Here is a 66,469-nt window from a genome sequence, read left to right on the forward strand (position 1 = left end):
GTCTAAAACATCTGCATTCTCCATTTCAGATTTTGGAATACCCTGTGGTTTATGATCGTTCAAGAACCACTGAAACTTCTTCAGATCATCTTTTCCTAGTTCATTCAGTGAGTTCACAAGTAGCTCTTTGACAGATGCCATTGTACTTCAATTAATCACTTCTGCAGGACAAGAACAAGATCTGAAGTAGTTTTACTCCTTAAAACTCAAACGTCTGCATTCCCTTTCCAATGTTCAGCTCAGGATTCACTCAGTAACTCACGAGAGTCACACAAAATTAGGAAGAAGGATATATATACAATGCCTCATCTGATAGTCTATTACAGTGGTTCCCAAACCTGTCCTGGAGTACCCCCAACACTGCACGTTTTCTTTGTCTCCCTAATTAAACACATCTGATTCAACTCATCAGCTCATTATCACATGGGTTAATGAGCTGTTGAGTTGAATCAGATGTGTTTAATTAGGGAGACAAAGAAAACGTGCAGTGTTGGGGGTACTCCAGGACAGGTTTGGGAACCACTGGTCTATTAATATAAACTAATAGAAGACACTTTTGAATCTACTGTACGTCTGGGCCTGTATTCACAAAACATGTTAAGGCTAAAATTAGCTCATAACTCGCCGATTTAGGAGAATATCTTAAAAATAATGGGCGTGTCAGTCCTAAATTAAGCACTCAATCTGTGAAGCATTAGGAATAGTGAAGAGGACTTCTAAGTCACTAGACCAAGCCACAAACTATTCCTAAAATGGCTGATGCTGGCAATCTGCCTCAGAATGTAAACATTTTAGAAACATTTGACGATAATGAGCTTAAAAAAAGTATCGCCTTTAGGTTTTGGAGGTTATCCAAACTCCAGATTTCCTTTGATTATATCCTTGTTGTCATTAATCAGTTGGGCAGGAAGGAACAGCTGTTCTTGGTTACAGTGCTTTTATTTTTTTATGTTTGCATGTATTACTATTAGCCATGATTATCCTATTCTTTTAATTAAAAGGCTGTTTATATGAATATTCACTAATTGTTTTTAAGATGCACACATGTAAGAGGCTAACAATTAGCTTAATATATACTTGTTAAATTAGTGGCACTTCGCCTGCATTTTAAAATCTTTATTTGAATGTGGCAATTGACATTTTTTTCTTTTTATCAGCCAATCAGTGTGTGTCTAGTTAGTAATCATGATGACATCATCCATAGCAACGAGCTCAGCCCTGCACCCTTCCTCTGACATTAAGTCTTCTCTCTATTCCATAGTAAAAATGTGTCTTTTCTTCAGTGATTCTGTTTGTTAACAGCAGCTGTTCATCACTAATTCTCAATCAGCACTTAGTTAATCACTTAATTACTTAAATGCAAAGTTTTAAAACTTACAGGGTTTAAATCAAGGCAATCTGTTTACTCAAACGGTTTGAGTTAAGGTAACTTGTCAGGTTTTACAGTGAATAACAGCAGCTGGTTCACTTGATTCAGGGAAATGACCACCTACACACAAAAACAATGAAAATATCAGAAATTCAAATCTTATTTTCTCATTTTAACTGATAGAAATTGTCCAGAAACAGACTCACACAGAAACTCTTTACCTTGACTGATCTTCAGTCTGATCTTCATGAACAGATGATCATTAACAGTATTCACTCCACATCTGTACGTTCCTTCATCAGCTTCAGTTAAATCACTGATAAAAACCTTCAAAACTCCTGAACTGGTATCATCATACACGAGCACTTTATTAAGATGAATCCACTGATTCTGTTCAACAGAGATCTCCTTTGATTAATTTATTTTGATGAATTTCTGGTTTTCTTTGAACTCTTCTGGAAATTCACACTTGATGAAGACTGATTTACTGATGTAGGCCTCAACCTGGACAGAAGTTATCTGACCTGCAAGACAAGATTTATTTGTTGATTTATTACAGTATTAACAGTCAGGAGAGATTTACATTCCTTATTTAAAGAATTTATAATGACTGCTTTCATTAAAATGAATCTAAACTCACTAGAAACGTTCAGCTCAATCTCTTTAATGAAGGTTATGTGAGTAACTGATGTTTCTGAAGGTGGTTTATCTGCTCCATCTCTCTCCGCTCCACATAAATAAACTCCACGCTCCTCTTCAGAAAAGTCTCTGATGGTCACAGTAAAGTGATTTCTCTGATTGTCAGACAGGATCAACTTCTCTTCAGATGATTGTGATGATTGAGAGATCTTCAGCACAAACACAGGATCTCCATTCACTCTGTACAAGACTTTGGTGTGTGTTTCAAACTTGTGTTCACATTCACAGCTGAAAGTGATTGTTTGACCTTTATATGCAGATCGGATAACAGACGTCCCACAAGAAGAAGAGTCTGAAAATGATTCACAAATCATTGTGACATGCACGGAAATATTAAAATGTTATTAGTGTTATTAAAGATGCACTACAGATATAGAGTGCTGCACTCCTGCAGACTTTATCTCAGAGCTTGTGAAAAATTTACACAAACAGGTACTCAGACTAACAGAATAACAGATTGTAAACATGATTGAATTTAAATAATATTAAGCAACCGATGCTAAACCAAAGCACCACACATGGCAAAAACTTTCAGTATTTATTTAATTTGTGTTATAAAACATTAACCGTTAATAAACTGCAACTAGCGGCTACTGCATACATGCACCAAATGATTAATAAGGAAATAAATTCACCATTAAATAAATAAACACAGAGAACTTTGAAAATATGCTAGATATAATTGTAACAAAATAAATACCAAACGAAATTAATAAACAAAATATAAAAAAAAATCTCACAGATTTCACATTCACAATAGATTGCTTAACAGGCTACTGCAAAAAAGAAAATTATATATAATTCACCATACTGCTTTCCTCCCCTGCTTAAGTAGACGCCGCTTAACGAGCTGCAGGTGCGGCCGCTCAGCCCGTGACGAGCTAGTGCCGGTGATTCCACTGTGTTGCCAGGGCGACGCTGACGAGCGCTCGGGACACACGTCACACTCCCCCCCCTAAGCGTCGACCTGCGCCTGCGGTACAATGGGGAGATATGGGGAGGGTGGGGAGTGGAGCCTGACAGACCTGCGAAAGCTGCCCCTATCCTGGAGAGGCCGTCCGCGTTGGCGTTGGCTGTCCCTGCCCGGTGTTGTACGGTGAAGTGGAAGTCCTGGAGCGCAAGGAACCACGGGGTCACCCTGGGATTGGTGTCCTTTGCGCGGGCCATCCACTGCAGTGGCGCATGATCTGTCAGCAGGGTGAACCGGCGGCCGAGGAGGTAATAGCGAAGCTCCAGGACTGCCCACTTGACAGCCAACGCTTCCTTCTCCACGGCGGCATACCGTTGTTCAGTCGGGGTCAGCTTCCAGCTAATATAGATCACCGGATGTTCCTCGCCGTCCTGGACCTGGGAGAGAACGGCTCCCAACCCGGTGTCTGAGGCGTCGGTTTGTACCAGGAAGGGGCAGTTGGTATCGGGGGCTCACAGGACTGGCTCCGTGGTGAGGGCTGACTTCACCTGCTGGAATGCCTCTTCCGCTTCTGGACTCCAGGCTACCTTCTCGGGTTGCCCCTTCCTGGTCAGATCTGTCAGGGAAGAGGCTAAGGAGGAGAAGTTAGGGATAAAACAACGGTAGTATCCCGTCAACCCCAAAAAGGCTCGTACCTGGGTCTTGGTAGAGGGCCGTGGTGCCGAGAGGATAGCTGTCACCTTCTTTTCCTGGGGGCGGCCACGCAGAAGCCCAGGTACTTGGCTTCGGAGAGAGCCAGGTGACATTTCCGGGGGTTGGCGGAGAGCCCCGCCCGGCGGAGTTCCAGCAGCACCCTCCGGAGCCGCTCTAAATGCTCCCCCCAGGTCTTTGAATGGATGACCACGTCGTCGATGTAGGCCACGGCGTAGGCCATATGGGGCCTCAGCAGGACATCCATGAGCCTCTGGAAGGTGGCGGGGGCCCCGTGCAGGCCGAAGGGAAGGACCCGGTACTGCCAGTGGCCACTGGGGGTTGAGAAGGCTGTCTTGGGCTTGGCATCCTTAGACAGAGGGACTTGCCAATAACATTTGGTGAGGTCGAGAGTCGATATGAACCGGGCCCTTCCCAGTCGATCCAGGAGCTCATCGACCCAGGGCATGGGGTAGCCATCGAATTCAGAGACCTCATTTAGGCGGCGGAAGTCGTTGCAGAACCGGAGGGTGCCGTCGGGCTTCGGGACCATTACGATGGGGCTGGACCAGGGACTCCGCAAGGGCTCAATTACCCCCAACTTCAACATCTCCTGTACCTCTGTCTCTATTGCGTGTCGCCGAGCCTCCGGGACACGATAGGGCCGCTGCCGGACGATAACTCCTGGTGGTGTTCGGACTTCGTGCTGGATGACGGTCGTCCGCCCTGGCAGGGGGGAGAACACATCCAAGAACTGACCGACCAGGTGCTGCAGTTCCGTCTTCTGGGCCGCGGAGAGATTGGGATCCATGTCCACAACCACGGGAGAGGTGGTGGCGAGGGCCGAGAGCTGGGGTCTGGTCCCCACCCAGCGCTTCAACAGATTTATATGATAGAGCTGCTCCTCTTTTCGGCGACCTGGTTGGCGCACTTTATAGGTGACGGGTCCTACCCGTTCGGTGACCGTGTATGGGCCCTGCCAGCATGCCAGGAATTTACAGAAGGAGGTGGGGACCAGAACCATGACGTGGTCTCCCGGCTGGAACTCCCGTGGTTGGGCGGCCCGATTGAAGAGGCGCTGCTGTTCTTGCTGGGCCTTGGAAAGATGCTCCCGGACCAATGGCATGACCCTGTCGATCCGCTCTCTCATGGCCTTGATGTGCTCGAGGGTGGTCCGACATACCGCAGGCTGTTGCTCCCAGGCTTCCCGGGCAACATCTAGAAGCCCGCGGGGTTGGCGGCCGAAGAGGAGCTCGAAGGGCGTGAAGCCGGTGGAAGCCTGGGGCACCTCCCGGATCCCGAACAGCACATACAGGATCATTTGGTCCCAGTCACGTTGGTCCTCGGTCACGACTCGTCGCAGCATCTGCTTAAGGGTCTTGTTAAAACGTTCCACGAGCCAATCAGTTTGTGGATGGTACACGCTGGTCCGGATCTGCCGGACTTTGAGGAGCTTGCAGAGGTCAGCTATGATCCGAGACATGAAAGGGGTGCCCTGGTCGGTCAAGATCTCCGCTGGTAGGCCAACCCGACTACTCAGTAGGAAGAGCTCCTGTGCGATGTTCTTTGCGGTGGCCTTGCGGAGGGGAATGGCCTCTGGGTAGCGGGTGGCATAATCCACGATAACTAGGATGTGTTCATGCCCCCAGGCGGACTTCGGCAGCGGCCCCACCAGGTCCATCCCGATGCGCTCGAAGGGCACCTCTATGATAGGCAGCGGGATCAGCGGGCTGGGGGGAGGAGTACGTGGCGATGTCCGTTGGCACGTCGGGCAAGCTTGGCAGTACCGCTTGACATCCGCCTCCAGTCCTGGCCAGTGGAAGCGATCCCGGATCCGTTGCACGGTGTTTTGAGCGCCGAGGTGGCCAGCCATCGGGTGGGCATGGGCGAGTTCCAACACCGTCTGGATTTTGCTTCGCGGTACCACCAGCAACGTCTTTTCCTCCCCCCTTCGATGCGCGACACAGTAAAGCAGGCCGTTTTGGATGACGAAATGGGGGGTGGGGAGCCGGTTGTAGATCCTCTCCTTCCGCCACCCGCACTTGAGACCAGCAATGCTTGAGGTGTTCGTTCCCACGCTGCTCTTTGGCGAGCGTTCCCCCTCCCGCTATCTGCCGGAAGACATCAAAGAACAGGTTAGAGTTTTGGGAGGGGGACTCACCTCCTCAAGGGCTGTCCGACGTCAGCAGCGCGGGGCGTCGTCGAGGACACCTTGCTGATCTCCGGCGTCGGCGGTTCCCGGCCAGGCTAGCAGGCTGTGTGCTGGAGGTGAGGAGCTGATCAAACCCCGGCCAATTCCGGCCGAGGAAAACGGGTACCGGTAGGTCCTTTAAGATTCCCACTTCGACGGGCCAGGAACCAGGTGTCATGGTGATGGTCACTCGCCGTGCCTGTACATGTCTGGTATCCTCGTGCAGGCATGTTATCGCCAGCCGGGCTCTGGAACCTGTTCGGGGTGGAAGGACAGTTGGTTGTATCAGGCTTACCCCGCTGCCCGAGTCGAGGAGGGCGATGAACGGCCGGCCATTGACATGCACCTTGGCTCGCGGTGCCTCCGGCGGCGGATCGTGAACTGAACAGCCTGCTAGCCACGTCCGTCCTGGGGAGCGCAGCGGCTCGGTGGGCATCGGCTCGTCCTGGGGGCCGGGAACCGCAGGCCTGCTCACGGGTCACTGGGTGCCCTCCGGCGAGCGTCGCTCCTGGACCACCCTTCGGGGAAAAGGCGGCGCTCGCTCCCCTACCTCCCGGTGTTGGGCAGCCTCCACCAGCTCAATGGCCTCCACGAGCTCGTCGAGATCGGTGGGATTCCTCATGCCAGCCGCCTGCCTCAACGCGCGGGGGAGGGCGCGGAGGAGTCGGTTGATCACCACACGCTCAGCTACCTTGTGTGCGGAGGGACCCCCTGTCAACAGCCAATGTTGGGCCAACCGGGTTAGTTCTGCCGCTTGGGCGCGAGCGGGCTGTCGAGCTCGATATTCCCAGTCATGGAACTGCTGCGCCGCACAGATTGGGGAGAGGCCTACTCGGCTCAGGATTTCCTTTTTCACCTCTCCATAGTCCCGGCTTCTCTCAGCCGTCATGGTGAAATACGACCGCTGCGCTTCCCCGGTCAGCAGCGGCGCGAGGAGTCTGGCCCACTCGTCCTCTGGCCACGCCTCCCGAATCGCGGTGGCCTCAAACATTTGAATATACATCTCCACATTGTTGTGCGCCGTCATTCGCGGCATCAGCTGTACGGCTTGGACATGGGGGTCAGGCAGCGGCGTGCGGTGGGCGGCGGCGCGGAGGGCGGCGAGCTCACGTTCGGCGTCTCCTTGACGTGAGGCCATGTGCTCCATTATCTGCTGCTGGCGGATGCTAACCTCGGTGATGTGTTTAAGCAGCTCTTCCATGCCGGGGGAGGAGCGGCCGCCAGTGGAAACAGAGCAGAGGGAAAAGAAAAAACAAATAAATAAAAAAAATGGGTGGCGGTGACTTTAACGATCTCCTCGGGGGTCAGTTATCGGTGTCCACCTCACACTTCTGCCCGCATTCTCCACCAGTGTGGCGAGGTGAGGAACTACACGACAACCGATAGACAGAGAAAATCCCCGAAGGGTGGATTTATTGAAAGACTTTGTGCTCTGAGTGAAGAAGGTGCTCTCCGTAGTGCTCCAACTCCCTCGTGCTCTCTGTGCCTTGAGTGGTGGATCCCGTGCTGTGCTCTCCTGGTTGGGGCTGACGGTCACACGCTGCTCTCTATAACAGAGGAGGAAAGCGTTAGTGTCTGCGTCAGGAGACATTCCTCACCATACTGCTTTCCTCCCCTGCTTAAGAAGACGCCGCTTAACGAGCTGCAGGTGCGGCCGCTCAGCCCGTGACAAGCTAGTGCCGGTGATTCCACTGTGTTGCCAGGGCGACGCTGACGAGCGCTCGGGACACACGTCACAATATATACATAACATAGAGTCTAGTCGTAGACTACTTAACAAACAAATTAATTAGATCACTGGGCCTTATTGCTTTGCATACTCCATAGATGAAGGAAAAGTACACTCTAAAAAATGCTGGGTTAAATATGACCCAGCTCTGGGTATAAAAGGGACCAACCCAGCAGTTGTTCTATGTTGTTCTGACCCAGTGGTTGGCAGATGTATAAAGTCCAGGGGCCAAAGAGTAAAAGTCCTGCCATATTTATGCTCGACCCATGAACTCAGCAGCTGATTTCACCAGAGGAAAACAAAGTCATTCCTTTCAAGTCACAAGCAAGTCTCAAATTAAATCCAATGTCCTCAAATAGTGAAAGTTGAAATAATTAAGTGATAAATTAAATGATGATTGCACATTAGTGATAAACATCTGGGCCCGTATCCCTAAAGATTCTGAGAATCCTCTCAGAGAGCTCCTAACTTAACCTAAAAATTCCTTGCCAGGAGTTTTAGCTTAGAAGTGATTCCAGAACATTTTGAGTGAACTCTGAGCAAGGAATGGATTGAAAATCCTATTTTACCCCGTTGCTAGGTATGAGTCATCATTTCAAAAGCCGTGATTGGTTAATCCTACAAGTTTGATGAAAATGAACTTTTGGTGATAATGAGCAAAGAATGTACCATCAAATCAATAAACATAATTTTACACTCTAATCTTATGCAGACAGTAATTGTAAATAATATTTAACGTTCAAGAAAATATCTGGAAAATGAATAGTAAGCTCTAGGGGTTATAGCCTAACATTAGAATCTAAAATATGTGAAAACTTAAGCTCATTACACCCTGTTCAAATAATGATTTGTGTCTTATTTGCTCATATTGATTTCCTAGCTGGCATATGTTGTACTTTCACTCCCATATGGACCCCATTGAAAACAAGATGGCCTATCTCAAGGGGCTGTCCTTTATGAAGTAGAAATTACAACATTACAACCCAGTGTGGTCTTAACGAGGGTAACACGGCTTGGCTTTTATCAATGTCTGTGATTGCTGGCTGGTCTATTTATGAAGGCTTGTTAACAAATATCCTACAAACACAGAAAACAGAGAAAAAAAGGAATCGCAAGCCGAACTGGACTGAGGAGCAAGGTTTGTTGCTGGCCCAGTTGGTGAAGTAATTGCATCTCTAAGGAGATCCACCACAAACATGATTCCTGTACAATCCAATCTGTAGCATCTCAATAATTCCCTGTCATCCAGTGTTTGCAGGACATCTCTCCTGCCTCTTCTGTTGGCCATTTTGTGCAGCTGCTTAGGGGAACTCCTAAGCCACTAAAAGTCCTCTTCCCTGCTCTTAGCAGATCTCGTCTTAGGAGCCCTTTTAAGCGCTAGGAATCTTGAGGAATAGCTTTTATATTAACTGTGATTTTCGTGTCACTTTTAGGGGCAATTCTAAGAAAACGTCATGACTCTGAGAATTTTCTTAGAATTTGGCCGCTAAGAGCCACTTTTTGCACAAAAATTCTTTAGGGATACGGGCCCTGCTGTTAACAATCAACCAACACTGAAGAAAAGTGAAACACAAGAACTACAGCTGACTACAGCCACAGCCTTAGATGAAATATAATGATTTTTTTTCTCTTTTTTTTTAAACACACACAAGATGCCACCATAACTGTGGTCAAGTGGTTTCTCTTTGTTATATTAACTTGCATCCAGATACTGAACCTCAAAAAAAAAGTTTTTACATTTGTCACCTTAATGTGTCAATACTTAACAAAAAAAAAAAAAAAAAAAGCTGTATCACCCGAGGCATTCAGACATCAACATTTATCATATGATTCTCAACAGTGGTGATAATTTTTCATACTGCAGTGCTTGATGGGAGTTTTTACTATGGTGTTGTTACCCAGCACGCATTGCATCATAAAGCATTTTGTTGATTGTCACCATTGTTGAGATTCGTATACTGGTTCTTGATATGTGTGTCAGTAGTATTAATAGTACAGTAGTAGTTTTTTTTTTTTTTTTTTGTGGGTGTGTGTAAATCAGGCCAACTCATCAGGCTTATTTCAGCAGATGATAACAGCTAATAGCTCATCATTGTACAATACCACATGCATTCCTACAGAGAGAGATCTAGCACAACAAGTCAAGGATCGAGAGCTCAACTATAGCAAACACTAATCTCCATGACGGTGGCATAATTTTAACCAATAAAACATTTACATCTGATCCTCTGTAATTCTCGATAACAGCAGGTGTTAATCACTAATGCACAATCATCATTTAATTAGTTAGTTAATTATCTCATTAACTTTTAACTCTTTGGGGACTTGGGGGATTTGACTTCAGACTCATTTGTGACTTGAAAGCAGAGCTGGGAAGTCCAGGGGCCAAACAGTAAAAGTCCTGGGCCCATATTCATAAAGAATCTTAATGCAAAAAGTAGCTCCTAGTGACAAAATTCTAAGAAAATTCTTATAAATGTGGGCGTTTACTATTGAAATTAAAGAAAAAATCCTAGTAAAGAAAAAAGTAATTCAGAAAGCATTTTAACCCTTAAAAGATGTCTTAAGGTCAAACTTGTTAGGAGCACAGACGAGGACTTTTAAGAGGCTTAAGAGTTTCTTTAGCAGAAGAGAAAATGGCATAAAGACGAAGAGGCAGAATAAATGTGTTGCAGACAATGGATGAGAGGGAGTTAATAAGACACTATAGATTAGATCGTGCAGGGATCATGTTTGTGACTGAACTTATTAGAGACATGCTAACATCTCCGATACAGCGCAGAAATGCCTTAGCGCCAGAAATTTAAGTAATCACTACATTATGATATTTGGCAACTGGGAAAATGCAACAATGCAATAGTGATGATTTGGGTCTGTCACAACCTTCTGTAAGCAGAGTGATCACACAAACAATTACAGCACTTTCAGAACATCTTATTGTGTTGCAGTTCATTTCGTTTCCACTGGACATTCCCACCTTGCAGGCTCAAAAAACTGCATTTATGAATATAGCAGGCTTATAGATGCGCACAAGCAGGGGGAATGAACCGTTAATAGTTTGTGTTATTCGCTCCCGTGTCTGCTTCTTGTCCCTTGCTGTGACACCCGGCCCGAATTTTCCTTTAAGAATGGCCTTGTGTTCATCCACTAACTGGGCTAACAGTAAACTGTTCCTCTGTCCAGTTTGGCTTTCTCGCCCTTCTTGGTTTTGATTCAATGTTTGATATATTAAATCCAACATTCAAACCGCCACTTAAATAGGACAGCAATCACTGTAGCTGGAAAGAGTGGAACAATTTTATCATTCTAAGCCAATCAAATACTGTACCTTATAGGAAATTAAAAGCATGGTAAATAAAAAAAGGATTTATATAAACCCACATATAATGTGTGTGTGTGTGTGTGTGTGTGTGTGTGTGTGTGTGTGTGTGTGTGTGTGTGTGTACTTGTTTTTCTATTCTGGTGGGGACTTAAACCTGAATACACACAGACTCATGGGGACTAAAATTGAGGTCCCCACGGGTAAACAAGCTAATAAATTACACAGAATGAAGTTTCTTGAAAATCTAAAAATGCAGAAAGTTTCCTGTGAGGGTTAGGTTTAGGGGTAGGGTTGGTCTAGGGCGATAGAAAATACGGTCTGTACAGTATAAAAACCATTACACCTATGGAGAGTCCCCACAAGGATAGCTGACCAGACATATGTGTGTGTGTGTGTGTGTGTGTGTTTGTGTGTGTGTGTGTGTGTGTGCAAGAGAACGGTCAAATAGGAAAAAGTACGCATGTAAATTCAAAGTGAGAATTAGAATAGACCCTATAGTTTAAATCACTCTTTTTTTTCCTTCTTGGACAACCAACCAATCACAGTCTTCAAAAGATTGTGTCATACATAGCAACAGGGTCAACCCCGCCTCCTCACTAAGATGAAAGTTTTTGTCTTTTCCTTACTCAGAGTTGCTCTCAGATCGATCCTGAATCGCTGTTAAGCTAAGACTCCTACGTAAAAGTTTTTTAACTAAATTAAGAGTTTTCTGAGAGGATTCTTAGAATCTTTATGAATACGGGCCCTGGACTTGTTGTGCACAATATTTTTGCTCCACCCACGAACACATCAGCTGATTTCACCAGAGAAGGAACCAAGTAATTCCTTCCAAGTCACAAAATAGTCTTGAGTCAAATCCCAAGTCCTCAAAGGGTTAAAGTTAATGAGATAATTAAGTGACTAATTAAATGAAGATTGTGCATTAGTGATGAACATCTGCTGTTAACAATCAACATCACTGAAGAAAAGAGAAACACAGGAACTACAACTGACTTTAAGCACAGACTTGTATGAAATCAATTGAATGAAAAAACAAGCAAGTTTTTGATAAACTTGCTTCTAAACAATTCCATTACTGTTTCACAGCAAACATTTGTGCTATGCTGAAGCAAATCTTGAACTAGCAGGTAACTTATGCTTTTGATGACTGTTTGATCTTGATTATTCTTAAAAAAAAATGAGAAAGCTAATTACGTTACCAACATAATGCATTAACATAAAGAAGAAAAAAAACACTAGTTTAAGATTAGGCATTTAGCCATGAACATTTATCATATGATCCTCAACAGTGGTGAAAATAATTATTCATACTGCAGTGCATTATAATAAAACTGTATTTATCATTCATTGCAACTCTCCATACAAAACATCTGTCTCACTTGGAAATCTATATAAATCAGTCAACCATCCTCGTACCAAAAACTACACCTCCTAAGCATATTTACAAGACCAAAATAAATGGCTAATAGTTTCATCTTCATCTTGATCTATATTTTAGAAATCTTGAATTTTTTTAACAATTTCGTCTTTCAAAAAACACAAGAGTAAGTAGAAGTTCATGCACTACTTGCCAAGCAATTTCCTTATTTGAATTAAATAAAAACACATTGCTTACATTCTTCCATACTTGAATACAATACAACAACATACTCAATATGTTTTCCCACCGGAGACATCCTCTGTAACTCTGGATATTACATGTGTTGCACCATCATCCGACTTATTTTCTTAATAGGAATGTCTGAAATTCTGTGTTTTTTTAAGGAGGATAAAACCCTTTCATATATATTTGGCCTATATTCAAGCATGAGGTTTATTTTGTGGCCCTCTAATTTTCCAAGCATTGGCCACCTGTTGGCCTACCCAAAGTTTAGCAAAACAATGCCACAAAATTTCTTGATTCTCACTTAAACAAGCTTTAAGGATAGGAGTCAAAAACATTGATTCCAATTTAGTGCTTATTTCTGGAAATACAAGCCCACCTTTAGCTACTGGTTTGTACAATATCTCTCTTCTCATTCTTTCATCTTTGGAGCCCCAAAGGAAACTAAACAGGACTTTTTTAATGGATCTTGTAAATTGGATTGGTGCCGGTAAAGTTGTGGCTAAAAATGTAAGGCAAGCCAAAATTTCAGCATTAATTACTAACACTTTGCCTCTCAAAGTAAGATCTCGGTCCTCTGTTTTATTTTCCATTTAATCTTATCAAGTCTCTGATTCCAATTTATCTTATCCATATTATTACCAATCAAAAGACCTAAAATATTAATAACCCAATTTAAATTTAGGTTCTTTCCAAAAGGAATAAAAAAATTCTGTCTTCTGTTAATTTTTGCACCAGCAGCTAAAGTGAACTTACCACAGATTTGCAAAGTTTTCTTTATGGAATCATTGTCAAATGAGGAAGAGGGTAAGGTCATCCATATAAAGTGAGACCTTAGCCTCTCTACCTGAACTACCCGGAATTGAGAACCCTTTAATTTCAAGATTATGCCTAAGCACACAAGCTAATGTTTCTACCACTAACATAAATAGCAATGGGGACAAGCTACAACCTTTTCATACGCCAGAACAAATCTCAAAGGAATCTTACAGATAATTATTTACTAATACTATACAGAAGATTAATCCATGAGCATATGGATGGGCAAAAACCTAAACGTTCAAGTAATATATGTAAATACCGGTGATCTATACTGTCAAAGGCTTTTTTGAGATCTAATCCTAAAATTACCAGAGACAGTTTACGGTCGCCTGCAAACAAATAATTATCTCTTGCTAATGCCAAATTATCTTGTAAGGAGCGACCCTTAATACTACATGTTTGGTAGCTACATATAAGTTTAGACATAATAGGCTGAATATTAAAGAAAAGAGCTTTGGACAAGATTTTTACATCTACCCCTAACAAAGTCAAGGGGTGCCAGTTTTTAAGATCTTGTTTGTCTCCTTTTTTAAACATCAGTGAGAGAACTCCTTCCCTTAAGGAAGATGAAAGTTTTGCTATGCATAAGCTTTCATAAACATAATTAGCAGAGGATCTTTTAAAGAGTCCAAACTTGATGAGCTAATAAGTTTCCTAAAGAAATAACTAATACATTTTCATTAGATTCCATATGCTGAACTCTACTCCATATAATATAGCTCTTATTCTTAGGAGCCATTATATTAGTCTTCTCTCTCTTAAGTACCTTCTCTCTCTACTACCTCAATTGTAGGTGAGGAAAATATAAAATCAATACGAGAAAAGGGAGTAACCATTAGACCAAGTAAAGCCTGGAACATTAGAATTCTGCACCGAAAATATCTGTAAATTTAAAGTCCTTAATAATATTAAAGAGATCTATTGAACTAGAATCAAGTTTAATTGTTGTCATTGATTTCCTATATTATTTAGCTATTATACAATTAAAATCACCCTCAATAATTACTTCCTACCCGCAAATTAACATTGGGGCTATTTCTTTCAAAATTTCCTTCTGCTCTTATAAATCTGGTGGGCACATTAATTATACGAAAGGCTATACCATTTAATTTGACATCCACATACAAAAGTTTTTCGCTGACTATCACTGGGTTCTCTTCTCCACAACACCACATATAGAGCTACAGAGAGAAATCTTGCACAACAAGTCAAGGGTTAAGAGCACAACTAAATCTAACACTGATCTCCATGATGGTGGCATCATTTTAACCAATAAAACATCAACATCTGATCCTCTGTAATTCTCAATAACAGCAGGTGTTAATCACTAATGCACAATCATCATTTAATCAGTCACTTAATTACCTCATTAACTTTAACTCTTTGAGGTGCAATCAGCCGCTGAGTTCATGAGTGGAACAAAAATATGTCAGGACTTTTACTCTTTGGCCCCTGGACTACCCACCTCGGGTCAAAATAACCCAACCGCTGGGTCGGAACAACCCAACTGCTGGGTTTGTCCCTTTAGCCCCTTTAGCCCATTTCTACAACACACCACCATTCCCCGTGGGTCTCCTGCTTAATGTTCTGACTGCCCACTCCCATCCGCAGCAAAGATAAAACCGCCTGCTCCCGCAATATTTGTGTTGGTTCCCATGGGAGCACAAACTCAATGCAGCCCTCTACTACATATAATTTTAAAATGGGATCTGTTTGACACTTGTAGAGTTATTTACATTAACGTATTGTGCATGTTTTTAGGTTTATGTCGTGTATTGTCACCTGTGATCAAAACATGAGAAAGATCTGTCATCCTACATCAAACAAGCCAAATGTCCAGAATAAGATGTCAAATGAATAAGTAATATTTAGTAGACGCTCTTCCTTCTGTGACCTCACAAATATGACTGATGTTAAAGTGACATTTCGGTCAGCTCAAATTATAAATCATTATTATACTGTTGTGAATTATTATAATAGTGATGATGAGTAATGATTTTGAACAATAACTGATTTTTCTGTAGTACACCTTTAAATAAGTATTATTATTATTATTATACAAGGTTAATAAGGTAGTAAGTTATAAAGTATCATACGCACTTCTGATCACGATTAAATCAACATCACGACTCCATTCCTGATTGTTTCCACATGTGTATTTCCCATCATCCTCTCAGCTGAGCTTCCTGATGAACACTGTGAAGAATCTGCTGTTTTCATTGTCATACAGAGCGAATCTCTCATTATTAACCCAGAGGTGCTGAATCTCAGTACTGATTCCTGTCGTACAGTCTCTGTTTCTGCAGAAATACTTTCCTTTAAAGGAACACTCCGACTTTTTGGGACTTTAGCTTATTCACAGTATCCCCCAGAGTTAGATAAGACCATACATACCTTTTTTATTTCTGTGCGTTCTGTAAGTGTTATTTGACGCACCCACCGTTAGCCTAGCTTAGCACAAAGACTGGATGTAAATGGATACTGTTAGCATAGTAATCCCAATAAGTGACAAAATAATGCAAACATTTTCCTATTTACATGTTGTGATCTGTATAGTCACAGCGTGTACAAATAACAAGTCTATATGAGACAGAGCCCATTTTTAATCGTATAAATACTGGGAACTATATTCTCACTAGGCGTAGGAGCACAGCTTACGTTACTTGGGCGGAGTGGCTACTTGGGCGGAGTGATTAGCACAGCACACGAGACGCGCAGTGGTGAGGAGTAGAGAGTTCGCTCAGAGTTTGAGTAATAGAGTCAGCAATCACTAGATAGTAAATTTATAGTTTACAATTATGGGTGTTCGCTGTATTGTAAAGAGCTGCGACAATAAACAGGGGAGACCAGGTAATACTATGATGTTTCACAGAATTCCAACCAAAAACGCTGACCTGATGAATCGATGGCTACTTGTTCTGGGTATAGTTCCAAACACACCTGTAAACACCATCACAAAGTATTTCGTTTGCTCTGAACATTTTACTGTTGACGACTGTTTTGAAAAAATGCAAGTTGCCACACGGACCATGAAATGGGTGCTAAAGGACACAGCCATCCCATCGATAATAAAGACAGGACAAATTGGATCACCTGTTGCTGCAGTAAGTGTTCTGTTATGTTTTGAGATGACTAACATTAGCCATACTGTAACAGTGCCATGCTTATATAATATAACCTTGGTAGTGACACTATTACGTGAATAGGGGCTCCGTATATCCCCTTTATTGTTATTATTGTGTTGTCATGATTACACTGCTCATGATCATTATAACAAAATCACTTACTTGGTGGACAGCTGACCATTAGGTTCACTCGGCATATGGGGCGTTTCTTCCAGTTGAACTTGTCACAATGGGGAAAAAAAACGACAACTGCCGGGTGTACTAGGACAGAGAAATCTTCCGTGGTAGTGACGCAAATATTTTGATTGTCATCAAGCCTTGACATTGATGGCAATACCCGGTCCCATTCATTACAACAAAGGCATTCGGTTTCTGTCGGCATAGGTTGGCATGTTCCACATTTACAGGACCAGTCTGTGTTCGTTCTGATTCTCCCTTCGACATCTTGTTTTACAGCTTCCAAAGTTTGTAACTCCTCGTCTGAGATCACTAAAAATGAGCTTTCAGTAGGATTCAGGGCCCGTATCCCTAAAGAATTTTTGTGCAAAAAGTGGCTCCTAGCGGCCAAATTCTAAGAAAATTCTCAGAGTCATGAAGTTTTTCTTAGAATTGCCCCTAAAAGTGACACGAAAATCCCAGTTAATATAAAAGCTATTCCTCAAGATTCCTAGCGCTTAAAAGGGCTCTTAAGGCGAGATCTGCTAAGAGCAGGGAAGATGACTTTTAGTGGCTTAGGAGTTCCCCTAAGCAGCTGCACAAAATGGCCAACAGAGGAGGCAGGAGAGATGTCCTGCAAACACTGGATGACAGGGAATTATTGAGATGCTACAGATTGGATTGTACAGGAATCATGTTTGTGGTGGATCTCCTTAGAGATGCAATTACTTCACCAACTGGGCCAGCAACAAACCTTGCTCCTCAGTCCAGTTCGGCTTGCAATTCCTTTTTTTCTCCATTTTCTGTGTTTGTAGGATATTTGTTAACAAGCCTTCATAAATAGACCAGCCAGCAATCACAGACATTGATAAAAGCTGAGCCGTGTTACCCTCGTTAAGACCACACTGAGTTGTAACGTTGTAATTTCTACTTCATAAAGGACAGCCCCTTGAGATAGGCCATCTTGTTTTCAATGGGGTCCATATGGGAGTGAAAGTACAAAATATGCCAGCTAGGATATTAATATGAGCAAATAAGACACAAATCATTATTTGAACAGGGTGTAATGAGCTTAAGTTTTCACATATTTTAGATTCTAATGTTAGGCTATAACCCCTACAGCTTACTATTCATTTTCCAGACATTTTCTTGAAATGTGAATGAATATTATTTACAATTACAGTCTGCATAAGATTAGAGTGTATAATTATGTTTATTGATTTGACGGTACATCCTTTGCTCATTATCACCAAAAGTTCATTTTCATCAAACTTGTAGGATTAACCAATCACGGCTTTTGGAATGATGACTCATACCTAGCAACGGGGTCAACCACACCTCCTCACTAAGATAGGATTTTCAATCCATTCCTTGCTCAGAGTTCACTGAAAATGTTCTGGAATCATTTCTAAGCTAAAACTCCTGGCAAGGAATTTTTAGGTTAAGTTAGGAGCACTCGGAGAGGATTCTCAGAATCTTTAGGGATACGGGCCCAGATCTGCTCAGCTGGTGGGCGGAGTCAGGACGTGATTGACAGCATTCAGCTGCGTAACTCCTCCCATGTCCGAAAAATACCGCTGTTTTTTTAAATATAATTTTTAAAACAAAACACAAAAAACAAACAAACAAACAACTGATGATGCGGAGATGAAGCGATGGAGGTGTGTGCTGAAGCAGTGAATATACAACTCTTCTCTCTTCCCTCACAAAAGAAACAAGTCGATTAAACGAGCAATTAACCAAGCAGGAAAAGCTTATTCTCTGACAGCTTGTGGAAATATCCTCCAGTTTAAAAGCACTGAGGGGAAGTTCTGGAGAGGTTTTCTAATCTAAACCGCTGCGAAGCTTACAGCGCTTTCCGTGTGGACCGTTAGTTTTCAGTCTCTCAGTTATACACGGTGTAGCAGTGGTTAGTCCTTTATTTATAACTGTAGATCAATATTTCTAGTTGTTAAATAAAGGAAGGACAATTACAGAATAGATCGAGCCATGAGTATAATATCACACAATGAAGCAAAGAATCAAAAGAAAAATTAATGTTATTTGTGTGTCGCATGTTGTTTTCATCATCAACTTAACAGTATTAAACGCTTTAAAGAAATTTACAACACCAGAAAACCTTTAATAAAATCTTAAATATATCCATCGGAGACATGAACGTTCCCTAAATCTTTAGTTCACCTGGTGAAAGAGTCACGATAACCAACCTCAGTATTTACGCTAGTTTTAGAGAAGAACCGCTTCCAGTCGTCCGATCAAAAATGAACAGAAAAAAACCATGATATACAAACAACAGCATCACACTGCTTCAGTTAAATAATAAAGACATCAGGAAATAAAAGAAGGCTAAAATCAAACAAATCAAATTATCCTCACACATGCAATATAATGATTGTACATCTTTTTAATGAAGGAATAAATGAGCGAACAAATTAAGGAATAGAGCAGAGTGACCACATCATTACTGTAAACCAAAGCATGAGATTCGGTCCGTGTCACTGTTATCCCAGAGTCTGTACCGGAAAATCGGCTCGTTATCTCATGGAAATCGTGTCTGCTGCGCTTTATTCTCATACGTTTTTTCCATTCCGTGTTTTTTCACTTGCATAGTGAGTCTGTGGGTACCAGGACAGCAACCTCAGGAAGGGGAGGAGGTAGAGAGTCCAGGCTCCGCCCTCTTTGATATGACACTCACAACGCAACCTCTCTCGGTCTCTCTTGGCCGTTAGACGTTTTCTTCACCTTGTGGATGCCCTCCAGTGCTCCGGATTCGGTTACACTGCGTGTGAGAGAAATAATATGACACACTGAACCTCTCGTATAGAAAGAGTGAAGGAGAGATGGAGAGAGAGAGACCTACACTTCATCTATCTTCAGGTCCTCCTCATCCTGAGGCAGCTGTAGATATGGGTTATTCGATGCCGGACGGAACTTGAATCCCGTCAAGACGAAGAAGATCAGAGTAGAAACCTCCACTAAAAACTGCAAACACAAGGAGAGAAAAGACGGAAGTTCTGGTTAGTCGGAGCGATTTTCTGTGCTACAAACACACGGCTCCAGACTGTGACCAGAACTGCACATGAGAAACATCAAATAGCAAGAATAATGGTAATTTAATGCAAGTAGAATAGCCTATATTCATTTTCCATACAGAAATGTTGCACATTACTGTTGTTAAAAATACATTTTGTATGCATCAACTCGAGCTCTGCTTTACGGTTAAATGTGTCCTACCAAGAAATAAATGTTATATTATGAGTAACTGCTCTTATTAATGCAAAACACTAGTAATTTTCTGATTCAGTTATCTTTATTTAATACCCCCACCCACCAGCGCTAGTTATTTATGTTATAATGTTAGTGTGATTACCTCCCGACCCCACTGCCACTGGAACGGCACTGTGAGCTGCAGCAGTATCGCGATGATCCGTGTGAAGTAGATATAACACACGATCTGAGGACAGAGAAAACGCTTTCAGATGTCCACCTTAGAAACATGATCTTATCCTAGATGTGAATAAAGACCAATGTCTCACCATCACATAGTAATGTCTGAAGAGCTTCAAATTCTCCAGGTTCATAGCAGCTGCACAAGAACGTAAATTTGTGTATTTAGAAAAACAAATATACACACACAAACAAAAACAACATCGGTATTGATAACTATAGCGATAACTGTAACAATAATTATACTGATAAATGTGAGGATAATATCTAATTATAGTTACACTTATAACTGAAACAATAACAGCAATAACTGTAAAAGATAATAACTATACTGATAATTCTTCTAATATATATTAACTAAATGAATAATTACACTGATAACTGTAGCAATAACTGAAAATAACTATACCGATAACTAAAGATAACTATTAATATAATTATACAGATAACTGTGACGATAACAGATAATAATTATACAGATAACTAAAGAAAAACTAAGATAATTATACAGATAACTGTGACGATAACAGATAATAACTATACCGAAAACTAAAGATAATTAAGAGAATTATACAGATAACTGATGATAACTGACAATAACTATACCGATAACTAAAGATAATTTTAAGATAATTATACAGATAACTGTGATGATAACTGACAATAACTATACCGATAACTAAAGATAATTTTAAGATAATTATACAGATAACTGTGATGATAACTGACAATAACTATACCGATAACTAAATATAATTTTAAGATAATTATACAGATAACGGTGACGATAACAGATAATAACTATACCGATAACAAAAGACAACTATTATGATAATTATACAGATAACAGTGATGATAACTGACAATAACTATACTGATAACTAAAGATATTTTTAAGATAATTATACAGATAACTGTGATGATAACTGACAATAACTATACCCATAGACGTAAGGCGCCCCTTTCCCCAACCCTATACATATATATATATACAGAATCTGAATTAAAATGTGTTTGATTTAAGCCTACATTTCAAAATTTTGTGTCAGAAAATGTATTGTTTTTAAGCCTTTCGCATGTACGAACACACAGGTGTAATCAAGTGCATCACATGATCAACTGCTAAATTCAAATGTTGAATTTGTAAAAAACACGCTGATGTCTATGGAAGAGGTAATAATAATCCTTTCCATTATAATTCGACACGTTTTATTCATATCAGATACACATTGTGTATTTAACTTCAATGTTTACTCTATTCTATTCCCAGTTCACCAGCCACTTACTTTTAAGTATTTCAGGAGAAGTGGATGAATTCACGTGTTGTAAACATAGAGGTTGTAAATCCAACAGATCCAATTCTCTGAACTGCGTCTGCGGCACAACTACGGTGGCACCCATCGCGCATACAGCTCAACTAACGCGATTATAAAGGTGTTTAAACAACAATATACTTCCACTTGCATGTATTTGACAATAGGAATATTATATATTTCATGCCATAACTAACACATTTGTGAATATTCTGAATGAATAATGAACTATTCATCATTCATTCAGCGCTGTTGCTGCTGCGATGTGTCATGTGACAAGCAATGATGCGTCACCATGGAAACGCCGCCCCCCCCCCTCACAATATATTTCCCACGTCCCTGACTATACCGATAACTAAAGATAACTATTAAGATAATTATACAGATAACTGATGATAACTGACAATAAGTATACCGATAACTAAAGATAATTTTAAGATAATTATACAGATAACTGTGATAACTGACAAGAACTACACCAATAACTAACTATAAAGATAATTAAAGTTATAACTGTAAAGATAAACAATTACTATACCAATAATTCTACTAATATATATAACTATAACAATAATTACACTGATAACTGTAGCGATAACTGACAATAACTATACCGATAACTATTAGGATAATTATACAGATAACTAATGATAGCTGATGATAATTACACTGATAACTACAACAATGATCAACAATAACTATATCAACAACTATAGGGAATTAAAGTGATAACTACAATGATAACAAACAATAATCACACCGATAACTATAAAGATAATTAAACTGACAAGAGTACTATAAGAGTAATTAGTTATATTTTATTTGCAGGTGTCCTTGTTATAGTGTAATTATACATTAAAATGTTGATTAATATTAATTAACTACATGTTCTTACTATATGGTTAGGATTAGGGCTACTTGCATGTAATTATGCATAATTAATTATTATGATAGTAAGTACATGCAACGTGTGTAACAAGGACACCTTAAAATAAAGTTTTAACAATAATTATACTAATAACTATAATGAAACTATTGTAATGATAAATGTGACGATTGTAAACAATGACTGGGTTCCCACTCTTTTTCAGAGATCATTTTCCAGGACATTTCAAATTTCATTATGATGGGAATAAAATATAAGGATCACATATTCACAGCCTAAAGTAATATATTCCTCTCTCCTCTCTTAAAAAAAAAGCATACAATTTATGGCTATAACCCAACTATAAAATCAGAAATGCACCAAATACACACATACACACACGTTTGGTTCACTATCCTGCTAGAGAGTCCTTAGACATAATGATTTTTATACTGTACAAACTGTATATTCTATCCCCCTACACTATCACAGAAAACTTTTGACATTTTACATTTTCAAAAAAACATTAAGTATGTTTATTGATACAGTTCCCCCATGGGGACTGCTGGCTGGTCCCTACAATGTAGATGACCTCAGGTTATACTATCCTTATGGGGACCATTTGGTCTCACACACACACACACACGCACACACACACAAAGCTTCTGAAGGTAAACTCTACACTTTATTTTAATGAACACATTATAACGACTGCCTAGGCCCTAGGCCCTTCTAGTTAAGCTTCCCCTTCCCTCTTCCCCCAACTGCAGTCTCCAAAAAAATAAAAGGCATTATAAAAAAAATAATTAGCAAAAAGCATCTGTCCCAAACAGACTAAACAACACATAAATGTCTGTCCAAAATATTTACTGCATTAAGCTCCACATTAACCTTGTGAATTTTGTTTTACTGTTTGAGTTTGCTCAAACTCTCTTGCAACTTTTCCAAGCTTTGTTTTAGAGCTGTTAACTCCTCACTTTTGTCTGCGAAACTTTTTCACATTTGATTTTGACAGTAAGGGGAAGTCATGCTTTTTCTCTGCCCTGATGGCTATTTCATCTGCCTCTTTCTGCATGGTTTCAATGCTTGGTTTCGAAACTTGTCAAGCCTGGAAGTGTAAGCTAAATTTTGGAATTCTGCTTTATGGTGTGTGTAGACGTGTATTAAAAACATTTTGTACTGTGCAAGAACCTCATCACACTGAGGTGCAGTGTACCAACCAGCATTGAGCAAAGCTTGCAATAGTTTTTGAAACATTTCTCTTGAATTATCTCTGTTTGCAACCATGATCACAGGGTCAAGGGAGCTCAAGTGCCGCACAGCTGGGTACATTAGGGGACTTCTCTCCATTATTTTCTTGCAAGTCATGGAAAGGAAGGAGACACATTCTTTTTTGAACAGCTAAATTTTTACAGGATGTTCCTTGTGTTAATGTTCCTTATTTAATAAAAAAAAGCACTAGTAATAATCTAGTGTTTTAATAAAATATCAACAAACAATATATCACTATTGTATAATTAACGCAAAATATTGAATGTTTTAAAATAAATACGATTTAGAATAGAAAGAGGAAAGGTAAGATGCTTTAAAAATTAAACTATTACCACCAGCAGTGGCAGAAAATAACAGTCTTTATGAGTGAATCATTGGAGTCACTCTATCAAATGATTCATTCAAAACGCTTATTTAGGAATGAAGAAAATGACGGTCTTCATGAATGGGTCATGAATCGTTTCTCAAATTCATTCAAAAACGAAGATATGAATCAAAAACACAGATTCAGTTGGCAAAGAAACGTCACTGTACTGTATGTTGCTAAGAGAAACGTCTGTTTGGAACTACTGGGTTGGTGAAACAGAGCAAACAGACAACAGTACAATAGCAAACGTGCCTTTATTACGTATATATATTATATACTACCGGCCTCCGCCTCATGTTCACAAGTCTGTGCTGCACTATGAACATGCAATTATTGCTGTGCATCGCGTCAGCATTTCATTTTCACTTCCTATATCGTTCATAAAACAGGTTTGGGAAGTTTGGGTCTGATTTGTCATTGGGATGCAAGACGTTCCAACGATTCTAAATAAAATAGACTTAACAAATCGATAACCTTTTCTCAGGCAAATGCCGTCACGCATGCTGTAATTCAAAACATGCGTATCAAAATAATTACTTTACAATAATATTAACATGTAATTAAATATTACCTGCATACCAGTGAACATTTGCTGCAAATATTCGTGTACTTAATTTCTAGCACCTGCAAACCGCCAACACGAGACAGCGTCATACGTTACAGGGAGCTTAAACAGCGTGAGCTCACGTGTCAAAACTCAGCATCCCTGAACGCAGCGCTTTCTGTTACGTAAATTTTTTCAACCAGTTGTCGGACAATTCTTTAATGATCAAGAAAATTTAAAAATAATAATTTTCAAGGACAACAACATTTTTTCCAGGACAATCTATGTTTTCTCTCATTTTCCATGTGTTTTCCAGGACTGGAAAATCTGTCATTAACATTCCAGGATTTCCAGGTTTTCCAGGACGCGTGGGAACCCTGAATGACTTCTATAACCATAGCAATAACCGATAACTGTAAAAGATAATACTACAATGACTATACGATAAACTATTATATAAAGATAACTTTAACAATACCTACAGCGCTAACTATATAGTGCTAATCATAGCAGTGGAATTGTTCCAGTGTCGTTATGGTGTTACTGCACTTTTAGAGTATAACTGTGTGTTATAGTTATGGTCATAGTTTTGGTGCCTTGTGTGATTGGGTCTTTACGACACACACAGTTCCTGTCAAACACACCTTTACCGTCCGTGTTCGAATCCTCCTGCAGGTGTCGGATGGACCTGTTAGACACAGAATCATAAAACACATCAGATGACAGTAAATATCATCACATCGGGAGCCTGGCGCACCGATACGCACCAGATGACAGGGAACAGGATGGCTCCACAGCAGATGAGATCCACCAGGAACAGGATCTCCCTCCAGAATGTGTATTCACTCGTGCCCTCCTCCGTCTCCTCGATGATGATATAGGACACGTTAGCCAGAACCTGCAACAAACAAGCTTCAGTCACGGATAACAGCACACCAGGACTACGAGAGAAACGTGTCCAAACACACACCTGCAGAGGAATGATGATCATGAAGATCTTCTTCTCTTTGTCTGACAGGATGTATTTGACGAAGGCAAAGCCGGTGCCGATGAGAGCCAGCGTGATGAACAGAAGAGCCCCCTTCAGCCTGACACACAGAGATCATGCACACTGAAACATACACAGTACAAGCACATCTCTAAGCGTGAGGAACACAAGGAGAGTGAAGGTGTGATACGCACAGGTGTGTGATGTAGTACAGGACGGCCCAACCTTCAATAGGATTCCCCTTAGAGTTGATGAAGTGATAGTTGGTCTGAGCAGAAGACACACAAACACTTGTGAGGATCACAATAACACAGGAACATGTTTCAAATCACCCCTGAACATATCGAATTAAATACTGCTTTTTATTTATATGTAAATCAACACAGAGTTATTGTGTTTTTATATTTACATTGAAGTAGATATATACACATCTAAGTAAATGTATATACAACATATATATATATATATATATATATATATATATATATATATCTTGGAGTATCAACAGCATCACAGAACAAACATCCTCTAAAGAAAATTAATATAAATGATTAATTTTCAGATGTTGGTAAGTCAATTTCTGTTGTCATGTCAGCATCGAAGGCTATCTTCATGACAAAAACTGAGCTGGAATAACAAGATTTTAAAACACAAAATAAAACCAAATAAACACAAAAATACCCATGATGATGGCAAGTATATGGAGCCAAAAGAGTCTCAATGAAGATAAATGCACACACTACATTCACATATGCACACATAGGATTCATACATGCACACACATAATTCATAAATACACACACAAAATTTAAAAAGCACAGAAGATTCACAAATGCATACAAAATTCACAAATGCACACAAAATTCAGAAATACACACACAATTCAGAAATGAAAACAACATTTACAAATGCACTCAAGATTCACAAATGCACAGGACAAGATTCAGAAATGTATTTCTGATGCACACACACATATATCTTGATTTACAAACTGCTTGCGGTCTGTGAACTTCACTGCATTTGTGTGTGAATTTTGAGACTCCCATGACTTGGCTCGACACAAATGCCTTTTTTTAAACAGGGAATGATCTGCAACCAATCAGATATCTCCCTTGTTTTACCCAATCACAAGAATGCACCCCACGTGGGGGACTGTTTACTTAAAAGCCAATCACTTTCCTCAGCGAACGACTCACTTTCCTCAGCGAACGATTCACTTTCCTCACGCAGCGAACGACTCACTTACCTCATGCAGCCGGCGACACACACTTTGCGCAGCAGGAGACCCACTTTGCGCAGCAGGAGAGTCAATTTCCTCTCGCAAACGATTCACTTTCCTCACGAGTCACGCAGCGAACGACTCACTTTCCTCAGCGAACAATTCACTTTCCTCACGCAGCGAAGTTGAGCAAAGGATTCACTTTCCTCACGCAGCGATCAACTCACTTTCCTCAGCGAACGATTCACTTTCCTCACGCAGCCGGAGAGTCACTTTCCTCTCACAGCGGACCATTGACTCGTAGGGACTGAATATTATAATTAAAGTGACTTCTATATTGCAACCAAAAGAATATTTAGATATATTTAAATATTCAAAAAGGTGTAAAAAATGTTTTTACTTTCATTAAAATAATTTTATTTCAATAAAATGAAATAATTGCCTATTGCAAATTTATGAATCCATAGTTAACTTTTTTTCTGCAGTCACTGGGCTATATGTATTGAGACATTTTTAAATTTATATTTTGTAAAAAATAATTTTAAAAAAACCTGAATTGTAATCAATTAATTGTAATTGTAACATCTGTATTTTCATACAATTTCATAAATAAGTAGGCTATAATATGCCTCACCACAGGCATATCACGCTGTGTGAACACGTTCATGTGATTGGCTTATAAGTAAACAATCCCCCACGTGGGGTGCATTCTTGTGATTGGCTAAAAGAAGGGAGATATCTGATTGGTTGCAGATCATTCCCTGTTTAAAAAAAGGCATCAAATGCAGTGAAGTTCACAGACTGCAAGCAGTTTGTAAATCAAGATATATGTGTGTGTGCATCAAAAATACATTTCTGAATCTTGTCCTGTGCATTTGTGAATCTTGAGTGCATTTGTAAATGTTGTTTGCATTTCTGAATTGTGTGTATTTCTGAATTTTGTGTGCATTTGTGAATTTTGTATGCATTTGTGAATCTTCTGTGCTTTTTAAATTTTGTGTGTGCATTTGTGAATTTTGTGCGCATTTGTGTATCGTGTGTGTATTTATGAATTATGTGTTTGCATGTATGAATCCTGTGTGTGCATATGTGAATGTAGTGTGTGCATTTATCTTCATTGAGACTCTTTTGGCTCCATACAAGTATGACCGTGCAATTTTAGTGCAATTCTTCAGAAGTTTTCAAATATTTTCTCCAAGTTCAAAGCTAACACGGTCAACTTTAACAAGTCATGAAGCTATTTTTTAGAAGAGCTAATAAAAATAGCAAAGCACGATTTACACAATTACTAAAACGTGAACTGAAATGAAAATGAAAACTGAATATTAAAATCAACTTTAACATTACTAGAAACTATGAAAGTATCTCAGCTGTGTGTAGTCGGTGTTTTACTCACACTGTGGAACAGCAGAGACACAGCTTTAGTGTACGCCAGCGCCGCCATCAGCCAGTGGATCTTAAACACACTGTACCTGTCAAACACACACACATCATGAACACCAGCGGTTCCCTCACAGCGACAGGCCCTGTGTGTGTGTGTGTGTGTGTACCTGTACTTGAGCAGTGTGTACGTCCACACCCCGGCAGCAATGAAGAAGATGGCAGCCATTGAGATGTAGAGGCGCGGCAGGGGAATCTCAGCCGCTGACAGATAACCACTGGGATTCTTCTCTATGATCTCCACCTTACACACACACAAGGCACTCTTTTAGAGATCTAAGAACATGGTCTGAACTGTACGGCGCAGGTGCACTTAGGGTGGGCCCAAAGTTTAACAATGAGAAAAACAATCGGCGCGGCGGGTTCAAAAGGGTTGTACCCTCTTAATGAGCCATGGGTGTGTTATGGGTATAACGTCCAATAAACATTGTACCCACACTTCAAATTTAAGGATCTTTCAAGGACTTTTCCAGGTCCAATACCCGCAAATTCAAGGACTTGATGTGGGAACACATTTCGAGTGAGAGCAAGGTTACATATTGCATACATGTGTTATATTATGAGATATATTGTTACAGTTTTCATGACTCAAACACAACTATGCAAAAAAAAAACTTTTTATTTTTATTTTTGGCCATATGACAGAGATCTGATATTCTACTTATTGTATTTCAGTTTTGCATAAAACTGAAGAATATCTGGTACGTCCTATACTGCATTCTTAAATGATCTGACACCAACTTTTGCATGGATTTTATTGAAAAGTGCTTAGGCTCATGAGTCCAAAAGTTTTAAGATGTATGAATATGCTTTTAAGTTTTTCTTGCCTCATCTTAACAAGCAATTCAACATTAATTTCACAGTGTGTCTATGAAACCTGGAGGTATCATTGTAGTAGTTGTGTGAGTGCTTGAACGTCACGTAGGATGACCACATATTAGTGGACAGTGGATGTGGGCGGGGGTGTGTTGGGTTGGTGGTTAATATGGAAATTACCTAAAAAAGATATTTTAAAGTTACTGCTATGCATACTGATCATAACAACAGCTAAAAAGCTTCCTACCAGTGGCCCTACTTCACAAAACTTAACATCTAGCACAGTTTTATCAGGCAGAATGAAAAATGTTTCGATACAAGCATTTCATTCAAATGTAACTTTAGCAACATTTCAAACCTTTAAACCATGGGGGAATATCAAACCATTAACAGTTTAAAAGTAGCCATAGGAAGAAAGAACAAAACGCAGACTTGACAACCCTGCATTCAACACAATCTGCAGGAGTCAGATTTGACTGATCATGGGTTGGGGAGAGAGAAATGGCTGACAGACAATGCAATATTACAACACAAAGTACCTGTACCACGTGGGAAACACTTAATGTAACGCATAAATGCGTGTAACTAATGTAAATTAAGCAAGGTAGTACACATAGGCCATGAAGTGTTGGCGAAATAACACATTGGCGAACCAGAGGGTAATCCATGGTATAGTGCTTAAATGGTATAAGTCCTTTCTTTCAAACAGAACCTGTTTCTTTACTTTGTGGGGTTCCACAGGGGTCGATTCTCGGCCCGATTCGGTTTTCTTTGTATATGTTACCCCTTGGATCAATTTTTCTTTGCTGGACTTTACAAGATTAAGCTATGGCTGTCCTTAAACTTTTTAAATCTGAATGAAGACAAAACTGAAGTTTAATTTTTTATCTGATTTGGGCAGTTTAGACCCTTTTTGTAAGTCAGTAGTGTGGAATATAGGAGTTCTTTTTGATAGTGATCTCAAGTTTGATAAACATATTTATTCTGTGGTTATATCATGTTTTTATCACTTGAGATTAATAGCCAAGGTGAAACCATTTTTGTCCATGCATGATTTAGAAAAAGTAATTCATGCCTTTGTATTCACAAGGTTAGATTACTCCAGCTCATTAATTGTTGGCATAAATCATTGCATTACCGCTTACAACTGGTTTAAAATGCTGCAACGAGGTTTTTGACAGGTTCTGATAAGAAAGATCATATTACCGATTCCCTATAGAATTAATTGTAAAAAAAAATTGATTTGGTCTATAAATCATTACATAGTAGGGCTCCACTGTACTTGGTGGAACTGATTGAGAAAAATGAGGCAAAACGTTCTCTAAGGTCAGCTGTCCAGAACTAAACACTGAAGTAGAGATCAAGCTTTTGTAGCGATCGCTCTGAAACTCTGGAATGAATCACCGTTTTCTCTCAGATCAGCTCCCACATTAAGTGTTTTTAAACACAAGCTTAAAGAACATTTCCTTGCATTAGCATTTAACGGGGTACAGACATTACTCTGTATATTGAAATTGTGGAGTTTATTTCACTGTCATTTTATGTTTTGATTCTGTTTTATTATGTGTTTACTTATTTTACAGCACTTTGGTCAATGGTGGGTTGTGTAAAAGTGCTCAATCAATAAATAAAAATTAAAGAAATATAATGATTAGATGATAATGAACTGAATCATTTAAACGGTTGATTCATTCAGAAAAAAAAAAAAACAGCGTTATGTTTCCCAGAGAGACACAACGGTGTTTGAATTGTTTTTTTTTTTGTCAAAATAGGCAATATGGCGTCTAAAGCATAAGTCTCTTAATTAACCTGAACTGTCGTAAAAAAAAAAAATCAATATAACATTTGTAATTATGTTTTTTTTTGGAGAGTAAATAACAGCACTCTTCATGTGAAACTGATTAACTATATGAAGTTGTATAGATGTATACATTTTCTGCTCTCATATCTTGAATTAGTGATTATTCTAAATGTATTTTAATGGACTGAATCAGGCAGTGAAAGAACACACTCTAAGTACATTTGCTGTTTAAACAACGTGGCGCTGGATGTGACGATGATAACTGCGTCGGGCTGACACTAATGAAGAACACTTTGCGGTGGGTATAGAGAGGGCCACAGAGTTTGATGCTGATCATGTGACCCGCGGCTCTGAGCCGGTCAGATGTGTCTGCACACTCACGTGGAGAGCGTATGGACTCAGCGTCTTGCCGTTGTGGCAGTTGTGGAAGTCCAGGTTGTAGAGGCCCTGCGAGCTCGCACTCATCGTGAGACGGAACTGAGCGGGAGAGAGAAGACAGGAGAGGTTTGACATCAGTCACTGGTCTGTGTAACACTGTGTGTGTGTGTGTGTGTGTGTGTGTGGGCTCTCACGCTGAAGTTGTAGGAATCATCGTATCGCTGCAGCTCCAGCCACTTCCCGTCAAATCTCTCCACCTGACGGGAACACGGTTCAAGAAGCAATGACAAAAACAGCTGCACACAAGAGTCATGAAACACCAGACTGCTTCCTCTCAGATTTGTGCTGCACGTCACTGAAGACAAATGTTTGCATCCTTTCAGTTTAATTATTGGAGAAAACGGATTAAATATTTTTGTCTTCCGTGTTTAAGATCTACACTGTGTTGACTATATCTCTCCGATGATGTGTTGGTATCTCATAATTACTAAGATGATAAACTGCATGTTCTTATCATACCAGAAGACGCTTTGCATAAATATTCACAACAGCACGAGCTGATGTCACTTAGACAGACACTTCAGATGCTGAGATCACACACATTACCTGAGAGAAATGATCAAAGGAGAGCGTTTGTTTCTGCTTTGTAAGAGTTCGGCACCAAAATATATGTTTGTGATGAGAAGTGCAAACGTCTGTGCATTCATTAGTGTTTTTAACTATGGGAGTGAAATGAAACGCTCTGAACACTAAACTGTGGTGACAGCAAACCAGTGTGGAAACAGTGGGATTCATGACCCTTTACACAAGCTTTAAAATCAGATTTAACAAACACACAGGTCTGTACCTTCTGGCTAACGGTGCTGCTGACAGCCGGCGTCTCTTCTGAATTCTCTTTCTGTTTCGTTGTCTGATCAACACTCGGCTCTTCTGGCTTCTCAGCCTCGTTATTTTCTCTTTTGGTCCTCGCTGAGAAACACAGACACCATCAACCGCCTTCAAACACACACACACACACACACGCAGTTCTTTTACCTTTCTCTCCATCGAGTCTGGACTCCAGCGTGAAGTTATAATGACCAAAGTGCCTCACTTGGACTCTGCACACATCCACCATCACAGTTACCAGTTCATCTTCACAGTAGCTAACACTTTATTTTACAGTGTCTTGTTACATGTACCTACTACTAGAATAACAAACATGATGCATAATTACATGTAAGTAGCCCTTATCCTAACCCTACGGCAAAAACATGTAGTTAATTAATTAATAAATTAATAAATGTAGAATAAATACACTGTAAATAGGACACCTTAAAGTAAAGTGCATCCAAATACTCCTGTACATGTTATCATTACAGTTATCAATAAAGTGTAACCTCACAGTATAAAATGTGTCACGTTCATAATGATGTGTCAGGCTTTATTCATTCAGTGATGGAGAAGCTAAAACCCAAACAAAACTGTAGTTAAAATCATTTTTTTAAGTTAATAACCAGCTCAGACAAGCGACCCCGGGGTCACGATGGGCCGGTGTGTTTCTCCTCACCGCTGGACAAGGACTCACCTGAGACGCTCGGTGTCCATGATGAAGAGGATGAGCTCAGTGTCATTCTTACTGTTCTTCAGCTTACACTCCTGTCCATCCTCCTGTAGAGACACACACACACACACACACACACACACACACACACACACACACACGTCAGGAACACGAGATGAACTCAGGACAGAGAGAAGAGACACAGACACTCACGGTGTTGGACAGGATACCACTCACTCGAGACCAGGACAGACTGAAGCCCACCTGCAACACAAGACCACAGCAGCTGATGAATCACACACACACACTCTCGTTCTCACACACACACACACACACTCACTCACCGTCCCGGGGTCACTCTTCTCCTGGGGCAGTCTCAGAGACAGCAGGTGGACGTCCAGATAGCCATCCGGAAAATAACCGAATGAGTTCAAGTGGACCACAGACCGCGTCTCATTCTGAGAGAGAGAGAGAGAGAGAGAGAAGAGGGAGAGAGAGAGAGAGGGAGAGAGAGAGAGAGAGAAGAGAGAGAGAGAGAAAAGAGAGGGAGAGAGAAGAGAGAGAGAGAAAAGAGAGGGAGAGAGAGAGAGAGAGAGAGAGAGAGAGAGAGAGAGAGAAGTGAGGCGCTCAGCATGAAGAGTTCATTATGTGTCAACATATGTACATATGAGAATCCCTAAATAATTCAGTTTATGACAGAGTCGCTACACAAGAGAAAGAAATGATAGAAACCATCAGATAAATGTGACCCTGGAGCACAAAAACACTCATAAGGGTCTTTTATTTATTTATTTATTGAGATTTAGGCCATAAAATAATCGTTCCATTGATGTATGGTTTGTTAGGAGAAGATACAAATATTTAATGATCTGCAATCTGAGGGTGCAAAAAATGCATATTACTAATCAAAAATGAAGTTCAGATATATTTACGGTAGGAAATTCACTAAATATCTTCATGGAACATGGTCTTTACTTAATATCCTAATGATTTTTGGCATAAAAGAAAAAGCTATAATTTTGACGCATACAATGTATTGTTACTTATATACCTCAGCTACTGAAGACAGGTACATGTGTGTAAATAAAACCCATAAATCATCAAATAAACCAAATGAAGGCTACAGAATAAATCATTAAATTGATTTTAGTCAAAATTAATGTGAGCCATAAATACACAAATAGGCTACTTTTGTAAACAACAAATCATTACGCTTTTGAGGTCAAGAATTAAATACGTGAAACAGATTAGATAAATTAATGATTTTATCTAAAATAAATAATTACATAAGGGACACATGAGACACACATACCATATGTAAAACACAAGTTTAAACAATTCAACTTTATGAACAATGAATCTTTATTTAAGTAAGATAAAAGAGTTACGTAAACCAAATGCTTAAATAAAGGAGATAATTTATTAAAGAAGCTGAATTCATTAGACAAGTCAGTAAAAAGTGAAATAAACGAGACATATCTGAAATCATGTTAAATAACTGTATAAAGGAGCTGATGGAGTATAAATAAAGAGAGACAGACCTTGAGTGTGAGATGGTGGATCCTCGCGCTGATCTCTGACGCCATCAGGATGAAGATCACCACACTCACCAGAGACTTCATCATCATCATCATCCTCCTCCTCCTCCTCACACGCTGTGTGCCGATCACTGAGCCGTCAACAATCAATCTGTCTGCCAGAGGGTCGACACTCACTCAAGAGTTTGTTTCCAAACTCTTCCAGCTGCACCTCCACTTCCGGGACGCGTGAGCGAATACCATAGACAGTAAAAGAAAAAGACACAGCGACCCCATTGGAACTCAATGCGCTACTTGCACTACTTCCGCGTTCTTTTCAATAGGACTTAGTCAGTCCCGGTTTAGCAATGGCTGCGTTCTACATCTGCTGTCTCCAGGATCTCCCTAAGATTAACGATGTGCATCGTGTTTGCAAAAAATCAACCACAGCTCCATCCAGCAAGCTGGGGGAAAGGCTTTAAATTATACGCAGCCTCATATATACACGGTTATGAAGGTAAGCAACATTTACTGTTAGCTAACTATAAACAAACATATGTTTTAATTGTTTTCATCGTATGTGTTTGCCCAGCCGGCACATGACCGACCTTCAACGTTGAAATATGGTTGAAATAAGGTCAGTTGTGGTTTCAACGTTGAAACAACGTTGATTCAACGTTTTAAGCTGAATGGTTGAAAAACATCCAGCACATGACCAACTTTCAATGTTGAAATATGGTTGAAATAAGGTCAGTTGTGATTTCAACGTTGAAACAACGTTGATTCAACGTTTAAAGCTGAATGGTTGAAAAACATCCAGCACATGACCAACTTTCAACGTTGAAATATGGTTGAAATAAGGTCAGTTGTTTTAATGAAACAACGTTAAAAATGTTTAATGCTAAATGGTAGAAAAAGGTTAACAAGCTTTTAAATTATTTATATTAAATTATTTAAATTAATTATTTTTAATAGCATTTAAAAATATTTTAGTCATGATACCTATTCTAAAATGTTAAATATTATCATCATTAACAACAATAAAACTATACATTTCGCTGCTTTATCACACTGAAACAACTCCCATTGGTAGTTTTATTTTATTACTTCTATCGTGATTGGTTAATCTGGCTGTCATTCAGGAAACTGGACAATGAATCGGTTCGCGCTTTTCTACATTTAAAAATATGACCGTTATTGTCGTCTTTCTGTGAGTGAGGCGGCTAACTGTGAGCTGCTGCTCGTTATAACTGACTGCTCGGTCGGTCCCGAATTATTTCATATTTGCCTGTACATTTTTTATTTATTTTTTGAGCGAATTTGAGTCGTGACATGTCAATGGAGAACAAAAACTGTGAACACAAGAAGGGTCAGGTGTTCTGCGAGGTCCTGAAAACATCCTGTCAAAATGAGGTAAGAAAATCGCTAACTTTATCTTTATTATCTTTTGAAAATAGTAAAGTATTACCAGAGTTTACAAATGGGTAGTTTAAATGACATGTAACCTGCAGATAAATAAATACCCGTGTGTCTATTTTTGCATTGCTTTATCACAGATGATCAAGTTAGATGCTCACCTAATGTGTTGCTGGTGAGTTATGTGTTAATGTCTGTCTTTTAGAGATTTTCCCATATTTTCCTGATATGAATCCCATGCATTAGGTGTGTTATATATGTTTGTATTCTTATATTAGTTTCAAAGTGTTTTCTGCAACATATAAGTGCAAATGTCGGTATTTAAATAATATAATTTTAATGAATTAATGAAAATGAAAAAAAAAAAAAAAAGGATTGTTTAAAGCCATGGTTCTCAAAGTGTCAGGCCCCCTCTAGTTGTTATGCAGGTGAATCACTAAATTAAACTAATTAATGTTAATATATTTTAACTTAATCTTTGAGTAAGTTTTTTTTTTTGCACATTTAAGTATGTTACAGTTAAAGTACAGTACAGTTTTGTAACTTTTGTTACATAATTACATTTAAAATTACATTTTAATTTAAACTTTTTTTTTTTCATTTACCTGTGTATGTAAGCACAGTTGTAGTGTTAATGTTCAAACTGTATTTACCATGGTAAAGTGTCTGACAACAATTAATATTCTTATTAGAATAAAACTGCCTCATTTTTTTAACTGTAGACCTGTAGCTGAATAGTTTGGCCTACTACGCTGCTGAAATGTAATGTTGGTCATTATGGTGCAACTTAATATTTAATAACAAATATTTTCTGAAGTGGTACTTGGTATAAAAAGTTTGAGAACCAGTGGTTTAAAGAAATGGTATAATATGAAATCCTGCTTTTTAAGAACTTTTCAGTAAACCATTTCTTCTTTCCCCTTGTAGAGTCATCAAGGATCCAGCTTGTTCTTGAAACATTGGTAAGAAATTGTTCTTCTGCTACATTGCACTTGTCACTTCTGCTAGAGATGCTTTGACCTTTTGTGATAGGTTTTGATTGTGCTTAGTTTAATAAAATGTACTGAATTTGATTTGACTTGTTTTACTACACTGTAATGTTAGTGTTCTGATTAAAACAGTGTAACTGGGGACTCTGAAAACACTGCTTGTGAATAATTTGTTAATATTGTACATTTTCATCTGAATACATTAAATAAGTGTTTAATGAATAGTGTTGTCCACTTTGTTTCCAACCTCACTGTTACTGAACTGTAAATTGAAAATATTGTGTGATTTATTTTGCATTCAGTTTTCAGTTAAATATATTTCACAATATCAAAGTTATTGTCAAACATTGTGAACATACCTAAACTCACTGGTTAAATCTTATGTGCCCTCCAGAAGTTTGCACTCTGCAAGTGAACGACGCCTTGTGGTGCCATCCCAAAGATAATAATCACTCTCAAGGACCTTTTCCTGGACTGTGTCCAGCTGGTGGAATGACCTCCCAATCTCAATCCGAACTGAGTGTTTACTCATTTTCAAGAAACATCTTAAGACTCATATTTTTCACCAGAACTTAACCAACTAATGCTAGCACTTTTCCTTCTTTTCTTGTCTTTTTTATATATATATATATAAAAAAAAAAAAAACCTGGCTATGCGTTCTGTACTAGACTAACTGAGACTTGTCATGGCACTTGTATACTGTTGTTGTTCGCTTGTACACCTGACTGCTTCTGTTGTTCTTATTTGTAAGTCGCTTTGGATAAAATCGTCTGTTAAATGATTAAATGTAAATGTTTCTACAGGACGGTACAGAAAGTGCACAAGTGGGAGAGAGTGGAGGGGACGGCGTCAGAAAGGACCTAGCGCTGGGACACTTTCAAGGATCACCCGAAGCACAACCACACTGTATACACTAAGGCTGCTGGTTCTAACATTTTAGAGTGCCCTGCGGTAGAAATCTCATTCTGCATTCCCCACGGTAAAGAAGACACAGTCCGGGGGGGTTCCCATTAGAAATCAACTGGTGGAAGGTTCCCTTCTCGAACTGTTCAACACATTTTCACTGCACAAATGTACACAACTCTTGTAATGAGACACATTACTAAAACATGTTTTTGACAGAAACTGTAGGTTTGCACCAAAATAAAAGATCCACTGGTTTCAGTCATAAAGGTACAAGGGTTTGTCTTGTAAGTGCTGCAAAAATATGCATTTATGTGCCAAATTATTTCACAAAAACCTTTAAATATTATTGTATTTGGATTGTTCTACTACCTGTTTTTAGCATTACCTCCATGCATACTCTGCATAATAAAGTGTGGGATTATTTTCATCTGTTTCCAAAATTTAACTGCTGTTTGACAATTTTGAGCATGTGGAAGTTTATTGAAGTTGTTTGTAAAGCCATTGCTGCCAGTCATTAGATTTTTAGCCTTGCATGTACATTGTTGATCTAAATGCCAACTAGGATCTAGGTGTATTTACACACGGTGCAAGGTACAACGGGGAAACAACGTCGTGTTATCAACGCTGATTAACTTTTCAAAATCAACACCTCATTCAGCTTTCATCCCAGGTCTGCAGCACGACCCTAATTCACCCATAATGCAGGTAAGACGGTGAAACAGCGTCGCGATTTCAACGGTGAATCCACGTCGTGATTTCAACGTTGATCCAATTTGCAAAATCGAAAGGTTTTTCAACGTTGATTCAACGTCGGGAGTTCAACAGTGAATCAGCGTTGTGATTTCAACCGTACATCAACGTCACGATTTCAACGGTGAATCAACGTCGTGATTTCAACGTTGATCCAATTTGCAAAATCGAAAGGTTTTTCAACGTTGATTCAACCATGGTACCTGACGTTGTTTCAACGTTGAATCAACGTTGAAATGCCGGCTGGGTGTGTTATTGTTATCAGTTTCAAATAAACACAGGCTGTCAGGGGAAGTCAGCGTTAGAGCTGTGTTACAGGTCAATGAGGAAGAATGAGGCACCACACAATTTGATAGTATGCTAGATATAGGGTTCACCGTTCTCCAAACCAAGTTCAGGTGTTCAAGTGTGTTCAAATATTCAAATGTGTTCAAATATTCATGTGTTCATTTTCTTGAAGTATTACAAATAGGGGGACCATACGTGCCATTTTTCCTGGACGCGTCCTTGCCAGGATTTCTGTATTGCTTTAATTCAAAGTAGCTCGAGCGCGTTTTGAAAACAAGGAACAGATGTCATACACCAATCGGTCTCCACGCAAACAAAGCCAAAATCTAGATATTTTAGGCAATGTAGAAATCCTGGCCAGGACAATTCCTGGAAAAATGTCTCTTATGGTCACCCTAATTTCAAATAACAATGAGGTTTTGCAGAAGAATCATAATGTTGTCAGTCTGAATTTGAAATCTGTATTAAGTTCCCTGTATGGTTCCAGCATTAAGTATTAAATAAACCCAGAGTAGCCATGGAGTAATCTACTCCTGCAAAGCCAACTTGGTTATTGTTCTACTAAAATTAACATGCTACTAACTTGGACTTTATTGGTAAGAAATACAAGTTAATTATTATATATGTATTTTTTTAGGTTGGACTCCGGGATGCTTCACCTGTGGTGCTCACACAAAGCAAGTGTTCATGTGTGGCAGGCACTGCTTTGTGCAATCACACGGTTGCCTAACTCTTTCAAAGTGCTCATTTTTCCCAGCTTAATTTATCTGTTGTACCCCCTGTGCTTAGCTGCACTGAAAGAGAACAATCCTGGCATAAACCACGAACAATGGTAATTAAAATCCGAATTTTAGCCTAATCTATAAGACTGTATAATCACAATATGTGACATTGTGAAACTTAGACTAAAATCTCAATGTAATTCTGAGATCAGGAGCATCAAAGTTAAATTTCATCCATTTAATTCACCATGATTTCAATATTTGACATGATCTTATTCAGTTCATATTAAAGATATCAAAGTTATATTTTCACAGAATGTGCTTTACATTATGTTGGATAATTTTATGTAGAAACAGTTTTTTTTTTTTTTTTAAGTGCATTCTGTCGCCTCTGGCTTGCTTAGTTGGGGTCACTTCATCTACAGCGATATCGTTGACTTGATTGCAAATTAAAACAGACACTATTTCAACTGAACAGAGATGACATCAATGAATTCAATGATGAACTGCCTTTAACTATCATTTTGCATTATTGAGACACTGTTTTCCAAATGAATGTTGTTCAGTGCTTTGGCGCAATGTATTTTGTTTAAAGCACTATATAAATAAAGGTGATTCTATGTTTGTAGTTTCAACATTGTCATTCTCTCTAATATTACTTGCATTTGTCTGTCAGGGTGTAAAACCAGGCCCCATCAATGCCATGGTCATCACAAAACCAGTAGCAAATCGTACTACACAAGGTGGAGTGAGGTAAGTTCAGCAACCATTTTTTTTTCTTTAGTACAAGGATGCTGAGGACAAAGATAACTTGTTTAACAGCATAAGGTCTTGCAATGAAATGCAGCAGTGTTCTTATGCATTTAGAAAAATACAGAGTATAAAAAGTATAAATATAGTAATTAGAGCTATAACTAATGTAATGTTAGCAACAACAATTTTCAAGCTAAACATTCCCCTACAGAAGTGGACTCTATAGAGGGATGGTGGGCCTTTTACCAGATCCATGCATGTTTAGAGTTGAGGAGGCATACGCAGAATTCAACCTTGAGGACAAGCCACTTGTTACCACCATGAACATGTCACCTGACAAGCCACTTATAGAAAGTGCATTCGGGTTGGTCCAGGAAGGAAGCGTGTTGTCCTACCAGCAGCCTGTCTTAACATCACGGTACATCACACTACATGATGCCCCATCAACTCCACCTTTGCCTCTTGAAGGACATCATCTTGCTCCATCTAAATGCATGTTTGTTTGCACTGGGGAGGAGCTCTTACACCTTCAAAGTCTAAACACACCATTAGATATGGCTAAGAAAATTGAAGAGGCAACACGCGAGCAAAGCTCTTGTCCTGACTGGCATCAGCTTCGCAGATCAAGAGTAACAGCTTCCAGGTTTCGGGAAATAAGTCATGTCAGAGGCCTGGGCTCTGCAGAGTCCCTCGCAGAGCGAATTGTAAGGACAAAAGAACCTGAGATACTTTGATCTCCTGAGAAACAGACAATACAAACATACATGAGCATCTTCGAGACACCCCACAGAGTGGAGGAGCAGGAGACCTCCTCCCCTTCTAGCCATTTGTTTCATTTTAAATCCCTTCACCCATTCTTTCTTCTACTCAGTCTGCTCAAAATGATTACATGAAAATATCAATGCAAGTGAACTAACACTCATGTCTAGTATCATTGGAAATGTCTCAGTGCAACTGGTACAATGGTCTCAATCTTACAAAAGTAGATTAGAAGATAATACAGATCTGAAGAGTCAAGAGAGATCTTGATTACTGTGATGGGAGTGTCCTTTCCTTGGGACCTGAGGTAATGCAAATTCAAATTGTTAGTTTCTGTCTCCATCTCGGGGGATGTTTGTCTTGGTCTGAGGTATTTAAAGGATTGCAGCAAAAGGATCAGGGCAATTTCTGTAGCCAGAAAGCCCGTAGTGTGTTGTGTGTCTCTTCACTTCATACTATGTATTTTCTAAGGTCAGGTATGCATATTTTACTTTTAGATTCATCTTTGAGAATTTGATGTTTTGTATTGATATGATTTGATGTGTTTCAATTGGATATGTAATTGGCAAAATACATATCTACCTGACTGTTAATAAATTGTTACATTTTGATTCTATTCTGTCTTACTCTGTAATTATTGACTGTAATTATTGATAGTAGATTACGTTGTATCCTTGTTAGCAACATGAGCACCCGAATGAATGAGTTAATATAAAAATAGAGTTAACTAGAATAATCAAATGTCAGAAGAATATTAATTAAAAAGGCATACAACCAAATTGCATTTCAACCTAAATTCGAGGTCATACTAAAATGGAATCAGATTAAATAATAAAATGGAGTCAGATTTGAGTTTAACCTAAAATGAATAACTACGCGCTGAAAGACAGAACACGCAGGAAACCTTCATCCAGCACCGGATACCTTCCTTGGGCCGAGTGTCTGGACCTTACAGAATCATCAGAGGAAGCCGACAGACGGCAGAGATGAGAAGAGTGCTGAAATGGAGTCAGAGGTAACCGTGGAATACAGCAAACTGAAAAATGTTAACTACTCACCCTGTGGTTTAATCATCCATCCAAATGCTCCCTGGCTTGGTGCATCCCCTGATGGTGTGGTCTTTGATCCAACTGACAGTCCTCAATTTGGACTTGTTGAAATTAAATGTCCTAATGTCAAAAACATTATTGACTGCAAATATATGCAAATGGACAATGGGTTTCTCACCCTAAAAAAGGGCCATGCATACTATTACCAAGTGCAGGGACAGCTACTGGTCTCAGGAATGCAGTGGTGTGATTTCATGCTGTGGGCCCAGGAGGATTATTTTGTCCAGCGTATCTACAGTGACACTTCAGTGCACAAATTTATTAGAGAGAAGGTGGATTATTTTTACTTTTACACATACATGCCTAAATACTTGTCAATGAAACAGTAACTGAAATTAGAGAAAGAGAAATTACATCTGTAAAACAACACTCAAACCTGTTAATAAATGTTTATTTGTATGATGTCTGTTTCTTATGTTCAATTCCATTCTCTTATTTGTACAGTTTCATTTACAGTAAATTTCATTTATCTTTCTTCTCATACGTTTTTTTTAAATAAACCGATTCAGAGTTAACTTAAAAAATGGCAATGAAATAGTAACAGTTAAAGCAGTGATCCTCAAATCTGGGTCGCGAGATCCACTTTCCTGCAGAGTTTCGTGGTAACCATAATCAAACACACCTGCCTGTGATTTTCTAATGATCCTAAAGACATTGATTAGCATGCAGGAAAGTGGATCTCGCGAGCCAGATTTGAGGATCACTGAGTTAAAGTAAGCCATAAATGTGAAATAGCATACAAGTACTCAAGATAAACAGTCATATAAGAGTTGATCTCATTTGATCCATGTCTTCACTAATGCCTTGTTTTGATAATTTGACAACATACATGCAACTGTAAAAAGTTGATTAATGTTAACACTTTGGGAAAGTGTGATGACACAATCAAAAAGTTTGTTTTGTTTAATCCTCCTGATGACACGTTCCACATGCACACGCAGTCTTGCTATTGCCTGTGTTTCTTTCACCTGGTGTGCTGGCATCTGCTTTAACCTGGAGAGAAACGGTGGACAGTACACTTTGCAACTGACACAGTCACTAATCAGAAAGCCTTTATCAACCATAACTGCCATGTCTTCTGTCAGTCTTTTTGTTATCCCACACTGTTTAAAGAGCTCCCTGTCACTCATTGACCCAGCATAAAGCTGAGAGACAAATGTCACTGGTCCATGAGGAGCTATTCCAATGAGGCATTTCATTGTGCAGTGAGATTTGTAATTTGAGTACATTTCACTTTGGAGTAGTGGTTAGGACAGTATTTGACATCTGATCTCAGTGCAGTCAATGATGACCTGTGTGTCTGGGAAATCCGTGAACTCTTCAAGGAGGTTAGATTTCACATCAGCTGCTGAAAGCCACACACACACTGATCCCAGCAGTGTATAGAGGTAGTTTGTCCACGTCGAAATTATTCTGCTCACTGTGGAAGGATGCATATGAAATCGGTGTGCCAGGTCTCTCTCCTTTAAACCAACTGACAGGTAGATAAGGAAAAGAAAAAACTCATCGATTGGCTGCAGCAGCTGTCTCTGGAAAAGTAAAACATGCGTGAAAGGTAAGTTAAGTGTATAAAAACATATAGATAACACATTGTAAATACTGCCCTGTACTGTGTTCTGTAAATGTACAGTCACACTTATCGTGTGCATGCAAGTATATAACCTACCTCTGATGGTGGCAGTACACGTGTGATATCTTCATGCTTTCTAGCAGCAGATTTCGATATAGACACACGAATGATTTTGTGCATGGATGGCTCGATTAGCCACCAGAATGACATCAGGTGACGGTAGCTGGGAAACCTGTAAGCAGAAGTCTTATACTGAATACATTTACAAATTGTTTACATACATCTAAAACTGAGTATATGTAATCACATCTAAATGTAAGATTCTACCAATGTTTAGAATTACCTTGTGTAAAATCTGATGTCCTCATCTGAGCCGAAAAACCGCTCCAATCCAAAATCACGCTGAACGTGTAGCTCATGTAGCTGTTTTTTCAGCTCCTCCACTTCATTAGAGAGTTCGTCTACTTTAGCACATGCCAGGTCTAATGAAGAAGGCTCAGGAATGCTACAGTAATCATGATCCATTGTTACATCCATGGGTACGGGTTCAGCGGATACCACTTCAGCAGGCCTCTCTCTCCTCTCCCACACACTGGGCCGCAGTGCTTTAACTGTGTAATTATTCCAGGCAAAGAGCACTGGCACAGCGCCAGTTACTAACTTTCCTGCCTGGTGTTTGCGGTTCACTAAACTGATCAATGCTAAAATGTTTACTGCAAACCTTAGAATTGCTGGTAGGACAAAAATCGTCTCGGCGTATGTTCACAAGCCACCGTTTTCTAAGGTCGACATCTGCAGGAAAACTGAAAACTTAAAGTTCCGTTGAACTTTGCAGAAGATGTACATAGCGGAACACAACAGTGTGCGCTGTATACCTTCTCCTGTCTCTGAAATCTATAAACACACTTTTTTTCGTAACATTTTATCCAAACGCCAAAACAATGGCCGACAACCGGAACTCAGCGAGCCCTATTACTTCAAAGCGGAAGTACGTCACGAATCTACGTGCAAGTAGTGCATTGAGACAAGTGAAGCCCATTTTTAGCGTTTTTTTAGCACTTCCGTTTCTGACGCGCAGACTCAAACTAAGCTTGATGACGTCAGCAACCTGTCTGACAGATGCAAATCTTCTAGTAGCTGTGCGTGCAAACTGCCATCGTTAATCTTGCAGAGACGGTGAGCTTGAGCGGGAAGTTCTTTGGCGTGAGTGAGCAGGAGTAAGTATTCTGATTAATTATTTTGTATAGTATTTTAAAATGTAACGCCAGTACGCCATATTAAGTTAATTGCCTGCGAGCTTCTCCTCCTGTCTGTACGGTAATGCGACAGAGAGTTGAGTGGTTATGACGCAATCGTTAGCCTATTTTTACAAAAACTGTTTCTACGGGGCCATAATGTAACATAGAAGGTAATGGAGCCCTTTATACATTGTCGTGTATCTTTAGAAATAAATAATGGACAAACGGAGTCTTTAAACGCCTCAGATGTAAAGTTATTCGCTGTCAAAGTGACGCCAAAATGAATGGGAATCAATGGGAATGCTAACGCAAGTGAAGTTCTGCTACAAGATCGCGGCACGCAGCCGACTTCAACTTCCGGTCGACTTCCTTGCCACCTGGCGAATACACGTCAGCACCGACCGCGGGGGCGCGCACGCAGCACAGTGTTGCCAGACATACGATAATTATCGTATTTGTACAATAAGTTTTACCTCTGTACGATTATATGATCAATAATGAAAAAAAATCCAGTAATGTACGATAATTTCAGAATTTTATGAAAATTTAAATTATGGTAGTTGCAGTCATAGGGCTTCTTTACTCATACACGAAATCGGCTCATTACAGACACACTAAATGCGTTCGTGTGCACCTGAGGGTGTGTTAAGAGAGTGCCCTGCTTTAAAGCCAACGAGCACTGTTGCGCTCAAAGACAGCAAGAACTTCTTCAACATCTGGCAACACGCAGGATTGCGATGACAGCGGCTCAGAGGTGGAGTTAACTGCACCACGGAAAAACAGCTAAATTCCTTCTTCACTAGACGCGACAAAGCAAGTGTTAAAAATAATGTTAATATGAGTTTATATGCGCTGCGACGCAGACAGTCACTGAAAATAATGGGATAGTATTTTGTCTCACTGCTTCCGTCCAACAATAGCTACGCCTTGTTATCTGTGATTGCAATCCGTCAAATTTTTATCCTTTTTGCTTCTTCCTCATATATAAGCGTGATTTGAACTCGAATAACATTCCGTAGTCCAGAAACTTTCTTTAGGTAAAGTTTAATAACAAAATTAACTGGAAAAATGTTACACGGTCAAAAAACTGTTTCGCTTCAATATTGCATCACAAAAAAAAAACTAACGGCCCTGGCCGGAAATGACATCATTGTCAATATGAAATATAATGCACATATTCAATTATTTACTTTTATAATTATTTACAATTCTTAACACACAATTATTTATTTATTCCACATCTATATAAAAAAAATAAATAAATAAAATGAATAACATATGGCTCTTACACATCCGGCCCCTAATTGGCTGGGCAGGACACCAAACAATTATTATAAACATTAATACTAAGAGCCCTTAAACTTGGACATTTATGCATAAGAAATAGCTACTTAGTTCTTCCACATGTTTCTTTCATTATCTTTACTCTTGATAGTTCCTTGTTAGTCCTCATGCTTAAATTGCTTCTTGAATTAAGCACAATTTATTTACAGGTCTCTCCAGTACATTTGTTTTGGTCTTTAACTTTACACGGCGTACAGTTCCACTGGAGTCTGGTATGGTCTGAATTACTCTTCCCATTATCCATGAATTGCGAGGGGAAGAACTGTCCACAACTAGAACCACATCGCCAGTTTCAAAGTTCCTTTTTAATTTTGACCATTTACTGCGTTCTTGTAGAATGGGCAGGTACTCATGAGTCCATCTGCTCCAGAACAAATCAGCAAGGTATTGGATTTGCCTCCAACGTTTTCTCGCATATTGGTCCTCCTTATTAAAAATACCTGGTGGTAAGCTGGGTTGAGTTTTCAACAACAATAAGTGGTTAGGTGTCAGAGGCTCAAGGTCATTTGGATCTTCTGAGGTACTAGTTATTGGTCTGTTGTTGACAATGCTTTCCACCTCGCACATGATGGTATGAAGACTGTCATCAATAATAGTCTGTTCCTTTAAGAGAGCGTCCAGTATCTTTCTTACAGTACGGATTTGACGCTCCCAAACCCCACCTTGATGAGAAGCAGCTGGACTGTTGAAGATCCATTTAATCCCTCTCTGTAGCATGGTGTTTCCAATTTTGTTATGGTCCAGGTTCCTCAGTGCTTCTCGCAATTCTCTTTCTGCGCCGACAAAATTTGTTCCATTGTCTGAGCGCATGACTGACACCTGTCCTCTTCTACTTATAAAACGTCTCAAAGCGTTTATGCATGAATCAGTGTTCAAACTATCTGCTATCTCAATTTGTACTGCTCTGATTGTTAGGCAAGTGAACAACACTCCATACCTTTTTACAGTACTCCGACCCCGTTTTATGTCGAAGGGTCCAAAGTAATCTACGCCCACGTTCGTGAAAGGGGTTTTATTAGGTAGCAAGCGGTCTTCTGGCAAGCTTGCCATTTTTTGCTCACCAACTCTTCAATGGGCTAGTTGCATATCTCCGCCATCTTGGATTTCCGGTCTTGCGAGTGTGTGCGTAGGTATTTCCGGCTGTGCTTAAAGTCAGTGCAGAGAACCAGAGAAGTCCAAATATTACCTTCTATATGTTTACAGGATTTATAATATCACTTCATATGCAAATAAGATATACACTGCTATTATGACTATACTACAAAAGTTAACTGAGCCAGTGGATTTGAAACCTGTGTATGTTTCGGTCCTGTTGAATTAAATACACTAATGTTCACTATTGTTCACGAGATGAAAGTTTAACTCATGGTGTGTATACACAGCTATATAATGTATTTTATCTTACCAAATATGTAAATGTACAAATTACTTATTTCTCGAAGATGTTTGCATTGTTGTTATTATTATTTTTTATATTAAATATTTACCTCGTGAGACGTGGGCTGTGATTTATCTTCAGAAGTATCCATTTCTCAATTGTACACATACATCAGTCCGTTTTATCGTTATTTTCACCAAGATTATTTTACACAGTAAAAAATATGTGACTTTTAATATCTGTTTAATCTGATAATTAATGCAAAACAATAACAATGGCTACTCGTAGACAGATAATGATTTATGCTGCAGATCTTTCACAAAACAAATAACCAGATAAAAACACACATGACTGCAAACAGCGATCTTTTATTTAAGGCAAACCTACCATAATTATACTACGTTTAATTGTATAGTTAGTTATAAATTATGTTATCAAATAAAGTTAATAAAACGCTTTATCAGAAATCTCTGTGCGTCTTGTTTGACAGTCAGAAACATTTATCTTACATAACAGAACAAAACCAGCTCTTCGAAAATGAAAAGTATTGCATATTTGAGAGGTTAGTGTTTGAAAAAAGAAATCCCTGTGGACCTGAACTGACGCTGATCCACATAATCAACAGAAGAATAAAGCAATCTCCGCGTTGTATCTTGATGAATTTCCACACAGAGGTACGCAAAATATAGGGAGGATGTTTCCCCATGTTTTTGATATACCACTATGGGCTGTTAAATTTGAAAATCTTTAATTATATACATCTAGCCAAGTTTCATATGTAAGTTTCCCTTACAGTCAATGCGAGCGTCGCAAGACCGGAAATAAGTACGCACACACTCGCGTCGCTGAAGCTCACCGGCGCCATCTTGTGCAACTAGCCCATTGAGTCTGCGACAAACTGCACATTTATGGATAAGTTTTCGAATTGCTGAATTGGCTTGGGGGATCCAGAATTTTTGTCTGAGAATAGATAACATGTAGTTTCGACCACAGTGTCCACATCTTTGATGATTATCATTTAAAATGAGAGTTGAAATCTTGGAGCATTTTGAGAGGATTGCGGGATGTCTGGATTCCTCTGGCATGGCTGCTCTGTTGAGCCTACCTCCCACTCTTAGTATCCCATCCTGAAGTACAGGGTCAAGCTTGAACAACTTACTTCGTTTCTTAACAGGAATATTCTTTCTCAGAGCCTCAATTTCATCCTGAAACTGTTGTTTTTGACTGAATTGAATGAGCTGAATTTCTGCTTGGTTCAGGTTTTCCAGGCTCAATGACCTTTTCTCCATTGTTGATCTGTATTTTTGCATTTGCTCCTGTAGAAGAGATGCTTGTTTTTCTGGGTCTTTCTCTGATTGAGCAATGGACTCTTGGAATTGTCTCCTTACTTTACATAATTGTAAAATTGTTTCTTTTAGTCTCATCATCCATGCCACTGCCTATTTCAGACGAAACCAGCTTGAGTAGAAATCAATTAGCTTGCTTACAATGTCCTTGCCTTCTTTAATGTTAAGAACATTGACTTTGATTTCACCTTTGATTACAGGGTCTTGTTGTGCTCCTTGATTAATTTGATCTCTGCTTTGTGGCCATTCTTCTTCTGGTTTCCACAAAAAGTTGGGCCCTTTAAACCATCTTTCTTCTTGCACAAAGTCCTTTGCTTTAAGACCTCTAGTAGCTTGATCTGCAGGATTTTGACTTGACTTGACAAACCTCCATTGCAATGAAGTAGTAGCATCCCGTATGAGTGAGATCCTGTTTGCTACAAATGTTTTGAAGCGTGCACTATCATTGCCAATGTAGCTGAGCACTGTAGTGCTATCCGTCCAGAAAACCGACTGCTGTAGTGGAATTTGAAGCTCTTGTCTAAGTATTTTGTCTAATTTGACGGCTATAGTTGCTGCTGTCCGCTCAAGTCTAGGGATTGTGATTTGTTTGAGAGGGCTAACTCTTGACTTTCCCATCAACAATGAACAATGTTTCTGATTTTGTTCATTTGTAAGTACCAAATAAGTGGCTGTGCCATACGCACTCTCACTTGCATCAGAGAAATGATGCAGTTGCCTTCTGTTGTGTTACCAAACTTTTCTGGTTTTACACACCTTTTGATCCAAAAGTCTGAGAGGTGATTTAAATCTTCAAGCCATTTGACCCATTGATCAGCTCGTTTACCGTCAATCTCTTCGTCCCATCCATATCCTTGTTTGCACATATCCCTCAGAAGAAGCTTGACTGGTAAGATGAGTGGCACCAGAAACCCAAAAGGGTCATAAATTGAGTTAACAACCGAGAGAATACCTCTCCTACTGAATGGCTTCTCTTGTACCTTGATCTTATATGTGAAAGCGTCATTTTCTGTACACCACTGGATGCCAAGTGCTCTCTCAATAGGCAGAAAATCCTGATCTAAGTCAAGGTCCTTTATTCCACTGGCCCTTTGTTCTTCTGGAATAGACAATAGTACTTTCCTACTATTGCTTACCCACTTGGTTAGGCAGAAACCTCCTTCAGCGCACAACTTCCGAACATCACTTGCTAAGTCAATAGCTTCTTGTTCTGTAGACACAGATTTCAGGCAGTCATCAACATAAAAATTGTGTATAACTGTTTCAACAACCTTCGGAGATGCTACTTCTTTTCTGTCCTCAGCAGTCCTTTTCAGTGCATAAGAGGCGCAGCTAGGTGACGAAGTGGCTCCGAATAGGTGCACCATCATCCTAAATTCTTCTATAGGTGCATTCAAATTGCCCTCTGGCCACCAAAGAAAACGAAGCAGATCTGCATCCTCCTCAGGAACCCTCACCTGATAGAACATCGACTCCACATCTGCCATCATGGCTATTGGTTCTTCCCTAAATCTGGTAAGGACACCAATGAGTGTGTTTGTGAGGTTCGGACCTTGTAGCAATTGGCTGTTCAAGGACATGCCTTGAAACGAAGCAGTACAATCAAAAACCACTCTTATTTTCTTTTTCTTTGGGTGGTACACCCCGTGGTGTGGTATGTACCAGACTGTGTTGTCATTGCGAACAAGCTGTTCGGGGGGAACTTTAACTGCATATCCTTTGTCTATTATACTTTTCATGAAGCTACAGTAATCTTCAAGCAAACTTGAGTTCTTTTGAAGCTTTCTTTTCATGTTAGCAGCACGCAGTTCGGCAACACATCGATTATTTGGCATTTTGATTGCTTCATTACTCAGGGGTAGTCTTACACAGTAATGCCCATTCTCAAACTTAGTCTTTTCCTGCACTGATTGCATGAACTGTTTGTCCTCCATTGACATTTCCTCTTTCTCCTGATAGTGTCGCTCTGGGAAATCTGTGTTGTACTGTTGAATCAACAATTTCTCTATCTCCACCACTGAGAGACGATTAACTGTATGATGTGGCAGTTTGGACTTTTCTGCAGTGTTGCTTTCTTTCTTGATGGGTCCATTCACCACCCAACCCAGTGCAGTTTTCACAGCATAAGGTCCACCCTGTTGACTGTTTATGATGTACCATGGCTCCATTGCCTTTGCATTGTTGGCTCCAATCAGAAGGTCTACATTTGCATCAATATTAGGTATGCTTACTTCGTTTAAGTATGGCCATTTTTTTATGTGTTCTTGTTTAGGAGTGTTCTCGCTTTTAACAGGGATACTGCTGTGTGTGAAGACTTTAGGTAACTCGTAATATTTTGTGTCTTCCAGTGCACACACTTCCAAGTCTGTGAGAATGAAACTGTTTACTAACTTCTGCTCATCTGTTTTATTTTGACACATAGTGCTCAGTAGAATTTGAGTTGGCTTCCCTTTCAGGTTCAGTTTCCTTTGCAGTTCACCAGTACAAAATGTAGCTGTACTTCCTGCATCCAAGAAAACATATGTCACTCTTCTTCGACTTGACTTTTACTGGCACTATTGAAAGCACACAGTTATCTCCTCCAGACTCTGTGTTCTCACTTGATTGGTGATTAAGGGAGACTTGGGCACATGAGATCTTCTGTTCTTGTGTTTCAACATCTTTTGTACCTTTTTGGTTATCTTTAATGTGCAGAATGTCTGGGTGTTTTTGAGAACATTCTTTACATTCCATTCTCTTTTTGCAAGTCTTGCTAAGATGGCCTTGAGTTAAGCATCCAAAACATAAGCCTTTAGACTTCAGGAAATCCACACGTACATTATGTGGCTGCTCTTTTATTTCACTGCATGAGTCTAGAGCATGATCCTTGGTGCAAAACATACATGGTTTTTCAAAGGCGTTGAGGCTCTTGGGGGGACTGACTTGTTTCCTGGACACAATTTGAGGCCTTCTTTCCTCCATGCAAATGTTGGTTGCAAAGCTGCTCTTTATTACTACTTTTTTAGTAGGATACTTTTCTTTCTGATTTCCCTTTGCTATTACAACATTGCGATGGTCCAGTATGTCACCAAAGAGAGGGTCCATGGCCACTTTAGCTTGACGATCAATGAAGTCAACTAAATGAGTGAATCTTGCTCTGACTCCTTGTCTCTCTTTGATGTCGTAAGCTTCTGATCGCCACCTTTCTTTCATCTTGAATCGTAGTTTTGACAGTATAACTCTCATATTGGTAGGATTGTCCATTTCCTCCATGAATCTCCATCTTCCACTGTATTCCGACAACCAATCAGGAACAGAGCATATGCACTCAAAGCTTTACCATCATCAGACTTGATCTGAGGCCACTTTAAAGCTTTATCAATATAAGCACTAGCTATGATTAGCTCGTCTCCATAATGTCTTTGGAGCAATCGTTTTGCTTCCTTGAAACCTCTGCTTGATGGCATATATTCACAGCTTCTTACAATCTCTTGTGGCTCCCCAGCGGTGTACTGTTCAAGGTAATATAACTTGTCTTTTTCATTGTCTATCTGGTGTTCTATGGTATGTTCAAAGGACCTGATAAAAGATTTGAAAGTCAGTGGATCACCAGTAAACACTTGGATGTCTTTACTTGGAAGCTGAATTCGTCTTTGCTGTTTCACAAGTAATTCAGTCAAGTCATTTTGCTTCTGCATAATTTGAATAAGGCTGTCATCTGTTTGACGATTGTTACTGTGGCCTGTGGCTCTTGATGCGTCAAATGGTGGTGCAAGTAACACTGGGCTTGAGATGGCCTTCATTTGAGTTTTTTCCACAGATGAATGACCTGGTGAATCATTACTCAGTTCTGTTTTCAGCTCTGAAAACTTCTGGTGGATTCCCCTCCTTGGCTTAGATTGTACACTGCGTCTGCCGTCATCTGATCGTTCATACTATTTTAGGACCTTTAATTTAGCATTGCTTTCTGCAAGAGCTGTTTCTATTTCAAGTTCCTCCATTTTTGCTTTTAAGTTGCATTTTTTCAATTTCAAGTTGTTGTTTCTTATTAAGGGATGCTGCCCTTGCTAGCAGAGCTGCACGTTTTGATTCTTCTCTTGCGCAAGCTGATGATACTGAGGAGGAAACTGATCCACTTCCAACATCTGAATCATGTTTTTTAGATTCACTCTTGTTTGCAGATACCTGTGAGGCACTGTCGTGAGGACTAACATCATCCTCCATATCAACATTATCTTTTTGGCCTTTTTTATCACCAACAGCAGCTATCCAGTTTTCTGTTTTCTTTTCAAAATCTCTCAGGGAGTCCAATTTGGGCTGAAACCAATTTTGTTGATCTGCAATCTTTTCATCTTCAGGCAAAAGATCTTGTACTTGCAAATTTAACTCAGTAAATTCGTTTAGCAATTGTGCAAAGTCAAGTTGCATCAAATCTTGTACATTCTGCAGATTTTCTTCATTAATCATCAACTTTTCAATGGCTTTGCTTTTACTGGTAAGAGCAGATAATTTCGCTCTTCTTAGTCAAATGCGTCGGTGAAGCTGTTCTTCCAACGCTCTTTCAGTGGGTTTAGGCGCCCTCTTGTGTTCAGAAAGTGCAACGTCCTCTCCCTCTTCAGCCATCTTAACTCAATCAATGCACAAACTGCTTGCAGACAATTAAAAGTACGCAAAACACCTTTCTGTATCAATCGTATACATTCCAGTTTCTTCAAACATGCATTGCCTTTTTATAGCTGATTTAAAGTCCGTTACCTCAATCAAAGAGCCGAACTTTAACAAGTAGCGATGTTCTTCTCTGTGACGCAGTTTTAAATCCACTAGAGAATAAAGCACTGTCCACTATTCATATTCCACGATCGTTAAACATTTCAGTGTTCAAACACCGACGTTGATTTCCTTGATGATGTCTTTACCTTTGAATCAAGTGCGCACCTTCCGCACACTTTCACTTTAGTTTTCCATTTTCACTGCGAGTTTTTTGACTTTCTTTGTGATTGCAATCCATCAAATTTTTATCCTTTTTGCTTCTTCCTCATGTATAAGCGTGATTTGAACTCGAATAACATTCTGTAGTCCAGAAACTTTCTTTAGGTAAAGTTTAATAACAAAATTAACTGGAAAAATGTCACACGGTCAAAAAACTGTTTCGCTTCAATATTGCATCACTAAAAAAAAACTAACGGCCCTGGCCGGAAATGACATCATTGTCAATATGAAATATAATGCACATATTCAATTATTTACTTTTATAATTATTTACAATTCTTAACACACAATTATTTATCTATTCCACATCTATATAAAAAAGAAAAAACAAATAAAATGAATAACATATGGCTCTTACATTATCTGTTGTGGTAATTTGCAGGTCGTGTCAAAATGTTATTGGTTAAGAATAGATAAATAACTCTTTTGACTTGTGTACGATAATTTTCTTCCAAATACGATAATTTTGAACTTCTGGTACGATACATTTCCAATCTGGCAACACTGGCGGGAGGACACACTTCCTCAGGAAAACAGTAACTGGATAGAGTTGATATTATAAATGTATAAACTATCTGCAAGCTGCCGAGCGTAATCTATAAACACCTTTCTGATATAAAAGGACATTTTCGATGGCTGCGTTTTTAACCTGTTAGCCTGCACCAGAACGCCCTCGTCCTTAAAGCCTCTCCACTCGCACGTGTCAGTGATTATGAATAGATTAAATGAAACAGGACAAATTTAATCTTGACAAACTATGTATCATTATAAAGATCTAAGCCTCAAGCATCGACGACAGATCGCTGTTTTTCAATGGAAAGCTTATAAAGACTGTATTTGCTACATTTGTGTAAGCAGTACACATAAAAAAACAAGCAATGAAAACGCTGTACATACCAGATCCATCGTAATAACGAGTCATAAACACATCCACAGCTGTAAATCTCGGTTTAGTTAGGAAGGTAAGGGTCCACTGAACGACATCTCATGAAGCACGTTTAGTCCAAAGAAGCAATAACGTTGTAATATGGATCATAATTCCTTTGTTTACGTTTCATTTCTTCAGCGACAGAATTGTTTGCGTCCGCTATGGAAAAACTCACGGTCGAAACTGCGTCTTGGTAGTAAAAACATGGCATGGTTTTGCAGCGTACAGTGTCACAAACAGAATGAGGCGATCCACCGGAAAAAAGAATGAATGAAAAATAGGCGGAAGATAGTTTATTTGAATTTGGCGCTCTCTCCTGAGAGCTGGTGACGCGCTCTGACGCAACTGTCAGCTGATGGAGGCGGAACTTACAGCGATTGCATTTTCCTTTATTTCTTTTATTTTAAAACAATTTTTATATATGTGAGAGTGTGTTTTAGTGTTGTCACGGTACCAAAATTTCAGTATTCGGTACCGATACCAGTGAAAATCCATGGTTCTCGGTACCAATTTCGGTACCAAAGCAAAACACAAAAATATGCTAATAAAAAAAAAAAAAAACTTTTTATCACTAAAGATAAAACCAATGCCATTCTTTATACTTATTTACAATTGTGTTTAAAGTTTTTCTACAAGTTATATTATAAATAAAACAGTAAACAAGTTTCACCCAAATTTAATTTGTCTTTTAATTTATGAAATTTTAACACATTTTATTTTTGGTAAAAAAGGTGATTTGCTATTAAAATTAAAACATGGAAGAAATATTGTGATTTATTTCTTTAAAAAAATAAAGTTTTATAATTTTTTTAAACAGTAGTAGCAGTATCACATACATTTTACTAAATAATAGTAATATTTCTAGCACAATGCCTTTATGTAAAAATGAACTTTTTAGGCCTAATGAATGCATATTTGTCATTTTAACTGAACTTAAGACTGGGGGTGATGCTTAAGATATTTTTGGTCATTGAGGGTTTCTGTAAAAAATTGTAATAGATCATATTAATTATTATTAAAAGATAATACTATTACTAATTCTACTATCATACTAATGTATATACAATGCACTATGAATTGATGAGCTGCTGGGTTCATGAATATTAATCACGTTGTCTGATATGAATAATTCTAAATGAACTCCATTATTTTGACAGGAGAAGACAACAAAGAATAGTTTACATATAGCGTGTCGATTCAGCGTAGTAAGACTCTCGCTCTCTCTCTCTTTGCATGTGTGAGAAACAGCGCTATCAGTAAAGCGACGGTGTGTCGTGCGCCTTCACAAAGAGTTTACAGAGCATCAAATATAGGTGCGCTGTGCGTCTATTGAGATGAACTGAAAAGTTCAGATCGCTTGATGGAGAGAGAACTCTGAAGCTCAGATGCTGAAATTAATGCAAGCGTCTGTGACAGTGGGTATAAAGATAGTCTGGAAGCAGATGCGAGATTAACAGTTTAATGGGATGAGATGAAGGTAAATACACAAACAAACAATGATGCTGAGACGACAACACTCCGTGGTGGTGGTGAGGAGGTGAGGAATCCTGATGGTGGCGGAGAGAAGGTGAGTAATTAGGGTAAGGGTATTTTTGGGGCCTGGAGTTTTGTCATGTCCTGACATTTGTGCTTTTTTCAGTTTCTTATAAATATCTAAATGGGTAAAGTCGAATTTTAGTGTAATCGGCACAAACTGGGCTATAATAATATGTGAAATGCATGTATGATTGTGTTTTTGAGAAAAAAAATGTTATGTGTGGTTAGTGAAAACTAAAAATGTTAAAACACTTGAATAAGGCAAAAAAAACACACATAAAGAACAATGGCTCCCGGGATTTTTGAGAACTGGAGCTTGTAGCCTAGAATTTTTCTTTCTAAATTACGTGAAAATCATCTTGTTTACTCACTTACTGATTTAAATTTTCTAAGACACTTTTTGTTGGTAAAAGTCATATGCAAGTAGGCGTCAACTATCATGAATATCATTGTGATTTACACCTGAGAAGACAAAGGCCTGCATAATGAGCTGCATAATGAGCCATTCAGTCAGCTGTCACTGAGAGGGAAGGGTTACAAGAAAGAATGTAACCCTTACATTATTATTATCATCATAATTATTATTATTATTAATGTTGAAAAGAGCTGAGAATATTTTTCAGGTTTTTTAGGGGGGATGAATTAAAAGAACACCATTTTTTGTTACATTTGTTACAGTTACATTTATTTGTTACATTTATATTATTTACATCAAGCTTTTGAATGATATAGTATTGCATATTGTTATTGAAACTTCATAATATTTCACTTAATTATACATTTAGTCAGGAATTATAGTTTGGAAAGTCTAACTAGTAGGCTAAAATGTTTACACGTTATGTGAAAACTATTACAAGTATATAAATAAATATAAAGAGACTTACTCATGTTTATGATCTCTGCTGAATAGAGGACTTCATTATTTTTTTTCTGAGGAAATCCATTTCTCAAATCCTCAACCACATCATATCTTTTTGGGGTGAATTATGTCTTATTCCTCTCATCGCGAAGCAAACAGTAAAATAAAAAGAACTTGAAGAACAGTCTTGCTGCTTTTTCTTCTGTGTGGGTGTATTCACCCACTTCAGGTTGAATCTGAATAGCGCGTTCAGCGTGGGGGCGTGGTCACATTAGATATAATGAAGGGAGACGTGAAAAACAGACATCGCATTGTTTTCATATGGATTACTTTATCACAGAAATTTTGTTTTCGGCAGCACTTATTTAGTTTAAAAGTAGACATGTCAAGCTTTCTATAGATATCTCTCTCATGTCTCTTCGTTGAGTATTCACTGAGTTACAGTTCATTTTAATGACGTGTTTGTACATGACGATCAGCGCAGACAAAGGCTGCAGACAGCACACCTTGTTTGTTATCTTTATTTTATAAGTGAACAAAGTTTTGTTGTTATTATGTCTGTATCCAAAAAAAAGTAGACCCTTTACAGATTCTATTGATGTATTGCTCTTATCTGTACGATTAAAACTGAAAGTGTAATTTAAGTTCCTTTCGGGGTTATCAGGAGAAAATGACTCGTAACGCGTATCCGCGTTAATCGACTCCTTCAAACGTATTTTATAATGTTAACTTCAAATAATACTTATAGTAATTTAAAAATGTGGAAGCATTGGATCTGGACAGGAAGGTTAACTCTAGGAGGGGTGTGATTCTGCCTTCTCACATCGCGATACAGGTTCGTGGACCTGCGTATGGCGATTTCGATTTCATATTGAATATCGTTACAGCCCTAATGGCTACTAAGTTATTTCACTCTCTTAACTTATGATTTTACGAGTTTCTTCAAATCCTTTTTCAAACTTAAAAACATTCAAAGAGAAATGAACAGAAGATATTTTACTTCACAGTAGCCCTTTTTGTAGACTTTATCCTAAATTAACTGGAAAATTCAATAAATCAGAACATTACTTTTCTAATGAACATTTCACTTTTCAAACAGAAAGTTACTTTTTTTTTCTTTCTCTGTGGTGTGTATGCATGTGTTTCATGTTCAAAGGTCCAGTCTCTAAGGAGCCTTAGACAGTCTCCCTGACCTAGTCACCGTCATATCACATATGATGCTGGAGGCAATGGAACTTCCCTGAGGTGTGAACGGATGCGTCGCAGCCGTCCTCCCTCAGGGGTCTCCACCTCGTATGAGCGTGGTGTCTGTGCCTGACTAACAACAGTCCCTTTTGTGTGTGTGGGTTTGATCCACACATGCTGTCCAGGCTGGAGAGGTGGTAAGGTTTGAGTACAGTGACTCCGATTGAATGTTTGTTGCTGTTGCAATTTCAACACTGTGTCCTTTTCTCTGAACCTCTCAAGATCGGGCCACTGTGGTTGTAACTGCTCTGATGATATTGGGACTGGTGTTCGAATTCTCCTCCCCATCAGCAGCTGTGCTGGGGAGCTCCCGTGTGCCAATGGAGTGGCCCTGTAGGCCAGCAGAGCTTTGTGGAAATCTCCCTCTTTCACTAAGAGAGACTTAACTGTTCTAACGGCCCGTTCAGCCTCCCCATTGCTGCGGGGGTAACGGGGGCTGCTTGTCACATGGGCGAAGTCATAATCCTGTGCAAACTGAGCGAAATCGTGACAGGAGAATTGCGGACCATTGTCCGTGACGAGCACTTCTGGGCATCCCTATCTGGCAAACACAGCTTTAAGTCTGGCAATAGTCTGTTTTGCTGATGTGCTGCCAAGTAGGGAACAAACTTCGATATAGCGAGAGAAGTAGTCTATCACAACTAAATAGTTCCCATTCTGCCATTGGAAGAGATCAGCAGCAACCCTCTGACATGGTCTGTTTGGTAGTTCTGTTGTGAGCAGAGGCTCGACTGGTGTTTGAGCTTCACGTGCGCAAATCTCACATCTCTCGACCATTTGCTTTACAGCAGACGTGATACCTGGCCACCAGACTGATTCTCTGGCCATGGCTAGGCATTTGTAGATACCTTGATGTCCCTGGTGCAGTCGCTGCAGGATGTCAGTTCTCATGCACTCAGGGATTATAAGTCTCTCTCCTTTCATAAGCAGTCCTCATCCTTCATGCAAAACTGACCTATTGGGCCAGTAGGGCAGCAGCTGCTCATGCACATCTCGTCTGTGTCCCGGCCATCCATTTGCAATGTATCGGCTGAGACGTTTGCAGGTGTTATCTGACGTTTGTGCACTGTTAATCTGTTCCATCTTTGTTGGTGTGGCTGGCAGGCTTTCAACTATGCTGTCCAGGTAAGCTTTGCATTCTATTTCCAGGTCTTGCTCTGCCTCTGTGGCTGCGGTTGGAAGAGGTGCTCTGGACAAGGCGTCAGCTGTTATCAGATTTTTACCTGGAACATGGATAATGTTAAAGTTAAATCTGAGCAGCCTGAGTCTGAATCTGATAATCCTCGGCGGGAGGTCATCTAATGCTCTAGATTTCAGAAGTGTTATGAGTGGCTTGTGATCAGTTCTTATGGTAAAGTCCAGTCCACTCACATATCCACGCAAGCGCTCGCATGCCAAGGTCACAGCCAAAGCCTCCTTTTCTATATGGGCATATCTTGATTCGGCTTTGCTCAGACTTCTAGAAATGAAGACGACGGGTTTCCACTCTCCATCTGTCTGTTTTTGTGTCAGAACACCTCTGAGTCCATATGACGAAGCATCCGCCGATACCATGGTTTTTTTCATGGTGATTTGGGCTGTACTGGGCTAACACAGTCTCTGATCCCAATTCCTTTTTTGTCTCCAGGAATGCTTTCTGTTGGGGGGCTCCCCATGTCCACCTGTTCTCCGTCTTCAATAGGTCACGATTGGGCTTTGTCAGATCTGGCAGTCGTTGCGAAAATTTGCCTACAAAGTTCACCATGCCCATGAAACGGTGAACATCCGCCACATTCTTTGGCTCTGGCATCTCCAGGATTGCCTTTATTTTTCCTGGATCAGCTCTGATGCCCTGAGAATTGATGACATGACCCAGGAAACGGATCTCTGTCAGGGCAAACTGGCATTTCTCATTTAGAGTGAGCCCAGCCTCTCTGAATTTCTGTAGCACCCTGTGCAGTCTGTCGTCGTGCTCTGCCTGGTCTTTCCCTATGACCAGGACATCATCAGCGTGACATAGGACTCCGTCAACACCATCAATTCAATTGAGAAATCCTCTTTTGAAAATGTTCGGTTGCCGATGACATACCAAAAGGTAACCTTTTGAAGTAAAAGCGCCCTTCTGGTGTGATGAACCTAGTTAACAGCATGGAGTCTTTGTGGAGTGGGACCTGCCAGAAGCCTGATGTTGCATCAAGCTTTGTGAAGACTCTGGCTCCTTCCAGCTTGGCCAGTGTCTCATCCACTGCCGGTAAGATGTGTCTCTCTCTGATGACGCTCTCGTTCAGACGGGTTAAATCCACGCAAATACGAATTTTCCCAGACGTTTTCACTATGGGGACCATGCCCGCACACCATTTAGTCGGTTCTTTAACCGGAGCTATGACCCCCATCTTCTCCATACGGTTTAGTTCCTCTTTGACTTTGGCCCGGAGAGGAATGGCCACACGCCGTGGGGCCGAGAGGGCATGGGGTGCCGCGTTGTCTCTCAGCTTAATTTTATACTCCCCTTTTAGGATACCCAGCCCTTCAAATACCTCGGGGTAAGTGGAGGGAAAGTGTTTTTCTGCATCATCAATGCTATTGAGCTGAGGGATCATCTGCAGTCTGCGGATAGCTGGGAGACCCAATAAGGGTATGGTCAGGTCCTTGACGATGAACACCTCCTCCTCAATCTTTCTGTCCCCTCTCTGAATGACCGCATGCACTATCCCTTTTACGTCCAGAGGTTGGTTGGCGGGGCCCAGCAGGGGTCTGCACGCCGCTGAGTGTCTGCCATATCTATCCTGTTTGAATTCTGTTTCTGGGATAGCCGTCACAGACGCAACTGTGATACTTTAAAGCATAACGGCCTGCCATTTATGGTGAGTATTTCAGTCCATGTGGATGACTGTAGATAGTCAACCACACCCAGATAAGCCGCCTCATCCACTTCAATTGAATCCATCTTTTGAGCTGATCTGCACACATTTTCTACACTCAACGTCTTTTGCTGGGCATTCAGTCCATGAATGTTTTGGGGTTTTACCACACTTCCCACACTGTTTTGGCTTTGATGAGGTAGGCTGAGGCTGAGAATAGCTTCCGCGTTGGAAAGATTTTTTCCTATGAGCCAGACTTTTATTTTTATGAGACAGTGCATCCATTTGTCCTGGTGAATCAGCTGACCGCAGAACAGCTTGTTGCTTTTTCACTTCCTCGTGCTGCCTCACTTGAACTATAGCTGTAGCTAAATCCAACTTTGGGTTGAGCTGAAGTTTTTCAGACAATTTAGCATCACGTATGCCGACAACAATTCTATCTCGAATCATTTCCTCACGTAAGGCGCCATATTTACAATGTTCAGCTAACTTGTGCACTGCTGTGATAAAGTTTTCTGCAGATTCGCCGACGTCTTGACATCGTTTATTGAACTTGGCTTGTTAGTAAATTACATTATGTACTCCTACAAAATGTTCATCAAAGGCTTTTTTTACCTCGTCAAAGTCCTTTTATTTCTCATCTGTCAACTGCATCAAGCTCAGAATATCGTCAGCCTTATCCCCCATTGTATAGATGAGAGAATTCACCTGGTATGCACCGTCTTTTTCTTTCAGTCCAGACGCCATTCTGAAGCGTTCAAACCTTTTGATCCATGCAGGCCACGAGCTTGGCTCAAAGTTGAATGATCCCGGTGGTGTGATAGTGAATATGTGGTCCATCCTGTGTGCTTTTAGCTTGCCGCTAGCTGTTATGGCTCTCGCCGACTTGCTCTTTTTCTTGCTCTACAGGTCCAGCGTTTTCACTCTACACACCATTAAAGCTGCTCCGACTTCTTGTCTGTGCCACTAGACTCTGTCTGTCATGGGTTATTCGTCTCTGACCATGTATTGTTCCTCTATAACTTTGTATTCAAGGACACAACTATCAGGATGTAAACAGATAACTTTTTATTCCACTTCTTCTTCGTAATCACTCTGCACTCAAACATCTTCAGTGCCCCACCGTGGCCATAACATGCCATTACAGTCTGCTGGTTTTGTTTGACGCTTGAACTGGTAATATATTGTTATTTGTTATATATATATATATATATATATATATATATATATATATATATATATATATATATATATTTACTATATATATATTTACTATATATCAGATGTCAGTGAAGTTTATATATATATATATATATATATATATATATATATATATATATATATGTATATATATATATATATGTATATATATATATGTATAGAGCCTGTATGTATATATATATATGTGTGTGTGTGTTTGTGTCTAATTTAAACAAAATGATCTTTTTCACACCCTCGATATTTGACGTTGTAATGATCGTTTATTCAACTGTATCATTCAAAAACATTTAGCACTGTAAAAATATTTTCTCATCTGAAACAAGTGACAGCTTGTAAAACTTCTGCTTCATTGCGTCATATTCATTAAACAGTCAGCCCTCAAATGTTTAAGAAATCTAAGTTCTTATAGTTACTGTCAAGTTCAAACTATTTTTAAACGATTCAGAAAATGTACTAAAATTTCACCATAGAAATATATAATTTTTTTATTTATTTTCAATTATATTGCTGATGTGCAATAACATATCCAAAAGATAAAAAAAGAGGTGTCAAGTTATACATAATAATAGAATCCAGTTTTGAGTCATCTGCTCATTCTGATCGATTTACCTGATTGTTATTGGGCTGATTTTCTCTTCATGTGCTCATATTCTCGCAATACTCTCTCAGATCTGAAGGGGGAGGCGCAACACAGAATAATAAGCTGACCACATGTTTCCTCTGCTTGTGTCAGCTCCTCAACATGTCCACTTTCCAGCACTTTCTGCACTTGTTTCCTCATCAACATGCTAAGACTATACAGAGAGAGCAAATACAGTGTATAAATATCAATCTTCAAATTAATTAAGAATGATAAAAAGTTTTTAGTTATATTAATATATAACATGACAATTATTCATTTATATGCCCATTCATTCCTCTTTCACTCATTAAAATGAATTAATTTTAGTTTGCATGTAGAAAATTGCATATAAAAAGAAATCTTTACCAATGTAATGAAATATAAACATACATATCACTTTTGGTTGCAACAGTCATTACATTTCTGTATAATGGAGGCAGAAACAAGAGAAAAAACTTAGAAATCTGTTAGAAATCCTCATGAGCTAAAATATAAAGATGTTTTGACATCGCTTCTAAAGAATGACTTCATTAACTGGTATAATAAAAATAACAAAACGATGCTCTCCCTCAACACAATGCAACAGTTATCATTATAAAACAACAGTCTGCAGAGGTCATCCTTCTCTGCTGGCCTTAACACTGTCAGAATCACTCAACTTGTTTTAATATATTTTTTCCTTTATATATCTCCGTCTCCAGTAACAGATGATGCATATCCCGTGTGTTGAACAAGCATCAGCAGTATTCATCAGATGATGTCTGTGAAAGTGTACTGTTGAATTAAAGCTTGTGAAAAGACTTCATTTGACACAGAAAGTCTCTATGTGTCTTTTCAGCCCATGACAAGTGCTTTACATCTGTGACTCTGCTGTGCTTCCGTCGCTCCGCAGAGGTTTCTGTAAAAGTCAAAGGAAGAATGAAGAAACTGAACCCAAAAATGCTGCTTTAATGTCCAAAACACTCAAACACAGACTAACGTACCTGACTGCTGTTGGTCTGGCTGGTACTGGTTCTGCGTTTGGGTTTCTTCTTGTGTGGACACATTCGGACAAACAGATTGTAATACTCCATCCTGACCTGAAGGGGGCAACAGGCAAAATAAATGATATTTGACTTGAGGAGCACTAAGTTTCGGACTCTTCTTAAACAAGAAAACAGCCTATTATGTTTGTAGATATTTACAGAAATTACAGTTTCTGGCAACTCCATTTGCATGCATTCAAAATAGTGGTCAAAGACGTGGATTTAGATGACTGATGCTAATACCAATATCTTACACAGCAAAATCCCCAATGTTAATTTAACACTCTGAGTGTAAGTAAAGTAACACTGAAGCAGAGTTGAAGTTAATGAGATAATTAAGAAGTTAATTGAGTTATGATTAAGCATTATTGAAGACACCTGATGTTAACAAGCAGAATCACAAACGAGAAAAATCACAATTTGTGTGTCACCATTATAGTGGTCAGTGTTTGCTTTAGTTGGGATTTTGGCTTGTAACTTTTTACTTTTAAAGTTTGTTTGTCAAACCAAGAGCAAAAATCATCGCGTGTTGATGATTATGTTTTAATGTGATCGTTGTTTCACACGAGTCACTGAACTCATTTACATTCTTTTCTCAAAGTAAAATTTCCATTACTGATTGTCACAGCTTTGATTCCACAATGAAAAAATCTGTATTTTCTATACATTTTGTAGGTATCTCTTGCAAGTGATTCTGATTTTTTTTTTTTTTATTAAAGAATTTTAATTTTAACAGACCAACTCTGAACATCACAAAACTAGATACAAAAAATTAACATAAAAACAGCAAAAATAAAATATAGTTAGAATAAAAAGTTAAAAAGACAGTTCAGCTCATAATTTATTCATGCCGCAATGCATGATGGGAGCCATGGATGAGTTTTTATTGGCTACAACATGCTTTTTTGATGGTCACCGTTGTTGTGATGCTCACGCTGATTCCTGATGTCTGTGTGTCTAAACAAAAGACTTCTTTTTTTACGTAGAACTAACTATTAAAAACATGTCATACTATGTCAGAAATGCTGGGTTGCTTACTTCTCTTTTTCACTTAATTTATGTATGCAGTAAAGAAACCTAAACTCAGGCATTCAGGTCACTCTATAACAAATAGCTCAAACCACAATCAATGGCACACATGATTGCCTTCGCTGTGGTCTGTCTGTATGACATAATTCAGTCACCACAGCAAGTCGGCTCTCGCCGACTTGCTCTTTTTCTTGCTCTACAGGTCCAGCGTTTTCACTCTACACACCATTAAAGCTGCTCCGACTTCTTGTCTGTGCCACTAGACTCTGTCTGTCATGGGTTATTCGTCTCTGACCATGTATTGTTCCTCTATAACTTTGTATTCAAGGACACAACTATCAGGATGTAAACAGATAACTTTTTATTCCACTTCTTCTTCGTAATCACTCTGCACTCAAACATCTTCAGTGCCCCACCGTGGCCATAACATGCCATTACAGTCTGCTGGTTTTGTTTGACGCTTGAACTGGTAATATATTGTTATTTGTTTTATATATATATATATATATATATATATATATATATATATATATATATATATATATATATATATATATATTTTTACTATATATATATTTACTATATATCAGATGTCAGTGAAGTTTATATATATATATATATATATATATATATATATGTATATATATATATATATGTATATATATATATGTATAGAGCCTGTATGTATATATATATATATGTGTGTGTGTGTTTGTGTCTAATTTAAACAAAATGATCTTTTTCACACCCTCGATATTTGGACGTTGTAATGATCGTTTATTCAACTGTATCATTCAAAAACAGCCACATAAAATCTAAAGTTAATAACTGAAGGGTCAAGATCCCAACTAAAGCAAACACTGAACACTATAATGGTGACACACAAATTGTGATTTTCTCAGTTGGTGATTCTGCTTGTTAACATCAGGTGTCTTCAATAATGGTCAATCATAACTCAATTAACTTCTTAATTATCTCATTAACTTCAACTCTGCTTCAGTGTTACTTTTAACATTGCTTAGTGTTTATATGAGTCCACACTCAAGAGTGTTAAATTAACACTGGGGATTTTGCTGTGTAGGAAGCAAGGTGGCTGGTGGCCGATATTAAGCTGATATATATGATATTACATAATTTAATTTTAAAAACATGTATATGTATAATCTTTTTGTTTGTTTGTTTGTTTTTTGGCCCTTTGTGATGTCAACCACTATTTCTGAGCACTTTATATATGTGGGACAAATTGCATGGGATCATTTTGTGATCATTTTGCATCATTTATTTGAATCTTGAAGACTTGAAGTTACTATATGCTGCCACAAGTATTCTTAAATAAAAATATCATCAATGGCAAATGAACACCAGAGAAACATAAACGGATTTCATTTTCAATTCGGGGGGTTTAACTGTCCCTACAAATCACTGAAATCCAGCAAGATGATACTGGAGGTCTAAAACAAGCCACTGCTACCTAATGTTTAATGTGTAAGTAAATTCTTAA

General features: G+C 39.3%; 3 protein-coding genes and 1 long non-coding RNA gene across 7 annotated transcripts; 1 reads left to right on the top strand and 3 right to left on the bottom strand.

Annotated features, from left to right (window-relative positions):
* Positions 1-18,857: 18,857 nt before the first annotated feature.
* LOC113099742 (protein GPR108-like) lies at positions 18,858-34,379 on the bottom strand. Of its 2 annotated transcripts, none has more exons than XM_026264670.1 (18): positions 34,151-34,379; positions 32,954-33,067; positions 32,823-32,873; positions 32,634-32,716; positions 32,102-32,166; positions 31,914-32,035; positions 31,261-31,323; positions 31,070-31,165; positions 28,182-28,315; positions 28,028-28,103; positions 25,607-25,680; positions 25,395-25,512; positions 25,192-25,322; positions 25,069-25,112; positions 20,153-20,202; positions 19,987-20,070; positions 19,477-19,598; positions 18,858-19,395 (listed from the first exon to the last, which is right to left on the bottom strand). In XM_026264670.1, exons 1-18 carry the CDS (start codon positions 34,241-34,243, stop codon positions 19,308-19,310), a joined length of 1,608 nt encoding a protein of 535 aa, XP_026120455.1. In that variant the 5' UTR covers positions 34,244-34,379; the 3' UTR covers positions 18,858-19,307. The 2 variants fall into 2 exon arrangements, with proteins under 2 accessions (XP_026120455.1, XP_026120456.1); XM_026264671.1 differs by having other exon boundaries at positions 28,182-28,309; positions 31,064-31,165.
* Positions 34,380-34,476: 97 nt separating this feature from the next.
* On the top strand, positions 34,477-40,786 carry LOC113099743 (uncharacterized). 3 transcript variants are annotated; one of them, XM_026264673.1, is made up of 4 exons: positions 34,477-34,643; positions 39,114-39,308; positions 39,875-39,951; positions 40,163-40,786. In XM_026264673.1, the coding sequence occupies exons 2-4, from the start codon at positions 39,306-39,308 to the stop codon at positions 40,683-40,685; spliced, it is 603 nt and encodes a 200-aa protein (XP_026120458.1). In that variant the 5' UTR covers positions 34,477-34,643; positions 39,114-39,305; the 3' UTR covers positions 40,686-40,786. The 3 variants fall into 3 exon arrangements, with proteins under 3 accessions (XP_026120458.1, XP_026120457.1, XP_026120459.1); XM_026264674.1 differs by lacking the exon at positions 34,477-34,643 and adding an exon at positions 38,119-38,143; XM_026264672.1 differs by lacking the exon at positions 39,114-39,308 and having other exon boundaries at positions 34,478-34,643.
* A 740-nt stretch (positions 40,787-41,526) lies between these two features.
* On the bottom strand, positions 41,527-44,029 carry LOC113099759 (uncharacterized). Its single transcript, XM_026264704.1, has 3 exons — positions 43,733-44,029; positions 43,486-43,621; positions 41,527-43,348 (listed from the first exon to the last, which is right to left on the bottom strand). The coding sequence occupies exons 1-3, from the start codon at positions 43,924-43,926 to the stop codon at positions 43,067-43,069; spliced, it is 612 nt and encodes a 203-aa protein (XP_026120489.1). The 5' UTR covers positions 43,927-44,029; the 3' UTR covers positions 41,527-43,066.
* Positions 44,030-62,786: 18,757 nt separating this feature from the next.
* On the bottom strand, positions 62,787-65,331 carry LOC113099754 (uncharacterized). Its single transcript, XR_003289518.1, has 3 exons — positions 65,195-65,331; positions 63,898-63,993; positions 62,787-63,812 (listed from the first exon to the last, which is right to left on the bottom strand). It is a non-coding gene; the product is annotated as an uncharacterized LOC113099754 (long non-coding RNA).
* Positions 65,332-66,469: the final 1,138 nt, after the last annotated feature.

This window comes from Carassius auratus, unplaced genomic scaffold (assembly GCF_003368295.1).
Source record: "Carassius auratus strain Wakin unplaced genomic scaffold, ASM336829v1 scaf_tig00217029, whole genome shotgun sequence".
Classification (NCBI taxonomy): Eukaryota; Metazoa; Chordata; class Actinopteri; order Cypriniformes; family Cyprinidae; genus Carassius; species Carassius auratus.

Excerpts from the sequence above, each read along its gene's own strand:
- LOC113099742 (XM_026264670.1), bottom strand. The coding sequence starts at position 34,243 with ATGATGATGATGATGAAGTCTCTGGTGAGTGTGGTGATCTTCATCCTG. Across the intron at positions 20,203-25,068 it reads TTCGAACACGGACGGTAAAG|CTGCTATGAACCTGGAGAAT; the intron begins GTGTGTTTGACA and ends GTTCTTGTGCAG. Across the intron at positions 20,071-20,152 it reads TCAGACATTACTATGTGATG|ATCGTGTGTTATATCTACTT; the intron begins GTGAGACATTGG and ends CTCTGTCCTCAG.
- LOC113099743 (XM_026264672.1), top strand. Across the intron at positions 39,952-40,162 it reads ACTACACAAGGTGGAGTGAG|AAGTGGACTCTATAGAGGGA; the intron begins GTAAGTTCAGCA and ends ATTCCCCTACAG.
- LOC113099759 (XM_026264704.1), bottom strand. The coding sequence starts at position 43,926 with ATGGATGTAACAATGGATCATGATTACTGTAGCATTCCTGAGCCTTCT. Across the intron at positions 43,622-43,732 it reads GACATCAGATTTTACACAAG|GTTTCCCAGCTACCGTCACC; the intron begins GTAATTCTAAAC and ends TTCTGCTTACAG. Across the intron at positions 43,349-43,485 it reads GTGTACTGCCACCATCAGAG|AGACAGCTGCTGCAGCCAAT; the intron begins GTAGGTTATATA and ends TTACTTTTCCAG.